Genomic DNA, 70514 nt, shown 5'->3' on the forward strand with positions numbered 1-70514 from the left:
TTTGACAGTGCCACGTGCCTCCTGCAAACTGACATCGGGAACCTGGCTTGGTGAGTTTTGTTTCTCTGGGGAAAGGCCATCGTTCATGTCCAGGGCCCGGGGGCCTGGAGTGGCCGGCTGCCTGCTGAAATTCCGCACGGATCAGGATACCTCCCAGATGCAAGGTGCCCCCACAGGCAACTGTGGCTGGTTTGACAGTGCCACGTGCCTCCTACAAACTGACATGAGGAACCTGGCCTGGTGAGTTTTGTTTCTCTGTGGAAAGGCCATCGTTCGTGTCCCGGGCCCGGTGGCCCGGAGTGGCCGGCTGCCTGCTGAAATTCCACACGGATGAGGATGCCTCCCAGACCGAAGGTACCACCACAGGCAACTGTGGCTGGTTTGACAGTGCCAAGTGCCTCCTGCTAACTGATATCAGGACCCTGGCCTGGTGAGTTTTGTTTCTCTGGGGAAAGGCCATTGTTCGTGTCCAGGGCCCAGTGGCCTCAAGTGGCCTGCGGCCTGCTGAAATTCCGCACCGATCAGGATGCCTCCCGGACCGAAGGTACCACCACAGGCAACTGTGGCTGGATTGACAGTGCCAAGTGCCTCCTACAAACAGACATGAGGATCCTGGCCTGGTGACTTTTGTTTCTCTGGGGTAAGGGAATGTTTCCTAGACAGGGCCCGGTGGCCTGGAGTGGCCGGCTGCCTGCTGAAATTCCGCACAGATCAGGATATGTCCCAGATGCAAGGTGACCCCACAGGCAACTGTGGCTGGTTTGACAGTGCCAAGTGCCTCCTGCAAACTGACATCAGGATCCTGGCCTGGTGACTTTTGTTTCTCTGGGGAAAGGCCATAGTTCTTATCAAGGGCCCGGTGGCCTGGAGTGGCCGGCTGCCTGCTGAAATTCCGCACGGATCAGGATACCTCCCAGATGCAAGGTGCCCCCACAGGCAACTGTGGCTGGTTTGACAGTGCCACGTGCCTCCTGCAAACTGACATCAGGAACCTGGCCTGGTGAGTTTTGTTTCTCTGTGGAAAGGCCATCGTTCGTGTCCAGGGCCCGGAGGCCCGGAGTGGCCGGCTGCCTGCTGAAATTCCGCACGGATCAGGATACCTCCCGGGCCGAAGGTACCACGACAGGCAACTGTGGCTGGTTTGACAGTGCCAAGTGCCTCCTGCAAACTGACATCAGGAACCTGGCATGGTGAGTTTTGTTTCTCAGGGGAAAGGCCATCGTTCTTTTCCAGGGCCCGATGGCCTGGAGTGGCCGGCTTCCTGCTGAAATTCCGCACCGATCAGGATGCCTCCCGGACCGTAGGTACCACCACAGGCAACTGTGGCTGGTTTGACAGTGCCAAGTGCCTCCTGCAAACTGACATCAGGAACCTGGCCTGGTTCATTTTCTTTCTCTGGGGTAAGGGAATGTTTCCTAGAGAGGGCCCGGTGGCCCGGAGTGGCCGGCTGCCTGCTGAAATTCCGCACGGATCAGGATGCCTCCCGGGACGAACGTACCACCACAGGCAACTGTGGCTGGTTCAACAGTGCCATGTGCCTCCTGCAAACTGACATCAGGAACTTGGCCTGCTGAGTTTTGTTTCTCTGTGGAACGGCCATCGTTCGTGTCCAGGGCCCGGTGGCCCGGCGTGGCCGGCTGCCTGCTGAAATTCCGCACCGATCAGGATGCCTCCCGGGCCGAAGATATCACCACAGGCAACTGTGGCTGGTTTGACAGTGCCAAGTGCCACCGTCAAACAGACATGAGGAACCTGGCCTGGTGACTTTTGTTTCTCTGGGGAAAAGCCATGGTTCATGTCCAAGTCCCGGTGGCCCGCAGTGGGCGGCTGCCCGCTGAAATTCCGCACGGATCAGGATACCTCCCAGATGAAAGGTGCCCCCACAGGCAACTCTGGCTGGTTTGACAGTGCCAAGTGCCTCCTGCAAACTGACATCAGGATCCTGGCCTGGTTCATTTTCTTTCTCTGGGGAAAGGCCATAGTTATTATCCGGGGCCCGGTGGCCCGGAGTGGCCGGCTGCCTGCTGAAATTACGCACGGATCAGGATACCTCCCAGATGAAAGGTGCCCCCACAGGCAACTCTGGCTGGTTTGACAGTGCCAAGTGCCTCCTGCAAACTGACATCAGGATCCTGGCCTGGTGAGTTTTGTTTCTCAGGGGGAATGCCATCGTTCGTGTCCAGGGCCCGATGGCCTGGAGTGGCCGGCGGCCTGCTTAAATTCCGCACCGATCAGGATGCCTCCCAGATGCAAGGTACCACCACAGGCAACTGTGGCTGGTTTGACAGTGCCAAGTGCCTCCTGCAAACTGACATCAGGAACCTGGCCTGGTTCATTTTCTTTCTCTGGGGTATGGGAATGTTTCCTAGACAGGGCCCGGTAGCCCGGAGTGTCCGGCTGCCTGCTGAAATTCCGCACCGATCAGGATGCCTACCGGGCCGAAGATATCACCACAGGCAACTGTGGCTGGTTTGACAGCGCCATGTGCCTCCTGCAAACTGACATCAGGAACCTGGCTTGGGGAGTTTTGTTTCTCTGGGGAAAGGCCATCCTTCATGTCCAGGGCCCAGTGGCCTGGAGTGGCCGGCTGCCTGCTGAAATTCTGCACAGATCAGGATATGTCCCAGATGCAAGGTGCCCCCACAGGAAACTGTGGCTGGTTTGACAGTGCCACGTGACTCCTGCAAACTGACATCAGGACCCTGGCTTGGTGAGTTTTGTTTCTCTGGGGAAACGCGTTGGTTCATGTCCAGTGCCCGGTGGCCCGGAGTGGGCGGCTGCCTGCTGAAATTCCGCACGGTCAGGATACCTCCCAGATGCAAGGTGCCCCCACAGGCAACTGTGGCTGGTTTGACAGTGCCATGTGCCTCCTGCAAACTGACATCAGGAACCTGGCCTGGTTCCTTTTCTTTTTCTGGGGTAAGGGAATATTTCCTAGACAGGGCCCGGTAGCCCGGAGTGGCCGGCTGCCTGCTGAAATTCCGCACCGATCAGGATACCTCCCGGGCCGAAGGTACCACGACAGGCAACTCTGGCTGGTTTGACAGTGCCAAGTGCCTCCTGCAAACAGACATGAGGAACCTGGCCTGGTGACTTTTGTTTCTCTGGGGAAAAGCCATGGTTCGTGTCCAGGGCCAGGTGGCCGGCAGTGGGCGGCTGCCTGCTGAAATTACGCACGGATCAGGATACCTCCCAGATGAAAGGTGCCCCCACAGGCAACTGTGGCTGGTTTGACAGTGCCAAGTGCCTCCTGCAAACTGACATCAGGAACCTGGACTGGTGACTTTGTTTCTCTGGGGAAAGGCCATAGTTCTTATCCAGGGCCCGGTGGCCCGGAGTGGCCGGCTGCCTGCTGAAATTCCGCACGGATCAGGATACCTCCCAGATGAAAGGTGCCCCCACAGGCTACAGTGGCTGGTTTGACAGTGCCAAGTGCCTCCTGCAAACAGACATGAGGAACCTGGCCTGGTGACTTTTGTTTCTCTGGGGAAAAGCCATGGTTCATGTCCAGGGCCCGGTGGCCCGCAGTGGGCGGCTGCCTGCTGAAATTCCGCATGGATCAGGATACCTCCCAGATGAAAGGTGCCCCCACAGGCAACTGTGGCTGGTTTGACAGTGCCAAGTGCCTCCTACAAACTGAAATCAGGAACCTGGCCTGGTGACTTTTGTTTCTCTGTGGAAAGGCCATCGTTCGTGTCCAGGGCCCGGAGGCCCGGAGTGGCCGGCTGCCTGCTGAAATTCCGCACCGATCAGGATGCCTCCTGGACCGTAGGTACCACCACAGGCAACTGTGGCTGGTTTGACAGTGCCAAGTGCCTCCTGCAAACTGACATCAGGAACCTGGCCTGGTTCATTTTCTTTCTCTGGGGTAAGGGAATGTTTCCGAGAGAGGGCCCGGTGGCCCGGAGTGGCCGGCTGCCTGCTGAAATTCCGCACCGATCAGGATGCCTCCCGGGACGAAGGTACCACCACAGGCAACTGTGGCTGGTCCAACAGTGCCATGTGCCTCCTGCAAACTGAAATCAGGAACTTGGCCTGCTGAGTTTTGTTTCTCTGTGGAAAGGCCATCGTTCTTGTCCAGGGCCCGGTGGCCCGGAGTGGCCGCCTGCCTGCTGAAATACCGCACGGATCAGGATACCTCCCAGATGCAAGGTGCCCCCACAGGCAACTGTGGCTGGTTTGGCAGTGCCAGTGCCTCCTGCAAACAGTCATGAGGAACCTGGCCTGGTGACTTTTGTTTCCCTGGGGTAAGGGAATGTTTCCTAGACAGGGCCCGGTGGCCTGGAGTGGCCGGCTGCCTGCTGAAATTCCGCACAGATCAGGATATGTCCCAGATGCAAGGTGACCCCACAGGCAACTCTGGCTGGTTTGACAGTGCCAAGCGCCTCCTGCAAACTGACATCAGGAACCTGGCCTGGTGAGTTTTCTTTCTCTGGGGAAAGGCCATCGTTCCTGTCCAGGGCCCGGTGGCCTGGACTGGCCGGCTGCCTGCTGAAATTCCGCTCGGATCAGGATACCTCCCAGATGCAAGGTGCCCCCACAGGCAACTGTGGCTGGTTTGACAGTGCCACGTGCCTCCTGCAAACTGACATCAGGAACCTGGCCTGGTGAGTTTTGTTTCTCTGTGGAAAGGCCATTCTTGGTGTCCAGGGCCCGGTGGCCCGGAGTGGCCGGCTGCCTGCTGAAATTCCGCACCGACCAGGATGCCTCCCAGACCGAAGGTACCACCAGAGGCAACTCTGGCTGGTTTGACAGTGCCAAGTGCCTCCTGCAAACTGACATCAGGAACCTGGACTGGTGACTTTGTTTCTCTGGGGAAAGGCCATAGTTCTTATCCAGGGCCCGGTGGCCCGGAGTGGCCGGCTGCCTGCTGAAATTCCGCACGGATCAGGATACCTCCCAGATGAAAGGTGCCCCCACAGGCTACAGTGGCTGGTTTGACAGTGCCAAGTGCCTCCTGCAAACAGACATGAGGAACCTGGCCTGGTGACTTTTGTTTCTCTGGGGAAAAGCCATGGTTCATGTCCAGGGCCCGGTGGCCCGCAGTGGGCGGCTGCCTGCTGAAATTCCGCATGGATCAGGATACCTCCCAGATGAAAGGTGCCCCCACAGGCAACTGTGGCTGGTTTGACAGTGCCAAGTGCCTCCTACAAACTGAAATCAGGAACCTGGCCTGGTGACTTTTGTTTCTCTGTGGAAAGGCCATCGTTCGTGTCCAGGGCCCGGAGGCCCGGAGTGGCCGGCTGCCTGCTGAAATTCCGCACCGATCAGGATGCCTCCTGGACCGTAGGTACCACCACAGGCAACTGTGGCTGGTTTGACAGTGCCAAGTGCCTCCTGCAAACTGACATCAGGAACCTGGCCTGGTTCATTTTCTTTCTCTGGGGTAAGGGAATGTTTCCGAGAGAGGGCCCGGTGGCCCGGAGTGGCCGGCTGCCTGCTGAAATTCCGCACCGATCAGGATGCCTCCCGGGACGAAGGTACCACCACAGGCAACTGTGGCTGGTCCAACAGTGCCATGTGCCTCCTGCAAACTGAAATCAGGAACTTGGCCTGCTGAGTTTTGTTTCTCTGTGGAAAGGCCATCGTTCGTGTCCAGGGCCCGGTGGCCCGGAGTGGCCGCCTGCCTGCTGAAATTCCGCACGGATCAGGATACCTCCCAGATGCAAGGTGCCCCCACAGGCAACTGTGGCTGGTTTGGCAGTGCCAGTGCCTCCTGCAAACAGTCATGAGGAACCTGGCCTGGTGACTTTTGTTTCCCTGGGGTAAGGGAATGTTTCCTAGACAGGGCCCGGTGGCCTGGAGTGGCCGGCTGCCTGCTGAAATTCCGCACAGATCAGGATATGTCCCAGATGCAAGGTGACCCCACAGGCAACTCTGGCTGGTTTGACAGTGCCAAGCGCCTCCTGCAAACTGACATCAGGAACCTGGCCTGGTGAGTTTTCTTTCTCTGGGGAAAGGCCATCGTTCCTGTCCAGGGCCCGGTGGCCTGGACTGGCCGGCTGCCTGCTGAAATTCCGCTCGGATCAGGATACCTCCCAGATGCAAGGTGCCCCCACAGGCAACTGTGGCTGGTTTGACAGTGCCACGTGCCTCCTGCAAACTGACATCAGGAACCTGGCCTGGTGAGTTTTGTTTCTCTGTGGAAAGGCCATTCTTGGTGTCCAGGGCCCGGTGGCCCGGAGTGGCCGGCTGCCTGCTGAAATTCCGCACCGACCAGGATGCCTCCCAGACCGAAGGTACCACCAGAGGCAACTCTGGCTGGTTTGACAGTGCCAAGTGCCTCCTGCAAACTGACATCAGGAACCTGGCCTGGTGAGTTTTCTTTCTCTGTGGAAAGGCCATTCTTGGTGTCCAGGGCCCGGTGGCCCGGAGTGGCCGGCTGCCTGCTGAAATTCCGCACCGATCAGGATGCCTCCCGGGCCGAAGATATCACCACAGGTAACTGTGGACGGTTTGACAGTGCCAAGTGCCTCCTGCAAACAGACATGAGGATCCTGGCCTGCTGACTTTTGTTTCTCAGGTGAAAGGCCATCGTTCCTGTCCAGGGCCCGGAGTGGCCCGCAGTGGCCGGCTGCCTGCTGAAATTCCACACGGATCAGGATATGTCCCAGATGCAAGGTGCTCCCACAGGCAACTGTAGCTGGTTTGACAGTGCCAGTGCCTCCTACAAACTGACATCAGGACCCTGGCCTGGTGAGTTTTGTTTCTCTGGGGAAAGGCGATGGTTAATGTCCAGGGCCCGGTGGCCTGGAGTGGGCGGCTGCCTTCTGAAATTCCGCACGGATCAGGATACCTCCCAGATGCAAGGTGCCCCCACAGGCAACTGTGGCTGGTTTGACAGTGCCAAGTGCCTCCTGCAAACTGACATCAGGAACCTGGCCTGGTGAGTTTTGTTTCTCTGTGGAAAGGCCATCGTTCGTGTCCAGGGCCCGGAGGCCCGGAGTGGCCGGCTGCCTGCTGAAATTCCGCACCGATCAGGATGCCTCCCGGACCGTAGGTACCACCACAGGCAACTGTGGCTGGTTTGACAGTGCCAAGTACCTCCTGCAAACTGACATCAGGACCCTGGCCTGGTTCATTTTCTTTCTCTGGGGTAAGGGAATGTTTCCGAGAGAGGGCCCGGTGGCCCGGAGTGGCCGGCTGCCTGCTGAAATTCCGCACAGATCAGGATGCCTCCCGGTCCGAAGGTACCACCACAGGCAACTGTGGCTGGTTCAACAGTGCCATGTGCCTCCTGCAAACTGACATCAGGAACTTGGCCTGCTGAGTTTTGTTTCTCTGTGGAAAGGCCATCGTTCGTGTCCAGGGCCCGGTGGCCCGGAGTGGCCGCCTGCCTGCTGAAATTCCGCACGGATCAGGATACCTCCCAGATGCAAGGTGCCCCCACAGGCAACTGTGGCTGGTTTGACAGTGCCAAGTACCTCCTGCAAACTGACATCAGGAACTTGGACAGCTCAGTTTTGTTTCTCTGTGGAAAGGCCATCGTTCGTGTCCAGGGCCCGGTGGCCCGGAGTGGCCGCCTGCCTGCTGAAATTCCGCACGGATCAGGATACCTCCCAGATGCAAGCTGCCCCCACAGGCAACTGTGGCTGGTTTGACAGTGCCAGTGCCTTTTGCAAACAGACATGAGGAACCTGGCCTGGTGACTTTTGTTTCTCTGGGGTAAGGGAATGTTTCCTAGACAGGGCCCGGTGGCCTGGAGTGGCCGGCTGCCTGCTGAAATTCCGCACAGATCAGGATATGTCCCAGATGCAAGGTGACCCCACAGGCAACTCTGGCTGGTTTGACAGTGCCAAGTGCCTCCTGCAAACTGACATCAGGATCCTGGCCTGGTGACTTTTGTTTCTCTGGGGAAAGGCCATAGTTCTTATCAAGGGCCCGGTGGCCTGGAGTGGCCGGCGGCCTGCTGAAATTCCGCACGGATCAGGATACCTCCCAGATGCAAGGTGCCCCCACAGGCAACTGTGGCTGGTTTGACAGTGCCACGTGCCTCCTGCAAACTGACATCAGGAACCTGGCCTGATGAGTTTTCTTTCTCCGGGGAAAGGCGATGGTTCATGTCCAGGACCCGGTGGCCCGGAGTGGCCGGCTGCCTGCTGAAATTCCGCACGGACCAGGATGCCTCCCAGATGCAAGGTGCCCCCACAGGCAACTGTGGCTGGTTTGACAGTGCCACGTGCCTCCTGCAAACTGACATCGGGAACCTGGCTTGGTGAGTTTTGTTTCTCTGGGGAAAGGCCATCGTTCATGTCCAGGGCCCGGTGGCCTGTAGTGGCCGGCTGCCTGCTGAAATTCCGCACCGATCCGGATGCCTCCCAGATGCAAGGTGCCCCCACAGGCAACTGTGGCTGGTTTGACAGTGCCAAGTGCCTCCTGCAAACTGACATCAGGAACCTGGACTGGTGAGTTTTGTTTCTCTGTGGAAAGGCCATCGTTCGTGTCCAGGGCCCGGAGGCCCGGAGTGGCCGGCTGCCTGCTGAAATTCCGCACCGATCAGGATGCCTCCCGGACCGTAGGTACCACCACAGGCAACTGTGGCTGGTTTGACAGTGCCAAGTACCTCCTGCAAACTGACATCAGGACCCTGGCCTGGTTCATTTTCTTTCTCTGGGTAAGGGAATGTTTCCGAGAGAGGGCCCGGTGGCCCAGAGTGGCCGGCTGCCTGCTGAAATTCCGCACAGATCAGGATGCCTCCCGGGACGAAGGTACCACCACAGGCAACTGTGGCTGGTTCAACAGTGCCATGTGCCTCCTGCAAACTGACATCAGGAACTTGGCCTGCTGAGTTTTGTTTCTCTGTGGAAAGGCCATCGTTCGTGTCCAGGGCCCGGTGGCCCGGAGTGGCCGCCTGCCTGCTGAAATTCCGCACGGATCAGGATACCTCCCAGATGCAAGCTGCCCCCACAGGCAACTGTGGCTGGTTTGACAGTGCCAGTGCCTTTTGCAAACAGACATGAGGAACCTGGCCTGGTGACTTTTGTTTCTCTGGGGTAAGGGAATGTTTCCTAGACAGGGCCCGGTGGCCTGGAGTGGCCGGCTGCCTGCTGAAATTCCGCACAGATCAGGATATGTCCCAGATGCAAGGTGACCCCACAGGCAACTCTGGCTGGTTTGACAGTGCCAAGTGCCTCCTGCAAACTGACATCAGGATCCTGGCCTGGTGACTTTTGTTTCTCTGGGGAAAGGCCATAGTTCTTATCAAGGGCCCGGTGGCCTGGAGTGGCCGGCGGCCTGCTGAAATTCCGCACGGATCAGGATACCTCCCAGATGCAAGGTGCCCCCACAGGCAACTGTGGCTGGTTTGACAGTGCCACGTGCCTCCTGCAAACTGACATCAGGAACCTGGCCTGGTGACTTTTGTTTCTCTGTGGAAAGGCCATCGTTCATGTCCAGGGCCCGGAGGCCCGGAGTGGCCGGCTGCCTGCTGAAATTCCGCACCGATCAGGATGCCTCCCGGACCGTAGGTACCACCACAGGCAACTGTGGCTGGTTTGACAGTGCCAAGTGCCTCCTGCAAACTGACATCAGGAACCTGGCCTGGTTCATTTTCTTTCTCTGGGGTAAGGGAATGTTTCCGAGAGAGGGCCCGGTGGCCCGGAGTGGCCGGCTGCCTGCTGAAATTCCGCACCGATCAGGATGCCTCCCGGGACGAAGGTACCACCACAGGCAACTGTGGCTGGTTTGACAGTGCCAAGTACCTCCTGCAAACTGACATCAGGACCCTGGCCTGGTTCATTTTCTTTCTCTGGGTAAGGGAATGTTTCCGAGAGAGGGCCCGGTGGCCTGGAGCGGCCGGCTGCCTGCTGAAATTCCGCACGGATCAGGATACCTCCCAGATGCAAGGTGCCCCCACAGGCAACTGTGGCTGGTTTGACAGTGCCACGTGCCTCCTGCAAACTGACATCAGGAACCTGGCCTGGTGACTTTTGTTTCTCTGTGGAAAGGCCATTCTTCGTGTCCAGGGCCCGGAGGCCCGGATTGGCCGGCTGCCTGCTGAAATTCCGCACCGATCAGGATGCCTCCCGGACCGTAGGTACCACAACAGGCAACTGTGGCTGGTTTGACAGTGCCAAGTGCCTCCTGCAAACTGACATCAGGAACCTGGCCTGGTTCATTTTCTTTCTCTGGGGTAAGGGAATGTTTCCTAGAGAGGGCCCGGTGGCCCGGAGTGGCCGGCTGCCTGCTGAAATTCCGCACCGATCAGGATGCCTCCCAGACCGAAGGTACCACCACAGGCAACTGTGGCTGGTTTGACAGTGCCAAGTGCCTCCTGCAAACTGACATCAGGAACCTGGCCTGGTGAGTTTTGTTTCTCAGGTGAAAGACCATCGTTCGTGTCCAGGACCCGGTGGCCCGGAGTGGCCGCCTGCCTGCTGAAATTCCGCACGGATCAGGATACCTCCCAGATGCAAGGTGCCCCCACAGGCAACTGTGGCTGGTTTGACAGTGCCAGTGCCTCCTGCAAACTGACATCAGGAACCTGGCCTGGTGAGTTTTGTTTCTCTGGGGTAAGGGAATGTTTCCTAGAAAGGGCCCGGTGGCCTGGAGTGGCCGGCGGCCTGCTGAAATTCCGCACGGATCAGGATACCTCCCAGATGCAAGATGCCCCCACAGGCAACTGTGGCTGGTTTGACAGTGCCACGCGCCTCCTGCAAACTGACATCAGGAACCTGGCCTGGTGACTTTTGTTTCTCTGGGGAAAGGCGATGGTTCATGTCCAGGACCCGGTGGCCCGGAGTGGCCGGCTGCCTGCTGAAATTCCGCACCGATCAGGATGCCTCCCGGACCGTAGGTACCACCACAGGCAACTGTGGCTGGTTTGACAGTGCCAAGTACCTCCTGCAAACTGACATCAGGACCCTGGCCTGGTTCATTTTCTTTCTCTGGGTAAGGGAATGTTTCCGAGACAGGGCCCGGTGGCCCGGAGTGGCCGGCTGCCTGCTGAAATTCCGCACAGATCAGGATGCCTCCCGGGACGAAGGTACCACCACAGGCAACTGTGGCTGGTTTGACAGTGCCAAGTGCCTCCTGCAAACTGACATCAGGAACCTGGCCTGATGAGTTTTCTTTCTCCGGGGAAAGGCGATGGTTCATGTCCAGGACCCGGTGGCCCGGAGTGGCCGGCTGCCTGCTGAAATTCCGCACGGACCAGGATGCCTCCCAGATGCAAGGTGCCCCCACAGGCAACTGTGGCTGGTTTGACAGTGCCACGTGCCTCCTGCAAACTGACATCGGGAACCTGGCTTGGTGAGTTTTGTTTCTCTGGGGAAAGGCCATCGTTCATGTCCAGGGCCCGGTGGCCTGGAGTGGCCGGCTGCCTGCTGAAATTCCGCACGGATCAGGATACCTCCCAGATGCAAGGTGCCCCCACAGGCAACTGTGGCTGGTTTGACAGTGCCAAGTGCCTCCTGCAAACTGACATCAGGAACCTGGCCTGGTGCGTTTTGTTTCTCTGTGGAAAGGCCATCGTTCGTGTCCAGGGCCCGGAGGCCCGGAGTGGCCGGCTGCCTGCTGAAATTCCGCACCGATCAGGATGCCTCCCGGACCGTAGGTACCACCACAGGCAACTGTGGCTGGTTTGACAGTGCCAAGTACCTCCTGCAAACAGACATCAGGACCCTGGCCTGGTTCATTTTCTTTCTCTGGGTAAGGGAATGTTTCCGAGAGAGGGCCCGGTGGCCTGGAGTGGCCGGCTGCCTGCTGAAATTCCGCACAGATCAGGATGCCTCCCGGGACGAAGGTACCACCACAGGCAACTGTGGCTGGTTCAACAGTGCCATGTGCCTCCTGCAAACTGACATCAGGAACTTGGCCTGCTGAGTTTTGTTTCTCTGTGGAAAGGCCATCGTTCGTGTCCAGGGCCCGGTGGCCCGGAGTGGCCGCCTGCCTGCTGAAATTCCGCACGGATCAGGATACCTCCCAGATGCAAGGTGCCCCCACAGGCAACTGTGGCTGGTTTGACAGTGCCAAGTACCTCCTGCAAACTGACATCAGGAACTTGGCCAGCTCAGTTTTGTTTCTCTGTGGAAACGCCATCGTTCGTGTCCAGGGCCCGGTGGCCCGGAGTGGCCGCCTGCCTGCTGAAATTCCGCACGGATCAGGATACGTCCCAGATGCAAGGTGCCCCCACAGGCAACTGTGGCTGGTTTGGCAGTGCCAGTGCCTCCTCCAAACAGTCATGAGGAACCTGGCCTGGTGACTTTTGTTTCTCTGGGGTAAGGGAATGTTTCCTAGACAGGGCCCGGTGGCCTGGAGTGGCCGGCTGCCTGCTGAAATTCCGCACAGATCAGGATATGTCCCAGATGCAAGGTGACCCCACAGGCAAATGTGGCTGGTTTGACAGTGCCATGTGCCTCCTGCAAACTGACATCAGGAATCTGGAGGGTGAGTTTTGTTTCTCTGGGGAAAGGCCATCGTTCGTGTCCAGGGCCCGGAGGCCCGGAGTGGCCGGCTGCCTGCTGAAATTCCGCACCGATCAGGATGCCTCCCGGACCATAGGTACCACCACAGGCAACTGTGGCTGGTTTGACAGTGCCAAGTGCCTCTTGCAAACTGACATCAGGAACCTGGCCTGATGAGTTTTCTTTCTCCGGGGAAAGGCGATGGTTCATGTCCAGGACCCGGTGGCCCGGAGTGGCCGGCTGCCTGCTGAAATTCCGCACGGACCAGGATGCCTCCCAGATGCAAGGTGCCCCCACAGGCAACTGTGGCTGGTTTGACAGTGCCACGTGCCTCCTGCAAACTGACATCGGGAACCTGGCTTGGTGACTTTTGTTTCTCTGGGGAAAGGCCATCGTTCATGTCCAGGGCCCGGTGGCCTGTAGTGGCCGGCTGCCTGCTGAAATTCCGCACCGATCAGGATGCCTCCCGGACCGTAGGTACCACCACAGGCAACTGTGGCTGGTTTGACAGTGCCAAGTGCCTCCTGCAAACTGACATCAGGAACCTGGCCTGATGAGTTTTCTTTCTCCGGGGAAAGGCGATGGTTCATGTCCAGGACCCGGTGGCCCGGAGTGGCCGGCTGCCTGCTGAAATTCCGCACGGACCAGGATGCCTCCCAGATGCAAGGTGCCCCCACAGGCAACTGTGGCTGGTTTGACAGTGCCACGTGCCTCCTGCAAACTGACATCGGGAACCTGGCTTGGTGACTTTTGTTTCTCTGGGGAAAGGCCATCGTTCATGTCCAGGGCCCGGTGGCCTGGAGTGGCCGGCTGCCTGCTGAAATTCCGCACGGATCAGGATACCTCCCAGATGCAAGGTGCCCCCACAGGCAACTGTGGCTGGTTTGACAGTGCCAGTGCCTTTTGCAAACAGACATGAGGAACCTGGCCTGGTGACTTTTGTTTCTCTGGGGTAAGGGAATGTTTCCTAGACAGGGCCCGGTGGCCTGGAGTGGCCGGCTGCCTGCTGAAATTCCGCACAGATCAGGATATGTCCCAGATGCAAGGTGACCCCACAGGCAACTCTGGCTGGTTTGACAGTGCCAAGTGCCTCCTGCAAACTGACATCAGGATCCTGGCCTGGTGACTTTTGTTTCTCTGGGGAAAGGCCATAGTTCTTATCAAGGGCCCGGTGGCCTGGAGTGGCCGGCGGCCTGCTGAAATTCCGCACGGATCAGGATACCTCCCAGATGCAAGGTGCCCCCACAGGCAACTGTGGCTGGTTTGACAGTGCCACGTGCCTCCTGCAAACTGACATCAGGAACCTGGCCTGGTGACTTTTGTTTCTCTGTGGAAAGGCCATCGTTCATGTTCAGGGCCCGGAGGCCCGGAGTGGCCGGCTGCCTGCTGAAATTCCGCACCGATCAGGATGCCTCCCGGACCGTAGGTACCACCACAGGCAACTGTGGCTGGTTTGACAGTGCCAAGTGCCTCCTGCAAACTGACATCAGGAACCTGGCCTGGTTCATTTTCTTTCTCTGGGGTAAGGGAATGTTTCCGAGAGAGGGCCCGGTGGCCCGGAGTGGCCGGCTGCCTGCTGAAATTCCGCACCGATCAGGATGCCTCCCGGGACGAAGGTACCACCACAGGCAACTGTGGCTGGTTCAACAGTGCCATGTGCCTCCTGAAAACTGACATCAGGAACTTGGCCTGCTGAGTTTCGTTTCTCTGTGGAAAGGCCATCGTTCGTGTCCAGGGCCCGGAGTGGCCCGCAGTGGCCGGCTGCCTGCTGAAATTCCGCACGGATCAGGATACCTCCCAGATGCAAGGTGCCCCCACAGGCAACTGTGGCTGGTTTGACAGTGCCAGTGCCTCCTGCAAACAGACATGAGGAACCTGGCCTGGTGAGTTTTGTTTCTCTAAGGTAAGGGAATGTTTCCTAGACAGGGCCCGGTGGCCTGGAGTGGCCGGCTGACTGCTGAAATTCCGCACAGATCAGGATATGTCCCAGATGCAAGGTGACCCCACAGGCAACTCTGGCTGGTTTGACAGTGCCAAGTGCCTCCTGCAAACAGACATCAGGATCCTGGCCTGGTGACTTTTGTTTCTCTGGGGAAAGGCCATAGTTCTTATCAAGGGCCCGGTGGCCTGGAGCGGCCGGCTTCCTGCTGAAATTCCGCACGGATCAGGATACCTCCCAGATGCAAGGTGCCCCCACAGGCAACTGTGGCTGGTTTGACAGTGCCACGTGCCTCCTGCAAACTGACATCAGGAACCTGGCCTGGTGACTTTTGTTTCTCTGTGGAAAGGCCATCGTTCGTGTCCAGGGCCCGGAGGCCCGGAGTGGCCGGCTGCCTGCTGAAATTCCGCACCGATCAGGATGCCTCCCGGACCGTAGGTACCACCACAGGCAACTGTGGCTGGTTTGACAGTGCCAAGTGCCTCCTGCAAACTGACATCAGGAACCTGGCCTGGTGAGTTTTGTTTCTCAGGTGAAAGACCATCGTTCGTGTCCAGGACCCGGTGGCCCGGAGTGGCCGCCTGCCTGCTGAAATTCCGCACGGATCAGGATACCTCCCAGATGCAAGGTGCCCCCACAGGCAACTGTGGCTGGTTTGACAGTGCCAGTGCCTCCTGCAAACTGACATCAGGAACCTGGCCTGGTGAGTTTTGTTTCTCTGGGGTAAGGGAATGTTTCCTAGAAAGGGCCCGGTGGCCTGGAGTGGCCGGCGGCCTGCTGAAATTCCGCACGGATCAGGATACCTCCCAGATGCAAGGTGCCCCCACAGGCAACTGTGGCTGGTTTGACAGTGCCACGCGCCTCCTGCAAACTGACATCAGGAACCTGGCCTGGTGACTTTTGTTTCTCTGTGGAAAGGCCATCGTTCGTGTCCAGGGCCCGGAGGCCCGGAATGGCCGGCTGCCTGCTGAAATTCCGCACCGATCAGGATGCCTCCCGGACCGTAGGTACCACCACAGGCAACTGTGGCTGGTTTGACAGTGCCAAGTGCCTCCTGCAAACTGACATCAGGAACCTGGCCTGGTTCATTTTCTTTCTCTGGGGTAAGGGAATGTTTCCGAGAGAGGGCCCGGTGGCCCGGAGTGGCCGGCTGCCTGCTGAAATTCCGCACCGATCAGGATGCCTCCCGGGACGAAGGTACCACCACAGGCAACTGTGGCTGGTTCAACAGTGCCATGTGCCTCCTGCAAACTGACATCAGGAACTTGGCCTGCTGAGTTTTGTTTCTCTGTGGAAAGGCCATCGTTCGTGTCCAGGGCCCGGTGGCCCGGAGTGGCCGCCTGCCTGCTGAAATTCCGCACGGATCAGGATACCTCCCAGATGCAAGGTGCCCCCACAGGCAACTGTGGCTGGTTTGACAGTGCCAGTGCCTCCTGCAAACAGTCATGAGGAACCTGGCCTGATGAGTTTTGTTTCTCTGGGGAAAGGCGATGGTTCATGTCCAGGACCCGGTGGCCCGGAGTGGGCGGCTACCTGCTGAAATTCCGCACGGATCAGGATACCTCCCAGATGCAAGGTGCCCCCACAGGCAACTGTGGCTGGTTTGACAGTGCCACGTGCCTCCTGCAAACTGACATCGGGAACCTGGCTTGGTGAGTTTTGTTTCTCTGGGGAAAGGCCATCGTTCATGTCCAGGGCTCGGGGGCCTGGAGTGGCCGGCTGCCTGCTGAAATTCCGCACGGATCAGGATACCTCCCAGATGCAAGGTGCCCCCACAGGCAACTGTGGCTGGTTTGACAGTGCCACGTGCCTCCTACAAACTGAAATCAGGAACCTGGCCTGGTGAGTTTTGTTTCTCTGTGGAAAGGCCATCGTTCGTGTCCCGGGCCCGGTGGCCCGGAGTGGCCGGCTGCCTGCTGAAATTCCACACGGATGAGGATGCCTCCCAGACCGAAGGTACCACCACAGGCAACTGTGGCTGGTTTGACAGTGCCAAGTGCCTCCTGCTAACTGATATCAGGACCCTGGCCTGGTGAGTTTTGTTTCTCTGGGGAAAGGCCATTGTTCGTGTCCAGGGCCCAGTGGCCTCAAGTGGCCTGCGGCCTGCTGAAATTCCGCACCGATCAGGATGCCTCCCGGACCGAAGGTACCACCACAGGCAACTGTGGCTGGATTGACAGTGCCAAGTGCCTCCTACAAACAGACATGAGGATCCTGGCCTGGTGACTTTTGTTTCTCTGGGGTAAGGGAATGTTTCCTAGACAGGGCCCGGTGGCCTGGAGTGGCCGGCTGCCTGCTGAAATTCCGCACAGATCAGGATATGTCCCAGATGCAAGGTGACCCCACAGGCAACTGTGGCTGGTTTGACAGTGCCAAGTGCCTCCTGCAAACTGACATCAGGAACCTGGCATGGTGAGTTTTGTTTCTCAGGGGAAAGGCCATCGTTCATTTCCAGGGCCCGATGGCCTGGAGTGGCCGGCTTCCTGCTGAAATTCCGCACCGATCAGGATGCCTCCCGGACCGTAGGTACCACCACAGGCAACTGTGGCTGGTTTGACAGTGCCAAGTGCCTCCTGCAAACTGACATCAGGAACCTGGCCTGGTTCATTTTCTTTCTCTGGGGTAAGGGAATGTTTCCTAGAGAGGGCCCGGTGGCCCGGAGTGGCCGGCTGCCTGCTGAAATTCCGCACGGATCAGGATGCCTCCCGGGACGAACGTACCACCACAGGCAACTGTGGCTGGTTCAACAGTGCCATGTGCCTCCTGCAAACTGACATCAGGAACTTGGCCTGCTGAGTTTTGTTTCTCTGTGGAACGGCCATCGTTCGTGTCCAGGGCCCGGTGGCCCGGCGTGGCCGGCTGCCTGCTGAAATTCCGCACCGATCAGGATGCCTCCCGGGCCGAAGATATCACCACAGGCAACTGTGGCTGGTTTGACCGTGCCAAGTGCCTCCGTCAAACAGACATGAGGAACCTGGCCTGGTGACTTTTGTTTCTCTGGGGAAAAGCCATGGTTCATGTCCAAGTCCCGGTGGCCCGCAGTGGGCGGCTGCCTGCTGAAATTCCGCACGGATCAGGATACCTCCCAGATGAAAGGTGCCCCCACAGGCAACTCTGGCTGGTTTGACAGTGCCAAGTGCCTCCTGCAAACTGACATCAGGATCCTGGCCTGGTGAGTTTTGTTTCTCTGGGGAAAGGCCATAGTTATTATCCGGGGCCCGGTGGCCCGGAGTGGCCGGCTGCCTGCTGAAATTACGCACGGATCAGGATACCTCCCAGATGAAAGGTGCCCCCACAGGCAACTCTGGCTGGTTTGACAGTGCCAAGTGCCTCCTGCAAACTGACATCAGGATCCTGGCCTGGTGAGTTTTGTTTCTCAGGGGGAATGCCATCGTTCGTGTCCAGGGCCCGATGGCCTGGAGTGGCCGGCGGCCTGCTTAAATTCCGCACCGATCAGGATGCCTCCCAGATGCAAGGTACCACCACAGGCAACTGTGGCTGGTTTGACAGTGCCAAGTGCCTCCTGCAAACTGACATCAGGAACCTGGCCTGGTTCATTTTCTTTCTCTGGGGTATGGGAATGTTTCCTAGACAGGGCCCGGTAGCCCGGAGTGTCCGGCTGCCTGCTGAAATTCCGCACCGATCAGGATGCCAACCGGGCCGAAGATATCACCACAGGCAACTGTGGCTGGTTTGACAGCGCCATGTGCCTCCTGCAAACTGACATCAGGAACCTGGCTTGGGGAGTTTTGTTTCTCTGGGGAAAGGCCATCCTTCATGTCCAGGGCCCAGTGGCCTGGAGTGGCCGGCTGCCTGCTGAAATTCTGCACAGATCAGGATATGTCCCAGATGCAAGGTGCCCCCACAGGCAACTGTGGCTGGTTTGACAGTGCCACGTGACTCCTGCAAACTGACATCAGGACCCTGGCTTGGTGAGTTTTGTTTCTCTGGGGAAAGGCGTTGGTTCATGTCCAGTGCCCGGTGGCCCGGAGTGGGCGGCTGCCTGCTGAAATTCCGCACGGTCAGGATACCTCCCAGATGCAAGGTGCCCCCACAGGCAACTGTGGCTGGTTTGACAGTGCCATGTGCCTCCTGCAAACTGACATCAGGAACCTGGCCTGGTGAGTTTTGTTTCTCTGGGGTAAGGGAATGTTTCCTAGACAGGGCCCAGTGGCCAGGAGTGGCCGGCTGCCTGCTGAAATTCCGCACCGATCAGGATACCTCCCGGGCCGAAGGTACCACGACAGGCAACTCTGGCTGGTTTGACAGTGCCAAGTGCCTCCTGCAAACAGACATGAGGAACCTGGCCTGGTGACTTTTGTTTCTCTGGGGAAAAGCCATGGTTCGTGTCCAGGGCCAGGTGGCCGGCAGTGGGCGGCTGCCTGCTGAAATTACGCACGGATCAGGATACCTCCCAGATGAAAGGTGCCCCCACAGGCAACTGTGGCTGGTTTGACAGTGCCACGTGCCTCCTGCAAACTGACATCAGGAACCTGGCCTGGTGACTTTTGTTTCTCTGTGGAAAGGCCATCGTTCGTGTCCAGGGCCCGGAGGCCCGGAGTGGCCGGCTGCCTGCTGAAATTCCGCACCGATCAGGATGCCTCCCGGACCGTAGGTACCACCACAGGCAACTGTGGCTGGTTTGACAGTGCCAAGTGCCTCCTGCAAACTGACATCAGGAACCTGGCCTGGTGAGTTTTGTTTCTCAGGTGAAAGACCATCGTTCGTGTCCAGGACCCGGTGGCCCGGAGTGGCCGCCTGCCTGCTGAAATTCCGCACGGATCAGGATACCTCCCAGATGCAAGGTGCCCCCACAGGCAACTCTGGCTGGTTTGACAGTGCCAGTGCCTCCTGCAAACTGACATCAGGAACCTGGCCTGGTGAGTTTTGTTTCTCTGGGGTAAGGGAATGTTTCCTAGAAAGGGCCCGGTGGCCTGGAGTGGCCGGCAGCCTGCTGAAATTCCGCACGGATCAGGATACCTCCCAGATGCAAGGTGCCCCCACAGGCAACTGTGGCTGGTTTGACAGTGCCACGCGCCTCCTGCAAACTGACATCAGGAACCTGGCCTGGTGACTTTTGTTTCTCTGTGGAAAGGCCATCGTTCGTGTCCAGGGCCCGGAGGCCCGGAATGGCCGGCTGCCTGCTGAAATTCCGCACCGATCAGGATGCCTCCCGGACCGTAGGTACCACCACAGGCAACTGTGGCTGGTTTGACAGTGCCAAGTGCCTCCTGCAAACTGACATCAGGAACCTGGCCTGGTTCATTTTCTTTCTCTGGGGTAAGGGAATGTTTCCGAGAGAGGGCCCGGTGGCCCGGAGTGGCCGGCTGCCTGCTGAAATTCCGCACCGATCAGGATGCCTCCCGGGACGAAGGTACCACCACAGGCAACTGTGGCTGGTTCAACAGTGCCATGTGCCTCCTGCAAACTGACATCAGGAACTTGGCCTGCTGAGTTTTGTTTCTCTGTGGAAAGGCCATCGTTCGTGTCCAGGGCCCGGTGGCCCGGAGTGGCCGCCTGCCTGCTGAAATTCCGCACGGATCAGGATACCTCCCAGATGCAAGGTGCCCCCACAGGCAACTGTGGCTGGTTTGACAGTGCCAGTGCCTCCTGCAAACAGTCATGAGGAACCTGGCCTGATGAGTTTTGTTTCTCTGGGGAAAGGCGATGGTTCATGTCCAGGACCCGGTGGCCCGGAGTGGGCGGCTACCTGCTGAAATTCCGCACGGATCAGGATACCTCCCAGATGCAAGGTGCCCCCACAGGCAACTGTGGCTGGTTTGACAGTGCCACGTGCCTCCTGCAAACTGACATCGGGAACCTGGCTTGGTGAGTTTTGTTTCTCTGGGGAAAGGCCATCGTTCATGTCCAGGGCCCGGGGGCCTGGAGTGGCCGGCTGCCTGCTGAAATTCCGCACGGATCAGGATACCTCCCAGATGCAAGGTGCCCCCACAGGCAACTGTGGCTGGTTTGACAGTGCCACGTGCCTCCTACAAACTGAAATCAGGAACCTGGCCTGGTGTGTTTTGTTTCTCTGTGGAAAGGCCATCGTTCGTGTCCCGGGCCCGGTGGCCCGGAGTGGCCGGCTGCCTGCTGAAATTCCACACGGATGAGGATGCCTCCCAGACCGAAGGTACCACCACAGGCAACTGTGGCTGGTTTGACAGTGCCAAGTGCCTCCTGCTAACTGATATCAGGACCCTGGCCTGGTGAGTTTTGTTTCTCTGGGGAAAGGCCATTGTTCGTGTCCAGGGCCCAGTGGCCTCAAGTGGCCTGCGGCCTGCTGAAATTCCGCACCGATCAGGATGCCTCCCGGACCGAAGGTACCACCACAGGCAACTGTGGCTGGATTGACAGTGCCAAGTGCCTCCTACAAACAGACATGAGGATCCTGGCCTGGTGACTTTTGTTTCTCTGGGGTAAGGGAATGTTTCCTAGACAGGGCCCGGTGGCCTGGAGTGGCCGGCTGCCTGCTGAAATTCCGCACAGATCAGGATATGTCCCAGATGCAAGGTGACCCCACAGGCAACTGTGGCTGGTTTGACAGTGCCAAGTGCCTCCTGCAAACTGACATCAGGAACCTGGCATGGTGAGTTTTGTTTCTCAGGGGAAAGGCCATCGTTCATTTCCAGGGCCCGATGGCCTGGAGTGGCCGGCTTCCGGCTGAAATTCCGCACCGATCAGGATGCCTCCCGGACCGTAGGTACCACCACAGGCAACTGTGGCTGGTTTGACAGTGCCAAGTGCCTCCTGCAAACTGACATCAGGAACCTGGCCTGGTTCATTTTCTTTCTCTGGGGTAAGGGAATGTTTCCTAGAGAGGGCCCGGTGGCCCGGAGTGGCCGGCTGCCTGCTGAAATTCCGCACGGATCAGGATGCCTCCCGGGACGAACGTACCACCACAGGCAACTGTGGCTGGTTCAACAGTGCCATGTGCCTCCTGCAAACTGACATCAGGAACTTGGCCTGCTGAGTTTTGTTTCTCTGTGGAACGGCCATCGTTCGTGTCCAGGGCCCGGTGGCCCGGCGTGGCCGGCTGCCTGCTGAAATTCCGCACCGATCAGGATGCCTCCCGGGCCGAAGATATCACCACAGGCAACTGTGGCTGGTTTGACCGTGCCAAGTGCCTCCGTCAAACAGACATGAGGAACCTGGCCTGGTGACTTTTGTTTCTCTGGGGAAAAGCCATGGTTCATGTCCAAGTCCCGGTGGCCCGCAGTGGGCGGCTGCCTGCTGAAATTCCGCACGGATCAGGATACCTCCCAGATGAAAGGTGCCCCCACAGGCAACTCTGGCTGGTTTGACAGTGCCAAGTGCCTCCTGCAAACTGACATCAGGATCCTGGCCTGGTGAGTTTTGTTTCTCTGGGGAAAGGCCATAGTTATTATCCGGGGCCCGGTGGCCCGGAGTGGCCGGCTGCCTGCTGAAATTACGCACGGATCAGGATACCTCCCAGATGAAAGGTGCCCCCACAGGCAACTCTGGCTGGTTTGACAGTGCCAAGTGCCTCCTGCAAACTGACATCAGGATCCTGGCCTGGTGAGTTTTGTTTCTCAGGGGGAATGCCATCGTTCGTGTCCAGGGCCCGATGGCCTGGAGTGGCCGGCGGCCTGCTTAAATTCCGCACCGATCAGGATGCCTCCCAGATGCAAGGTACCACCACAGGCAACTGTGGCTGGTTTGACAGTGCCAAGTGCCTCCTGCAAACTGACATCAGGAACCTGGCCTGGTTCATTTTCTTTCTCTGGGGTATGGGAATGTTTCCTAGACAGGGCCCGGTAGCCCGGAGTGTCCGGCTGCCTGCTGAAATTCCGCACCGATCAGGATGCCAACCGGGCCGAAGATATCACCACAGGCAACTGTGGCTGGTTTGACAGCGCCATGTGCCTCCTGCAAACTGACATCAGGAACCTGGCTTGGGGAGTTTTGTTTCTCTGGGGAAAGGCCATCCTTCATGTCCAGGGCCCAGTGGCCTGGAGTGGCCGGCTGCCTGCTGAAATTCTGCACAGATCAGGATATGTCCCAGATGCAAGGTGCCCCCACAGGCAACTGTGGCTGGTTTGACAGTGCCACGTGACTCCTGCAAACTGACATCAGGACCCTGGCTTGGTGAGTTTTGTTTCTCTGGGGAAAGGCGTTGGTTCATGTCCAGTGCCCGGTGGCCCGGAGTGGGCGGCTGCCTGCTGAAATTCCGCACGGTCAGGATACCTCCCAGATGCAAGGTGCCCCCACAGGCAACTGTGGCTGGTTTGACAGTGCCATGTGCCTCCTGCAAACTGACATCAGGAACCTGGCCTGGTGAGTTTTGTTTCTCTGGGGTAAGGGAATGTTTCCTAGACAGGGCCCGGTAGCCCGGAGTGGCCGGCTGCCTGCTGAAATTCCGCACCGATCAGGATACCTCCCGGGCCGAAGGTACCACGACAGGCAACTCTGGCTGGTTTGACAGTGCCAAGTGCCTCCTGCAAACAGACATGAGGAACCTGGCCTGGTGACTTTTGTTTCTCTGGGGAAAAGCCATGGTTCGTGCCCAGGGCCAGGTGGCCGGCAGTGGGCGGCTGCCTGCTGAAATTACGCACGGATCAGGATACCTCCCAGATGAAAGGTGCCCCCACAGGCAACTGTGGCTGGTTTGACAGTGCCAAGTGCCTCCTGCAAACTGACATCAGGAACCTGGACTGGTGACTTTGTTTCTCTGGGGAAAGGCCATAGTTCTTATCCAGGGCCCGGTGGCCCGGAGTGGCCGGCTGCCTGCTGAAATTCCGCACGGATCAGGATACCTCCCAGATGCAAGGTGCCCCCACAGGCTACAGTGGCTGGTTTGACAGTGCCAAGTGCCTCCTGCAAACAGACATGAGGAACCTGGCCTGGTGACTTTTGTTTCTCTGGGGAAAAGCCATGGTTCATGTCCAGGGCCCGGTGGCCCGCAGTGGGCGGCTGCCTGCTGAAATTCCGCACGGATCAGGATACCTCCCAGATGAAAGGTGCCCCCACAGGCAACTCTGGCTGGTTTGACAGTGCCAAGTGCCTCCTGCAAACTGACATCAGGATCCTGGCCTGGTGAGTTTTGTTTCTCAGGGGAAATGCCATCGTTCGTGTCCAGGGCCCGATGGCCTGGAGTGGCCGGCGGCCTGCTTAAATTCCGCACCGATTAGGATGCCTCCCAGACCGTAGGTACCACCACAGGCAACTGTGGCTGGTTTGACAGTGCCAAGTGCCTCCTGCAAACTGACATCAGGAACCTGGCCTGGTTCATTTTCTTTCTCTGGGGTAAGGGAATATTTCCTAGACAGGGCCCGGTAGCCCGGAGTGGCCGGCTGCCTGCTGAAATTCCGCACCGATCAGGATGCCTGCCGGGCCGAAGACATCACCACAGGCAACTGTGTCTGGTTTGACAGTGCCAAGTGCCTCCTGCAAACAGACATGCGGAACCTGGCCTGGTGACTTTTGTTTCTCTGGGGAAAAGCCATGGCTCCTGTCCAGGGCCAGGTGGCCGGCAGTGGGCGGCTGCCTGCTGAAATTACGCACGGATCAGGATACCTTCCAGATGAAAGGTGCCCCCACAGGCAACTGTGGCTGGTTTGACAGTGCCAGTGGTTCCTGCAAACTGACATCAGGAACCTGGCCTGGTGAGTTTTGTTTCTCTGGGGAAAGGCGTTGGTTCATGTCCAGGGCCCGGTGGCCCGCAGTGGGCGGCTGCCTGCTGAAATTCCGCACGGATCAGGATACCTCCCAGATGAAAGGTGCCCCCACAGGCAACTCTGGCTGGTTTGACAGTGCCAAGTGCCTCCTGCAAACTGACATCAGGATCCTGGCCTGGTGAGTTTTGTTTCTCTGGGGAAATGCCATCGTTCGTGTCCAGGGCCCGATGGCTTGGAGCGGCCGGCGGCCTGCTAAAATTCCGCACCCATCAGGATGCCTCCCTGACCGTAGGTACCACCACAGGCAACTGTGGCTAGTTTGACAGCGCCATGTGCCTCCTGTAAACAGACATGAGGAACCTGGCCTGGTGACTTTTGTTTCTCTGGGGAAAAGCCATGGTTCATGTCCAGGGCCCGGTGGCCCGCAGAGGGCGGCTGCCTGCTGAAATTCCGCAGGGATCAGGATACCTCCCAGATGAAAAGTGCCCCCACAGGCAACTGTGGCTGGTTTGACAGCGCCATGTGCCTCCTGCAAACTGACATCAGGAACCTGGCCTGGTGACTTTTGTTTCTCTGGGGTAAGGGAATGATTCCTGGACAGGGCCCCGTGGCCCAGAGTGGCCGCCTGCCTGCTGAAATTCCGCACGGATCAGGATACCTCCTATATGCAAGGTGCCCCCACAGGCAACTGTGGCTGGTTTGACAGCGCCATGTGCCTCCTGCAAACTGACATCAGGAACCTGGCTTGGGGAGTTTTGTTTCTCTGGGGAAAGGGCATCGTTCATGTCCAGGGCCCGGTGGCCTGGAGTGGCCGGCTGCCTGCTGAAATTCCACACGGATCAGGATATGTCCCAGATGCAAGGTGCCCCCACAGGCAACTGTGGCTGGTTTGACAGTGCCAGTGCCTGCTGCAAACTGACATCAGGAACCTGGCCGGGTAAGTTTTGTTTCTCTGGGGTAAGGGAATGTTTCCTAGACAGGGCCCGGTGGCCTGGAGTGGCCGGCTGCCTGCTGAAATTCTGCACAGATCAGGATATATCCCAGATGCAAGGTGCCCCCACAGGCAACTGTGGCTGGTTTGACAGTGCCAAGTGCCTCCTGCAAACTGACATCAGGAAATTGGCCGGGTGAGTTTTGTTTCTCTGGGGTAAGGGAATGTTTCCTGGACAGGGTCAGGTGGCCTGGAGTGGCCGGGTGCCTGCTGAAATTCCGCACAGATCAGGATATGTCCCAGATGCAAGGTGCCCCCACAGGCAACTGTGGCTGGTTTGACAGTGCCACGTGTCTCCTGCAAACTGACATCAGGAACCTGGCCTGGTGAGTTTTGTTTCTCACGTGAAAGACCATCGTTCCTCGCCAGGGCGCGGTGGCCCGGAGTGGCCGGCTGCCTGCTGAAATTCCGCACCGATCAGGATGCCTCCTGGACCGTAGGTGCCACCACAGGCAACTGTGGCTGGTTTGACAGCGCCATGTGCCTCCTGCAAACTGACATCAGGAACCTGGCCTGGTGAGTTTTGTTTCTCTGTGGAAAAGCCATCGTTCGTGTCCAGGGCCCGGAGGCCCGGAGTGGCCGGCTGCCTGCTGAAATTCCCCACCGATCAGGATACCTCCCGGGCCGAAGGCACCACCACAGGCAACTGTGGCTGGTTTGACAGTGCCAAGTGCCTCCTGCAAACTGATATCAGGACCCTGGCCTGGTGAGTTTTGTTTCTCTGGGGATAGGCGATCGTTCATGTCCAGGGCCCGGTGTCCCGGAGTGGGAGGCTGCCTGCTGAAATTCCGCACGGATCAGGATACCTCCCAGATGCAAGGTGCCCCCACAGGCAACTGTGGCTGTTTTGACAGTGCCAAGTGCCTCCTGCAAACAGACATGAGGAACCTGGCCTGGTGACTTTTGTTTCTCTGGGGAAAGGCCATAGTTCTTATTCAGGGCCCGGTGGCCCGGAGTGGCCGGCTGCCTGCTGAAATTGCGCACGGATCAGGATACCTCCTACATGCAAGGTGCCCCCACAGGCAACTGTGGCTGGTTTGACATTGCCAAGTGCCTCCTGCAAACTGACATCAGGAACCTGGCCTGGTGAGTTTTGTTTCTCTGTGGAAAGGCCATGGTTCGTGTCCAGGGCCCGGTGGCCCGGAGTGGCCGGCTGCCTGCTGAAATTCCGCACGGATCAGGAGGCCTCGCGGAACGAAGGTACCACCACAGGCAACTGTGGCTGGTTTGACAGTGCCAAGTGCCTCCTGCAAACTGACATCAGGAACCTGGCCTGGTTCATTTTCTTTCTCTGGGGTAAGGGAATGTTTCCTAGACAGGGCCCGGTAGCCCGGAGTGTCCGGCTGCCTGCTGAAATTCCGCACGGATCAGGATACCTCCTATATGCAAGTGCCCCCACAGGCAACTGTGGCTGGTTTGACAGCGCCATGTGCCTCCTGCAAACTGACATCAGGAACCGGGCTTGGGGAGTTTTGTTTCTCTGTGGAAAAGCCATCGTTCGTGTCCAGGGCCCGGAGGCCCGGAGTGGCCGGCTGCCTGCTGAAATTCCGCACCGATCAGGATACCTCCCGGGCCGAAGGTACCACCACAGGCAACTGTGGCTGGTTTGACAGTGCCAAGTGCCTCCTGCAAACTGACATCAGGAACCTGGCCTGGTTCATTTTCTTTCTCTGGGGTAAGGGAATGTTTCCTAGACAGGGCCCGGTAGCCCGGAGTGTCCGGCTGCCTGCTGAAATTCCGCACCGATCAGGATGCCTACCGGGCCGAAGATATCACCACAGGCAACTGTGGCTGGTTTGACAGTGCCAAGTGCCTCCTGCAAACTGACATCAGGTAATTGGCCGGGTGAGTTTTCTTTCTCTGGGGTAAGGGAATGTTTCCTGGACAGGGTCAGGTGGCCTGGAGTGGCCGGCTGCCTGCTGAAATTCCGCACAGATCAGGATATGTCCCAGATGCAAGGTGCCCCCACAGGCAACTGTGGCTGGTTTGACAGTGCCACGTGTCTCCTGCAAACTGACATCAGGAACCTGGCCTGGTGAGTTTTGTTTCTCACGTGAAAGACCATCGTTCCTCGCCAGGGCGCGGTGGCCCGGAGTGGCCGGCTGCCTGCTGAAATTCCGCACCGATCAGGATGCCTCCTGGACCGTAGGTGCCACCACAGGCAACTGTGGCTGGTTTGACAGCGCCATGTGCCTCCTGCAAACTGACATCAGGAACCTGGCCTGGTGAGTTTTGTTTCTCTGTGGAAAAGCCATCGTTCGTGTCCAGGGCCCGGAGGCCCGGAGTGGCCGGCTGCCTGCTGAAATTCCGCACCGATCAGGATACCTCCCGGGCCGAAGGTACCACCACAGGCAACTGTGGCTGGTTTGACAGTGCCAAGTGCCTCCTGCAAACTGACATCAGGAACCTGGCCTGGTGAGTTTTGTTTCTCTGTGGAAAGGCCATTGTTCGTGTCCAGGGCCCGGTGGCCCGGAGTGGCCGGCTGCCTGCTGAAATTCCGCACGGATCAGGAGGCCTCGCGGAACGAAGGTACCACCACAGGCAACTGTGGCTGGTTTGACAGTGCCAAGTGCCTCCTGCAAACTGACATCAGGAACCTGGCCTGGTGAGTTTTGTTTCTCTGTGGAAAGGCCATTGTTCGTGTCCAGGGCCCGGTGGCCCGGAGTGGCCGGCTGCCTGCTGAAATTCCGCACGGATCAGGAGGCCTCGCGGAACGAAGGTACCACCACAGGCAACTGTGGCTGGTTTGACAGTGCCAAGTGCCTCCTGCAAACTGACATCAGGAACCTGGCCTGGTGAGTTTTGTTTCTCAGGGGAAATGCCATCATTCTTGTCCAGGGCCCGATGGCCTGGAGTGGCCGGCGGCCTGCTGAAATTCCGCACCGATCAGGATGCCTCCCGGACCGCAGGTACCACCACAGGCAACTGTGTCTGGTTTGACAGTGCCAAGTGCCTCCTGCAAACTGACATCAGGAACCTGGCCTGGTTCATTTTCTTTCTCTGGGGTAAGGGAATGTTTCCTAGACAGGGCCCGGTAGCCCGGAGTGTCCGGCTGCCTGCTGAAATTCCGCACGGATCAGGATACCTCCTATATGCAAGGTGCCCCCACAGGCAACTGTGGCTGGTTTGACAGAGCCATGTGCCTCCTGCAAACTGACATCAGGAACCTGGCTTGGGGAGTTTTGTTTCTCTGGGGAAAGGCCATCGTTCATGTCCAGGGCCCGGTGGCCTGGAGTGGCCGGCTGCCTGCTGAAATTCCGCACCGATCAGGATGCCTCCTGGCCCGAAGATATCACCACAGGCAACTGTGGCTGGTTTGACAGTGCCAAGTGCCTCCTGCAAACAGACATGAGGAACCTGGCCTGGTGACTTTTGTTTCTCTGGGGAAAAGCCATGGTTCATGTCCAGGGCCCGGTGGCCCGCAGTGGGCGGCTGCCTGCTGAAATTCCGCACGGATCAGGATACCTCCCAGATGAAAGGTGCCCCCACAGGCAACTGTGGCTGGTTTGACAGTGCCAAGTGCCTCCTGCAAACTGACATCAGGAACCTGGCCTGGTTCATTTTCTTTCTCTGGGGAAAGGGAATGTTTCCTAGACAGGGCCCGGTAGCCCGGAGTGTCCGGCTGCCTGCTGAAATTCCGCACCGATCAGGATGCCTACCGGGCCGAAGATATCACAACAGGCAACTGTGGCTGGTTTGACAGTGCCAAGTGCCTCCTGCAAACTGACATGAGGAACCTGGCCTGGTGACTTTTGTTTCTCTGGGGAAAAGCCATGGTTCATGTCCAGGGCCCAGTGGCCCGGAGTGGCCGGCTGCCTGCTGAAATTCCACACAGATCAGGATACCTCCTATATGCAAGGTGCCCCCACAGGCAACTGTGGCTGGTTTGACAGCGCCATGTGCCTCCTGCAAACTGACATCAGGAACCTGGCTTGGGGAGTTTTGTTTCTCTGGGGAAAGGCCATCCTTCATGTCTAGGGCCCAGTGGCCTGGAGTGGCCGGCTGCCTGCTGAAATTCCACACGGATCAGGATATGTCCCAGATGCAAGGTGCCCCCACAGGCAACTGTGGCTGGTTTGACAGTGCCCGTGCCTCTTGCAAACTGACATCAGGACCCTGGCCTGGTGAGTTTTGTTTCTCTGGGGAAAGGCCATGGTTCATGTCCAGGGCCCGGTGGCCCGGAGTGGCCGGCTGCCTGCTGAAATTCCGCACGGATCAGGATACCTCCCAGATGCAAGGTGCCCCCACAGGCAACTGTGGCTGGTTTGACAGTGCCATGTGCCTCCTGCAAACTGACATCAGGAACCTGGCCTGGTGAGTTTTGTTTCTCTGGGGTAAGGGAATGTTTCCTGGACAGGGCCAGGTGGCCTGGAGTGGCCGGCTGCCTGCTGAAATTCCGCACAGATCAGGATATGTCCCAGATGAAAGGTGCCCCCACAGGCAACTGTGGCTGTTTTGACAGTGCCAAGTGCCTCCTTCAAACAGACATGAGGAACCTGCCCTGGTGACTTTTGTTTCTCTGGGGAAAGGCCATAGTTCTTATTCAGGGCCCGGTGGCCCGGAGTGGCCGGCTGCCTGCTGAAATTCCGCACGGATCAGGATACCTCCCAGATGAAAGGTGCCCCCACAGGCAACTGTGGCTGGTTTGACATTGCCAAGTGCCTCCTGCAAACTGACATCAGGAACCTGGCCTGGTGAGTTTTGTTTCTCTGTGGAAAGGCCATTGTTCGTGTCCAGGGCCCGGTGGCCCGGAGTGGGCGGCTGCCTGCTGAAATTCCGCACGGATCAGGAGGCCTCGCGGAACGAAGGTACCACCACAGGCAACTGTGGCTGGTTTGACAGTGCCAAGTGCCTCCTGCAAACTGACATCAGGAACCTGGCCTGGTGAGTTTTGTTTCTCTGTGGAAAGGCCATTGTTCGTGTCCAGGGCCCGGTGGCCCGGAGTGGCCGGCTGCCTGCTGAAATTCCGCACGGATCAGGAGGCCTCGCGGAACGAAGGTACCACCACAGGCAACTGTGGCTGGTTTGACAGTGCCAAGTGCCTCCTGCAAACTGACATCAGGAACCTGGCCTGGTGACTTTTGTTTCTCTGTGGAAAGGCCATCGTTCGTGTCCAGGGCCCGATGGCCTGGAGTGGCCGGCGGCCTGCTGAAATTCCGCACCGATCAGGATGCCTCCCGGACCGCAGGTACCACCACAGGCAACTGTGGCTGGTTTGACAGTGCCAAGTGCCTCCTGCAAACTGACATCAGGAACCTGGCCTGGTTCATTTTCTTTCTCTGGGGTAAGGGAATGTTTCCTAGAGAGGGCCCGGTGGCCCGGAGTGGCCGGCTGCCTGCTGAAATTCCGCACGGATCAGGATGCCTCCCGGGACGAACGTACCACCACAGGCAACTGTGGCTGGTTCAACAGTGCCATGTGCCTCCTGCAAACTGACATCAGGAACTTGGCCTGCTGAGTTTTGTTTCTCTGTGGAACGGCCATCGTTCGTGTCCAGGGCCCGGTGGCCCGGCGTGGCCGGCTGCCTGCTGAAATTCCGCACCGATCAGGATGCCTCCCGGGCCGAAGATATCACCACAGGCAACTGTGGCTGGTTTGACCGTGCCAAGTGCCTCCGTCAAACAGACATGAGGAACCTGGCCTGGTGACTTTTGTTTCTCTGGGGAAAAGCCATGGTTCATGTCCAAGTCCCGGTGGCCCGCAGTGGGCGGCTGCCTGCTGAAATTCCGCACGGATCAGGATACCTCCCAGATGAAAGGTGCCCCCACAGGCAACTCTGGCTGGTTTGACAGTGCCAAGTGCCTCCTGCAAACTGACATCAGGAACCTGGCCTGTTGACTTTTGTTTCTCTGGGGAAAGGCCATAGTTATTATCCGGGGCCCGGTGGCCCGGAGTGGCCGGCTGCCTGCTGAAATTACGCACGGATCAGGATACCTCCCAGATGAAAGGTGCCCCCACAGGCAACTCTGGCTGGTTTGACAGTGCCAAGTGCCTCCTGCAAACTGACATCAGGATCCTGGCCTGGGGAGTTTTGTTTCTCAGGGGGAATGCCATCGTTCGTGTCCAGGGCCCGATGGCCTGGAGTGGCCGGCGGCCTGCTTAAATTCCGCACCGATCAGGATGCCTCCCAGATGCAAGGTACCACCACAGGCAACTGTGGCTGGTTTGACAGTGCCAAGTGCCTCCTGCAAACTGACATCAGGAACCTGGCCTGGTTCATTTTCTTTCTCTGGGGTATGGGAATGTTTCCTAGACAGGGCCCGGTAGCCCGGAGTGTCCGGCTGCCTGCTGAAATTCCGCACCGATCAGGATGCCAACCGGGCCGAAGATATCACCACAGGCAACTGTGGCTGGTTTGACAGCGCCATGTGCCTCCTGCAAACTGACATCAGGAACCTGGCTTGGGGAGTTTTGTTTCTCTGGGGAAAGGCCATCCTTCATGTCCAGGGCCCAGTGGCCTGGAGTGGCCGGCTGCCTGCTGAAATTCTGCACAGATCAGGATATGTCCCAGATGCAAGGTGCCCCCACAGGCAACTGTGGCTGGTTTGACAGTGCCACGTGACTCCTGCAAACTGACATCAGGACCCTGGCTTGGTGAGTTTTGTTTCTCTGGGGAAAGGCGTTGGTTCATGTCCAGTGCCCGGTGGCCCGGAGTGGGCGGCTGCCTGCTGAAATTCCGCACGGTCAGGATACCTCCCAGATGCAAGGTGCCCCCACAGGCAACTGTGGCTGGTTTGACAGTGCCATGTGCCTCCTGCAAACTGACATCAGGAACCTGGCCTGGTGAGTTTTGTTTCTCTGAGGTAAGGGAATGTTTCCTAGACAGGGCCCGGTAGCCCGGAGTGGCCGGCTGCCTGCTGAAATTCCGCACCGATCAGGATACCTCCCGGGCCGAAGGTACCACGACAGGCAACTCTGGCTGGTTTGACAGTGCCAAGTGCCTCCTGCAAACAGACATGAGGAACCTGGCCTGGTGACTTTTGTTTCTCTGGGGAAAAGCCATGGTTCGTGTCCAGGGCCAGGTGGCCGGCAGTGGGCGGCTGCCTGCTGAAATTACGCACGGATCAGGATACCTCCCAGATGAAAGGTGCCCCCACAGGCAACTGTGGCTGGTTTGACAGTGCCAAGTGCCTCCTGCAAACTGACATCAGGAACCTGGACTGGTGACTTTGTTTCTCTGGGGAAAGGCCATAGTTCTTATCCAGGGCCCGGTGGCCCGGAGTGGCCGGCTGCCTGCTGAAATTCCGCACGGATCAGGATACCTCCCAGATGCAAGGTGCCCCCACAGGCTACAGTGGCTGGTTTGACAGTGCCAAGTGCCTCCTGCAAACAGACATGAGGAACCTGGCCTGGTGACTTTTGTTTCTCTGGGGAAAAGCCATGGTTCATGTCCAGGGCCCGGTGGCCCGCAGTGGGCGGCTGCCTGCTGAAATTCCGCACGGATCAGGATACCTCCCAGATGAAAGGTGCCCCCACAGGCAACTCTGGCTGGTTTGACAGTGCCAAGTGCCTCCTGCAAACTGACATCAGGATCCTGGCCTGGTGAGTTTTGTTTCTCAGGGGAAATGCCATCGTTCGTGTCCAGGGCCCGATGGCCTGGAGTGGCCGGCGGCCTGCTTAAATTCCGCACCGATTAGGATGCCTCCCAGACCGTAGGTACCACCACAGGCAACTGTGGCTGGTTTGACAGTGCCAAGTGCCTCCTGCAAACTGACATCAGGAACCTGGCCTGGTTCATTTTCTTTCTCTGGGGTAAGGGAATATTTCCTAGACAGGGCCCGGTAGCCCGGAGTGGCCGGCTGCCTGCTGAAATTCCGCACCGATCAGGATGCCTGCCGGGCCGAAGACATCACCACAGGCAACTGTGTCTGGTTTGACAGTGCCAAGTGCCTCCTGCAAACAGACATGCGGAACCTGGCCTGGTGACTTTTGTTTCTCTGGGGAAAAGCCATGGCTCCTGTCCAGGGCCAGGTGGCCGGCAGTGGGCGGCTGCCTGCTGAAATTACGCACGGATCAGGATACCTTCCAGATGAAAGGTGCCCCCACAGGCAACTGTGGCTGGTTTGACAGTGCCAGTGGTTCCTGCAAACTGACATCAGGAACCTGGCCTGGTGAGTTTTGTTTCTCTGGGGAAAGGCGTTGGTTCATGTCCAGGGCCCGGTGGCCCGCAGTGGGCGGCTGCCTGCTGAAATTCCGCACGGATCAGGATACCTCCCAGATGAAAGGTGCCCCCACAGGCAACTCTGGCTGGTTTGACAGTGCCAAGTGCCTCCTGCAAACTGACATCAGGATCCTGGCCTGGTGAGTTTTGTTTCTCTGGGGAAATGCCATCGTTCGTGTCCAGGGCCCGATGGCTTGGAGCGGCCGGCGGCCTGCTAAAATTCCGCACCCATCAGGATGCCTCCCTGACCGTAGGTACCACCACAGGCAACTGTGGCTAGTTTGACAGCGCCATGTGCCTCCTGTAAACAGACATGAGGAACCTGGCCTGGTGACTTTTGTTTCTCTGGGGAAAAGCCATGGTTCATGTCCAGGGCCCGGTGGCCCGCAGTGGCCGGCTGCCTGCTGAAATTCCGCAGGGATCAGGATACCTCCCAGATGAAAAGTGCCCCCACAGGCAACTGTGGCTGGTTTGACAGCGCCATGTGCCTCCTGCAAACTGACATCAGGAACCTGGCCTGGTGACTTTTGTTTCTCTGGGGTAAGGGAATGATTCCTGGACAGGGCCCCGTGGCCCAGAGTGGCCGCCTGCCTGCTGAAATTCCGCACGGATCAGGATACCTCCTATATGCAAGGTGCCCCCACAGGCAACTGTGGCTGGTTTGACAGCGCCATGTGCCTCCTGCAAACTGACATCAGGAACCTGGCTTGGGGAGTTTTGTTTCTCTGGGGAAAGGGCATCGTTCATGTCCAGGGCCCGGTGGCCTGGAGTGGCCGGCTGCCTGCTGAAATTCCACACGGATCAGGATATGTCCCAGATGCAAGGTGCCCCCACAGGCAACTGTGGCTGGTTTGACAGTGCCAGTGCCTGCTGCAAACTGACATCAGGAACCTGGCCGGGTAAGTTTTGTTTCTCTGGGGTAAGGGAATGTTTCCTAGACAGGGCCCGGTGGCCTGGAGTGGCCGGCTGCCTGCTGAAATTCTGCACAGATCAGGATATATCCCAGATGCAAGGTGCCCCCACAGGCAACTGTGGCTGGTTTGACAGTGCCAAGTGCCTCCTGCAAACTGACATCAGGAAATTGGCCGGGTGAGTTTTGTTTCTCTGGGGTAAGGGAATGTTTCCTGGACAGGGTCAGGTGGCCTGGAGTGGCCGGGTGCCTGCTGAAATTCCGCACAGATCAGGATATGTCCCAGATGCAAGGTGCCCCCACAGGCAACTGTGGCTGGTTTGACAGTGCCACGTGTCTCCTGCAAACTGACATCAGGAACCTGGCCTGGTGAGTTTTGTTTCTCACGTGAAAGACCATCGTTCCTCGCCAGGGCGCGGTGGCCCGGAGTGGCCGGCTGCCTGCTGAAATTCCGCACCGATCAGGATGCCTCCTGGACCGTAGGTGCCACCACAGGCAACTGTGGCTGGTTTGACAGCGCCATGTGCCTCCTGCAAACTGACATCAGGAACCTGGCCTGGTGAGTTTTGTTTCTCTGTGGAAAAGCCATCGTTCGTGTCCAGGGCCCGGAGGCCCGGAGTGGCCGGCTGCCTGCTGAAATTCCCCACCGATCAGGATACCTCCCGGGCCGAAGGCACCACCACAGGCAACTGTGGCTGGTTTGACAGTGCCAAGTGCCTCCTGCAAACTGATATCAGGACCCTGGCCTGGTGAGTTTTGTTTCTCTGGGGATAGGCGATCGTTCATGTCCAGGGCCCGGTGTCCCGGAGTGGGAGGCTGCCTGCTGAAATTCCGCACGGATCAGGATACCTCCCAGATGCAAGGTGCCCCCACAGGCAACTGTGGCTGTTTTGACAGTGCCAAGTGCCTCCTGCAAACAGACATGAGGAACCTGGCCTGGTGACTTTTGTTTCTCTGGGGAAAGGCCATAGTTCTTATTCAGGGCCCGGTGGCCCGGAGTGGCCGGCTGCCTGCTGAAATTGCGCACGGATCAGGATACCTCCTACATGCAAGGTGCCCCCACAGGCAACTGTGGCTGGTTTGACATTGCCAAGTGCCTCCTGCAAACTGACATCAGGAACCTGGCCTGGTGAGTTTTGTTTCTCTGTGGAAAGGCCATGGTTCGTGTCCAGGGCCCGGTGGCCCGGAGTGGCCGGCTGCCTGCTGAAATTCCGCACGGATCAGGAGGCCTCGCGGAACGAAGGTACCACCACAGGCAACTGTGGCTGGTTTGACAGTGCCAAGTGCCTCCTGCAAACTGACATCAGGAACCTGGCCTGGTTCATTTTCTTTCTCTGGGGTAAGGGAATGTTTCCTAGACAGGGCCCGGTAGCCCGGAGTGTCCGGCTGCCTGCTGAAATTCCGCACGGATCAGGATACCTCCTATATGCAAGTGCCCCCACAGGCAACTGTGGCTGGTTTGACAGCGCCATGTGCCTCCTGCAAACTGACATCAGGAACCTGGCTTGGGGAGTTTTGTTTCTCTGTGGAAAAGCCATCGTTCGTGTCCAGGGCCCGGAGGCCCGGAGTGGCCGGCTGCCTGCTGAAATTCCGCACCGATCAGGATACCTCCCGGGCCGAAGGTACCACCACAGGCAACTGTGGCTGGTTTGACAGTGCCAAGTGCCTCCTGCAAACTGACATCAGGAACCTGGCCTGGTTCATTTTCTTTCTCTGGGGTAAGGGAATGTTTCCTAGACAGGGCCCGGTAGCCCGGAGTGTCCGGCTGCCTGCTGAAATTCCGCACCGATCAGGATGCCTACCGGGCCGAAGATATCACCACAGGCAACTGTGGCTGGTTTGACAGTGCCAAGTGCCTCCTGCAAACTGACATCAGGTAATTGGCCGGGTGAGTTTTCTTTCTCTGGGGTAAGGGAATGTTTCCTGGACAGGGTCAGGTGGCCTGGAGTGGCCGGCTGCCTGCTGAAATTCCGCACAGATCAGGATATGTCCCAGATGCAAGGTGCCCCCACAGGCAACTGTGGCTGGTTTGACAGTGCCACGTGTCTCCTGCAAACTGACATCAGGAACCTGGCTTGGTGAGTTTTGTTTCTCACGTGAAAGACCATCGTTCCTCGCCAGGGCGCGGTGGCCCGGAGTGGCCGGCTGCCTGCTGAAATTCCGCACCGATCAGGATGCCTCCTGGACCGTAGGTGCCACCACAGGCAACTGTGGCTGGTTTGACAGCGCCATGTGCCTCCTGCAAACTGACATCAGGAACCTGGCCTGGTGAGTTTTGTTTCTCTGTGGAAAAGCCATCGTTCGTGTCCAGGGCCCGGAGGCCCGGAGTGGCCGGCTGCCTGCTGAAATTCCGCACCGATCAGGATACCTCCCGGGCCGAAGGTACCACCACAGGCAACTGTGGCTGGTTTGACAGTGCCAAGTGCCTCCTGCAAACTGACATCAGGAACCTGGCCTGGTGAGTTTTGTTTCTCTGTGGAAAGGCCATTGTTCGTGTCCAGGGCCCGGTGGCCCGGAGTGGCCGGCTGCCTGCTGAAATTCCGCACGGATCAGGAGGCCTCGCGGAACGAAGGTACCACCACAGGCAACTGTGGCTGGTTTGACAGTGCCAAGTGCCTCCTGCAAACTGACATCAGGAACCTGGCCTGGTGAGTTTTGTTTCTCTGTGGAAAGGCCATTGTTCGTGTCCAGGGCCCGGTGGCCCGGAGTGGCCGGCTGCCTGCTGAAATTCCGCACGGATCAGGAGGCCTCGCGGAACGAAGGTACCACCACAGGCAACTGTGGCTGGTTTGACAGTGCCAAGTGCCTCCTGCAAACTGACATCAGGAACCTGGCCTGGTGAGTTTTGTTTCTCAGGGGAAATGCCATCATTCTTGTCCAGGGCCCGATGGCCTGGAGTGGCCGGCGGCCTGCTGAAATTCCGCACCGATCAGGATGCCTCCCGGACCGCAGGTACCACCACAGGCAACTGTGTCTGGTTTGACAGTGCCAAGTGCCTCCTGCAAACTGACATCAGGAACCTGGCCTGGTTCATTTTCTTTCTCTGGGGTAAGGGAATGTTTCCTAGACAGGGCCCGGTAGCCCGGAGTGTCCGGCTGCCTGCTGAAATTCCGCACGGATCAGGATACCTCCTATATGCAAGGTGCCCCCACAGGCAACTGTGGCTGGTTTGACAGAGCCATGTGCCTCCTGCAAACTGACATCAGGAACCTGGCTTGGGGAGTTTTGTTTCTCTGGGGAAAGGCCATCGTTCATGTCCAGGGCCCGGTGGCCTGGAGTGGCCGGCTGCCTGCTGAAATTCCGCACCGATCAGGATGCCTCCTGGCCCGAAGATATCACCACAGGCAACTGTGGCTGGTTTGACAGTGCCAAGTGCCTCCTGCAAACAGACATGAGGAACCTGGCCTGGTGACTTTTGTTTCTCTGGGGAAAAGCCATGGTTCATGTCCAGGGCCCGGTGGCCCGCAGTGGGCGGCTGCCTGCTGAAATTCCGCACGGATCAGGATACCTCCCAGATGAAAGGTGCCCCCACAGGCAACTGTGGCTGGTTTGACAGTGCCAAGTGCCTCCTGCAAACTGACATCAGGAACCTGGCCTGGTTCATTTTCTTTCTCTGGGGAAAGGGAATGTTTCCTAGACAGGGCCCGGTAGCCCGGAGTGTCCGGCTGCCTGCTGAAATTCCGCACCGATCAGGATGCCTACCGGGCCGAAGATATCACAACAGGCAACTGTGGCTGGTTTGACAGTGCCAAGTGCCTCCTGCAAACTGACATGAGGAACCTGGCCTGGTGACTTTTGTTTCTCTGGGGAAAAGCCATGGTTCATGTCCAGGGCCCAGTGGCCCGGAGTGGCCGGCTGCCTGCTGAAATTCCACACAGATCAGGATACCTCCTATATGCAAGGTGCCCCCACAGGCAACTGTGGCTGGTTTGACAGCGCCATGTGCCTCCTGCAAACTGACATCAGGAACCTGGCTTGGGGAGTTTTGTTTCTCTGGGGAAAGGCCATCCTTCATGTCTAGGGCCCAGTGGCCTGGAGTGGCCGGCTGCCTGCTGAAATTCCACACGGATCAGGATATGTCCCAGATGCAAGGTGCCCCCACAGGCAACTGTGGCTGGTTTGACAGTGCCCGTGCCTCTTGCAAACTGACATCAGGACCCTGGCCTGGTGAGTTTTGTTTCTCTGGGGAAAGGCCATGGTTCATGTCCAGGGCCCGGTGGCCCGGAGTGGCCGGCTGCCTGCTGAAATTCCGCACGGATCAGGATACCTCCCAGATGCAAGGTGCCCCCACAGGCAACTGTGGCTGGTTTGACAGTGCCATGTGCCTCCTGCAAACTGACATCAGGAACCTGGCCTGGTGAGTTTTGTTTCTCTGGGGTAAGGGAATGTTTCCTGGACAGGGCCAGGTGGCCTGGAGTGGCCGGCTGCCTGCTGAAATTCCGCACAGATCAGGATATGTCCCAGATGAAAGGTGCCCCCACAGGCAACTGTGGCTGTTTTGACAGTGCCAAGTGCCTCCTTCAAACAGACATGAGGAACCTGCCCTGGTGACTTTTGTTTCTCTGGGGAAAGGCCATAGTTCTTATTCAGGGCCCGGTGGCCCGGAGTGGCCGGCTGCCTGCTGAAATTCCGCACGGATCAGGATACCTCCCAGATGAAAGGTGCCCCCACAGGCAACTGTGGCTGGTTTGACATTGCCAAGTGCCTCCTGCAAACTGACATCAGGAACCTGGCCTGGTGAGTTTTGTTTCTCTGTGGAAAGGCCATTGTTCGTGTCCAGGGCCCGGTGGCCCGGAGTGGCCGGCTGCCTGCTGAAATTCCGCACGGATCAGGAGGCCTCGCGGAACGAAGGTACCACCACAGGCAACTGTGGCTGGTTTGACAGTGCCAAGTGCCTCCTGCAAACTGACATCAGGAACCTGGCCTGGTGACTTTTGTTTCTCTGTGGAAAGGCCATCGTTCGTGTCCAGGGCCCGATGGCCTGGAGTGGCCGGCGGCCTGCTGAAATTCCGCACCGATCAGGATGCCTCCCGGACCGCAGGTACCACCACAGGCAACTGTGGCTGGTTTGACAGTGCCAAGTGCCTCCTGCAAACTGACATCAGGAACCTGGCCTGGTTCATTTTCTTTCTCTGGGGTAAGGGAATGTTTCCTAGAGAGGGCCCGGTGGCCCGGAGTGGCCGGCTGCCTGCTGAAATTCCGCACGGATCAGGATGCCTCCCGGGACGAACGTACCACCACAGGCAACTGTGGCTGGTTCAACAGTGCCATGTGCCTCCTGCAAACTGACATCTGGAACTTGGCCTGCTGAGTTTTGTTTCTCTGTGGAATGGCCATCGTTCGTGTCCAGGGCCCGGTGGCCCGGCGTGGCCGGCTGCCTGCTGAAATTCCGCACCGATCAGGATGCCTCCCGGGCCGAAGATATCACCACAGGCAACTGTGGCTGGTTTGACCGTGCCAAGTGCCTCCGTCAAACAGACATGAGGAACCTGGCCTGGTGACTTTTGTTTCTCTGGGGAAAAGCCATGGTTCATGTCCAAGTCCCGGTGGCCCGCAGTGGGCGGCTGCCTGCTGAAATTCCGCACGGATCAGGATACCTCCCAGATGAAAGGTGCCCCCACAGGCAACTCTGGCTGGTTTGACAGTGCCAAGTGCCTCCTGCAAACTGACCTCAGGATCCTGGCCTGGTGAGTTTTGTTTCTCTGGGGAAAGGCCATAGTTATTATCCGGGGCCCGGTGGCCCGGAGTGGCCGGCTGCCTGCTGAAATTACGCACGGATCAGGATACCTCCCAGATGAAAGGTGCCCCCACAGGCAACTCTGGCTGGTTTGACAGTGCCAAGTGCCTCCTGCAAACTGACATCAGGATCCTGGCCTGGTGAGTTTTGTTTCTCAGGGGGAATGCCATCGTTCGTGTCCAGGGCCCGATGGCCTGGAGTGGCCGGCGGCCTGCTTAAATTCCGCACCGATCAGGATGCCTCCCAGATGCAAGGTACCACCACAGGCAACTGTGGCTGGTTTGACAGTGCCAAGTGCCTCCTGCAAACTGACATCAGGAACCTGGCCTGGTTCATTTTCTTTCTCTGGGGTATGGGAATGTTTCCTAGACAGGGCCCGGTAGCCCGGAGTGTCCGGCTGCCTGCTTAAATTCCGCACCGATCAGGATGCCAGCCGGGCCGAAGATATCACCACAGGCAACTGTGGCTGGTTTGACAGCGCCATGTGCCTCCTGCAAACTGACATCAGGAACCTGGCTTGGGGAGTTTTGTTTCTCTGGGGAAAGGCCATCCTTCATGTCCAGGGCCCAGTGGCCTGGAGTGGCCGGCTGCCTGCTGAAATTCTGCACAGATCAGGATATGTCCCAGATGCAAGGTGCCCCCACAGGCAACTGTGGCTGGTTTGACAGTGCCACGTGACTCCTGCAAACTGACATCAGGACCCTGGCTTGGTGAGTTTTGTTTCTCTGGGGAAAGGCGTTGGTTCATGTCCAGTGCCCGGTGGCCCGGAGTGGGCGGCTGCCTGCTGAAATTCCGCACGGTCAGGATACCTCCCAGATGCAAGGTGCCCCCACAGGCAACTGTGGCTGGTTTGACAGTGCCATGTGCCTCCTGCAAACTGACATCAGGAACCTGGCCTGGTGAGTTTTGTTTCTCTGGGGTAAGGGAATGTTTCCTAGACAGGGCCCGGTAGCCCGGAGTGGCCGGCTGCCTGCTGAAATTCCGCACCGATCAGGATACCTCCCGGGCCGAAGGTACCACGACAGGCAACTCTGGCTGGTTTGACAGTGCCAAGTGCCTCCTGCAAACAGACATGAGGAACCTGGCCTGGTGACTTTTGTTTCTCTGGGGAAAAGCCATGGTTCGTGTCCAGGGCCAGGTGGCCGGCAGTGGGCGGCTGCCTGCTGAAATTACGCACGGATCAGGATACCTCCCAGATGAAAGGTGCCCCCACAGGCAACTGTGGCTGGTTTGACAGTGCCAAGTGCCTCCTGCAAACTGACATCAGGAACCTGGACTGGTGACTTTGTTTCTCTGGGGAAAGGCCATAGTTCTTATCCAGGGCCCGGTGGCCCGGAGTGGCCGGCTGCCTGCTGAAATTCCGCACGGATCAGGATACCTCCCAGATGCAAGGTGCCCCCACAGGCTACAGTGGCTGGTTTGACAGTGCCAAGTGCCTCCTGCAAACAGACATGAGGAACCTGGCCTGGTGACTTTTGTTTCTCTGGGGAAAAGCCATGGTTCATGTCCAGGGCCCGGTGGCCCGCAGTGGGCGGCTGCCTGCTGAAATTCCGCACGGATCAGGACACCTCATATATGCAAGGTGCCCCCACAGGCAACTGTGGCTGGTTTGACAGTGCCAAGTGCCTCCTGCAAACTGACATCAGGAACCTGGCTTGGGGAGTTTTGTTTCTCTGGGGAAAGGCCATCGTTCATGTCCAGGGCCCGGTGGCCTGGAGTGGCCGGCTGCCTGCTGAAATTCTGCACAGATCAGGATATATCCCAGATGCAAGGTGCCCCCACAGGCAACTGTGGCTGGTTTGACAGCGCCATGTGCCTCCTGCAAACTGACATCAGGAACCTGGCTTGGGGAGTTTTGTTTCTCTGGGGAAAGGGCATCGTTCATGTCCAGGGCCCGGTGGCCTGGAGTGGCCGGCTGCCTGCTGAAATTCCACACGGATCAGGATATGTCCCAGATGCAAGGTGCCCCCACAGGCAACTGTGGCTGGTTTGACAGTGCCAGTGCCTGCTGCAAACTGACATCAGGAACCTGGCCGGGTAAGTTTTGTTTCTCTGGGGTAAGGGAATGTTTCCTAGACAGGGCCCGGTGGCCTGGAGTGGCCGGCTGCCTGCTGAAATTCTGCACAGATCAGGATATATCCCAGATGCAAGGTGCCCCCACAGGCAACTGTGGCTGGTTTGACAGTGCCAAGTGCCTCCTGCAAACTGACATCAGGAAATTGGCCGGGTGAGTTTTGTTTCTCTGGGGTAAGGGAATGTTTCCTGGACAGGGTCAGGTGGCCTGGAGTGGCCGGGTGCCTGCTGAAATTCCGCACAGATCAGGATATGTCCCAGATGCAAGGTGCCCCCACAGGCAACTGTGGCTGGTTTGACAGTGCCACGTGTCTCCTGCAAACTGACATCAGGAACCTGGCCTGGTGAGTTTTGTTTCTCACGTGAAAGACCATCGTTCCTCGCCAGGGCGCGGTGGCCCGGAGTGGCCGGCTGCCTGCTGAAATTCCGCACCGATCAGGATGCCTCCTGGACCGTAGGTGCCACCACAGGCAACTGTGGCTGGTTTGACAGCGCCATGTGCCTCCTGCAAACTGACATCAGGAACCTGGCCTGGTGAGTTTTGTTTCTCTGTGGAAAAGCCATCGTTCGTGTCCAGGGCCCGGAGGCCCGGAGTGGCCGGCTGCCTGCTGAAATTCCCCACCGATCAGGATACCTCCCGGGCCGAAGGCACCACCACAGGCAACTGTGGCTGGTTTGACAGTGCCAAGTGCCTCCTGCAAACTGATATCAGGACCCTGGCCTGGTGAGTTTTGTTTCTCTGGGGATAGGCGATCGTTCATGTCCAGGGCCCGGTGTCCCGGAGTGGGAGGCTGCCTGCTGAAATTCCGCACGGATCAGGATACCTCCCAGATGCAAGGTGCCCCCACAGGCAACTGTGGCTGTTTTGACAGTGCCAAGTGCCTCCTGCAAACAGACATGAGGAACCTGGCCTGGTGACTTTTGTTTCTCTGGGGAAAGGCCATAGTTCTTATTCAGGGCCCGGTGGCCCGGAGTGGCCGGCTGCCTGCTGAAATTGCGCACGGATCAGGATACCTCCTACATGCAAGGTGCCCCCACAGGCAACTGTGGCTGGTTTGACATTGCCAAGTGCCTCCTGCAAACTGACATCAGGAACCTGGCCTGGTGAGTTTTGTTTCTCTGTGGAAAGGCCATGGTTCGTGTCCAGGGCCCGGTGGCCCGGAGTGGCCGGCTGCCTGCTGAAATTCCGCACGGATCAGGAGGCCTCGCGGAACGAAGGTACCACCACAGGCAACTGTGGCTGGTTTGACAGTGCCAAGTGCCTCCTGCAAACTGACATCAGGAACCTGGCCTGGTTCATTTTCTTTCTCTGGGGTAAGGGAATGTTTCCTAGACAGGGCCCGGTAGCCCGGAGTGTCCGGCTGCCTGCTGAAATTCCGCACGGATCAGGATACCTCCTATATGCAAGTGCCCCCACAGGCAACTGTGGCTGGTTTGACAGCGCCATGTGCCTCCTGCAAACTGACATCAGGAACCTGGCTTGGGGAGTTTTGTTTCTCTGTGGAAAAGCCATCGTTCGTGTCCAGGGCCCGGAGGCCCGGAGTGGCCGGCTGCCTGCTGAAATTCCGCACCGATCAGGATACCTCCCGGGCCGAAGGTACCACCACAGGCAACTGTGGCTGGTTTGACAGTGCCAAGTGCCTCCTGCAAACTGACATCAGGAACCTGGCCTGGTTCATTTTCTTTCTCTGGGGTAAGGGAATGTTTCCTAGACAGGGCCCGGTAGCCCGGAGTGTCCGGCTGCCTGCTGAAATTCCGCACCGATCAGGATGCCTACCGGGCCGAAGATATCACCACAGGCAACTGTGGCTGGTTTGACAGTGCCAAGTGCCTCCTGCAAACTGACATCAGGTAATTGGCCGGGTGAGTTTTCTTTCTCTGGGGTAAGGGAATGTTTCCTGGACAGGGTCAGGTGGCCTGGAGTGGCCGGCTGCCTGCTGAAATTCCGCACAGATCAGGATATGTCCCAGATGCAAGGTGCCCCCACAGGCAACTGTGGCTGGTTTGACAGTGCCACGTGTCTCCTGCAAACTGACATCAGGAACCTGGCCTGGTGAGTTTTGTTTCTCACGTGAAAGACCATCGTTCCTCGCCAGGGCGCGGTGGCCCGGAGTGGCCGGCTGCCTGCTGAAATTCCGCACCGATCAGGATGCCTCCTGGACCATAGGTGCCACCACAGGCAACTGTGGCTGGTTTGACAGCGCCATGTGCCTCCTGCAAACTGACATCAGGAACCTGGCCTGGTGAGTTTTGTTTCTCTGTGGAAAAGCCATCGTTCGTGTCCAGGGCCCGGAGGCCCGGAGTGGCCGGCTGCCTGCTGAAATTCCGCACGGATCAGGAGGCCTCGCGGAACGAAGGTACCACCACAGGCAACTGTGGCTGGTTTGACAGTGCCAAGTGCCTCCTGCAAACTGACATCAGGAACCTGGCCTGGTGAGTTTTGTTTCTCTGTGGAAAGGCCATTGTTCGTGTCCAGGGCCCGGTGGCCCGGAGTGGCCGGCTGCCTGCTGAAATTCCGCACGGATCAGGAGGCCTCGCGGAACGAAGGTACCACCACAGGCAACTGTGGCTGGTTTGACAGTGCCAAGTGCCTCCTGCAAACTGACATCAGGAACCTGGCCTGGTGAGTTTTGTTTCTCTGTGGAAAGGCCATTGTTCGTGTCCAGGGCCCGGTGGCCCGGAGTGGCCGGCTGCCTGCTGAAATTCCGCACGGATCAGGAGGCCTCGCGGAACGAAGGTACCACCACAGGCAACTGTGGCTGGTTTGACAGTGCCAAGTGCCTCCTGCAAACTGACATCAGGAACCTGGCCTGGTGAGTTTTGTTTCTCAGGGGAAATGCCATCATTCTTGTCCAGGGCCCGATGGCCTGGAGTGGCCGGCGGCCTGCTGAAATTCCGCACCGATCAGGATGCCTCCCGGACCGCAGGTACCACCACAGGCAACTGTGTCTGGTTTGACAGTGCCAAGTGCCTCCTGCAAACTGACATCAGGAACCTGGCCTGGTTCATTTTCTTTCTCTGGGGTAAGGGAATGTTTCCTAGACAGGGCCCGGTAGCCCGGAGTGTCCGGCTGCCTGCTGAAATTCCGCACGGATCAGGATACCTCCTATATGCAAGGTGCCCCCACAGGCAACTGTGGCTGGTTTGACAGAGCCATGTGCCTCCTGCAAACTGACATCAGGAACCTGGCTTGGGGAGTTTTGTTTCTCTGGGGAAAGGCCATCGTTCATGTCCAGGGCCCGGTGGCCTGGAGTGGCCGGCTGCCTGCTGAAATTCCGCACCGATCAGGATGCCTCCTGGCCCGAAGATATCACCACAGGCAACTGTGGCTGGTTTGACAGTGCCAAGTGCCTCCTGCAAACAGACATGAGGAACCTGGCCTGGTGACTTTTGTTTCTCTGGGGAAAAGCCATGGTTCATGTCCAGGGCCCGGTGGCCCGCAGTGGGCGGCTGCCTGCTGAAATTCCGCACGGATCAGGATACCTCCCAGATGAAAGGTGCCCCCACAGGCAACTGTGGCTGGTTTGACAGTGCCAAGTGCCTCCTGCAAACTGACATGAGGAACCTGGCCTGGTGACTTTTGTTTCTCTGGGGAAAAGCCATGGTTCATGTCCAGGGCCCAGTGGCCCGGAGTGGCCGGCTGCCTGCTGAAATTCCACACAGATCAGGATACCTCCTATATGCAAGGTGCCCCCACAGGCAACTGTGGCTGGTTTGACAGCGCCATGTGCCTCCTGCAAACTGACATCAGGAACCTGGCTTGGGGAGTTTTGTTTCTCTGGGGAAAGGCCATCCTTCATGTCTAGGGCCCAGTGGCCTGGAGTGGCCAGCTGCCTGCTGAAATTCCACACGGATCAGGATATGTCCCAGATGCAAGGTGCCCCCACAGGCAACTGTGGCTGGTTTGACAGTGCCCGTGCCTCTTGCAAACTGACATCAGGACCCTGGCCTGGTGAGTTTTGTTTCTCTGGGGAAAGGCCATGGTTCATGTCCAGGGCCCGGTGGCCCGGAGTGGCCGGCTGCCTGCTGAAATTCCGCACGGATCAGGATACCTCCCAGATGCAAGGTGCCCCCACAGGCAACTGTGGCTGGTTTGACAGTGCCATGTGCCTCCTGCAAACTGACATCAGGAACCTGGCCTGGTGAGTTTTGTTTCTCTGGGGTAAGGGAATGTTTCCTGGACAGGGCCAGGTGGCCTGGAGTGGCCGGCTGCCTGCTGAAATTCCGCACAGATCAGGATATGTCCCAGATGAAAGGTGCCCCCACAGGCAACTGTGGCTGGTTTGACAGTGCCAAGTGCCTCCTGCAAACTGACATGAGGAACCTGGCCTGGTGACTTTTGTTTCTCTGGGGAAAAGCCATGGTTCATGTCCAGGGCCCAGTGGCCCGGAGTGGCCGGCTGCCTGCTGAAATTCCACACAGATCAGGATACCTCCTATATGCAAGGTGCCCCCACAGGCAACTGTGGCTGGTTTGACAGCGCCATGTGCCTCCTGCAAACTGACATCAGGAACCTGGCTTGGGGAGTTTTGTTTCTCTGGGGAAAGGCCATCCTTCATGTCTAGGGCCCAGTGGCCTGGAGTGGCCGGCTGCCTGCTGAAATTCCACACGGATCAGGATATGTCCCAGATGCAAGGTGCCCCCACAGGCAACTGTGGCTGGTTTGACAGTGCCCGTGCCTCTTGCAAACTGACATCAGGACCCTGGCCTGGTGAGTTTTGTTTCTCTGGGGAAAGGCCATGGTTCATGTCCAGGGCCCGGTGGCCCGGAGTGGCCGGCTGCCTGCTGAAATTCCGCACGGATCAGGATACCTCCCAGATGCAAGGTGCCCCCACAGGCAACTGTGGCTGGTTTGACAGTGCCATGTGCCTCCTGCAAACTGACATCAGGAACCTGGCCTGGTGAGTTTTGTTTCTCTGGGTTAAGGGAATGTTTCCTGGACAGGGCCAGGTGGCCTGGAGTGGCCGGCTGCTTGCTGAAATTCCGCACAGATCAGGATATGTCCCAGATGAAAGGTGCCCCCACAGGCAACTGTGGCTGTTTTGACAGTGCCAAGTGCCTCCTTCAAACAGACATGAGGAACCTGCCCTGGTGACTTTTGTTTCTCTGGGGAAAGGCCATAGTTCTTATTCAGGGCCCGGTGGCCCGGAGTGGCCGGCTGCCTGCTGAAATTCCGCACGGATCAGGATACCTCCCAGATGAAAGGTGCCCCCACAGGCAACTGTGGCTGGTTTGACATTGCCAAGTGCCTCCTGCAAACTGACATCAGGAACCTGGCCTGGTGAGTTTTGTTTCTCTGTGGAAAGGCCATTGTTCGTGTCCAGGGCCCGGTGGCCCGGAGTGGGCGGCTGCCTGCTGAAATTCCGCACGGATCAGGAGGCCTCGCGGAACGAAGGTACCACCACAGGCAACTGTGGCTGGTTTGACAGTGCCAAGTGCCTCCTGCAAACTGACATCAGGAACCTGGCCTGGTGAGTTTTGTTTCTCTGTGGAAAGGCCATTGTTCGTGTCCAGGGCCCGGTGGCCCGGAGTGGCCGGCTGCCTGCTGAAATTCCGCACGGATCAGGAGGCCTCGCGGAACGAAGGTACCACCACAGGCAACTGTGGCTGGTTTGACAGTGCCAAGTGCCTCCTGCAAACTGACATCAGGAACCTGGCCTGGTGACTTTTGTTTCTCTGTGGAAAGGCCATCGTTCGTGTCCAGGGCCCGATGGCCTGGAGTGGCCGGCGGCCTGCTGAAATTCCGCACCGATCAGGATGCCTCCCGGACCGCAGGTACCACCACAGGCAACTGTGGCTGGTTTGACAGTGCCAAGTGCCTCCTGCAAACTGACATCAGGAACCTGGCCTGGTTCATTTTCTTTCTCTGGGGTAAGGGAATGTTTCCTAGACAGGGCCCGGTAGCCCGGAGTGTCCGGCTGCCTGCTGAAATTCCGCACGGATCAGGATACCTCCTATATGCAAGGTGCCCCCACAGGCAACTGTGGCTGGTTTGACAGCGCCATGTGCCTCCTGCAAACTGACATCAGGAACCTGGCTTGGGGAGTTTTGTTTCTCTGGGGAAAGGCCATCGTTCATGTCCAGGGCCCGGTGGCCTGGAGTGGCCGGCTGCCTGCTGAAATTCCGCACCGATCAGGATGCCTCCTGGCCCGAAGATATCACCACAGGCAACTGTGGCTGGTTTGACAGTGCCAAGTGCCTCCTGCAAACAGACATGAGGAACCTGGCCTGGTGACTTTCGTTTCTCTGGGGAAAAGCCATGGTTCATGTCCAGGGCCCGGTGGCCCGCAGTGGGCGGCTGCCTGCTGAAATTCCGCACGGATCAGGATACCTCCCAGATGAAAGGTGCCCCCACAGGCAACTCTGGCTGGTTTGACAGTGCCAAGTGCCTCCTGCAAACTGACATCAGGAACTTGGCCTGGTTCATTTTCTTTCTCGGGGGTAAGGGAATGTTTCCTAGACAGGGCCCGGTAGCCCGGAGTGTCCGGCTGCCTGCTGAAATTCCGCACCGATCAGGATGCCTACCGGGCCGAAGATATCACAACAGGCAACTGTGGCTGGTTTGACAGTGCCAAGTGCCTCCTGCAAACTGACATGAGGAACCTGGCCTGGTGACTTTTGTTTCTCTGGGGAAAAGCCATGGTTCATGTCCAGGGCCAGGTGGCCCGGAGTGGCCGGCTGCCTGCTGAAATTCCACACAGATCAGGATACCTCCTATATGCAAGGTGCCCCCACAGGCAACTGTGGCTGGTTTGACAGCGCCATGTGCCTCCTGCAAACTGACATCAGGAACCTGGCTTGGGGAGTTTTGTTTCTCTGGGGAAAGGCCATCCTTCATGTCTAGGGCCCAGTGGCCTGGAGTGGCCGGCTGCCTGCTGAAATTCTGCACAGATCAGGATATGTCCCAGATGCAAGGTGCCCCCACAGGCAACTGTGGCTGGTTTGACAGTGCCACGTGACTCCTGCAAACTGACATCAGGACCCTGGCTTGGTGAGTTTTGTTTCTCTGGGGAAAGGCGTTGGTTCATGTCCAGGGCCCGGTGGCCCGGAGTGGGCGGCTGCCTGCTAAAATTCCGCACGGTCCGGATACCTCCCAGATGCAAGGTGCCCCCACAGGCAACTGTAGCTGGTTTGACAGTGCCATGTGCCTCCTGCAAACTGACATCAGGAACCTGGCCTGGTTCCTTTTCTTTCTCTGGGGTAAGGGAATATTTCCTAGACAGGGCCCGGTAGCCCGGAGTGGCCGGCTGCCTGCTGAAATTCCGCACCGATCAGGATGCCTCCCGGGCCGAAGACATCACCACAGGCAACTGTGGCTGGTTTGACAGTGCCAAGTGCCTCCTGCAAACAGACATGAGGAACCTGGCCTGGTGACTTTTGTTTCTCTGGGGAAAAGCCATGGTTCGTGCCCAGGGCCAGGTGGCCGGCAGTGGGCGGCTGCCTGCTGAACTTACTCACGGATCAGGATACCTTCCAGATGAAAGGTGCCCCCACAGGCAACTGTGGCTGGTTTGACAGTGCCAAGTGCCTCCTACAAACTGAAATCAGGAACCTGGCCTGGTGAGTTTTGTTTCTCTGGGGAAAGGCGTTGGTTCATGTCCAGGGCCCGGTGGCCTGGAGTGGCCGACTGCCTGCTGAAATTCCGCACGGATCAGGATACCTCCCAGATGCAAGGTGCCCCCACAGGCAACTGTGGCTGGTTTGACAGTGCCAAGTGCCTCCTGCAAACAGTCATGAGGAACCTGGCCTGGTGACTTTTGTTTCTCTGGGGTAAGGGAATGATTCCTGGACAGGGCCCCGTGGCCCGGAGTGGCCGTCTGCCTGCTGAAATTCCGCACGGATCAGGATACCTCATATATGCAAGGTGCCCCCACAGGCAACTGTGGCTGGTTTGACAGTGCCAAGTGCCTCCTGCAAACTGACATCAGGAACCTGGCTTGGGGAGTTTTGTTTCTCTGGGGAAAGGCCATCGTTCATGTCCAGGGCCCGGTGGCCTGGAGTGGCCGGCTGCCTGCTGAAATTCTGCACAGATCAGGATATCTCCCAGATGCAAGGTGCCCCCACAGGCAACTGTGGCTGGTTTGACAGTGCCAGTGCCTCCTGCAAACTGACATCAGGACCCTGTCTTGGTGAGTTTTGTTTCTCTGGGGAAAGGCCATGGTTCATGCCCAGGGCCCAGTGGCCCGGAGTGGGCGGCTGCCTGCTGAAATACCGCACCGATCAGGATACCTCCCGGACCGTAGGTACCACAACAGGCAACTGTGGCTGGTTTGACAGTGCCAAGTGCCTCCCGCAAACAGACATGAGGAACCTGGCCTGGTGACTTTTGTTTCTCTGGGGAAAAGCCATGGTTCGTGTCCAGGGCCCGGAGGCCCACCGTGGGCGGCTGCCTGCTGAAATTCCGCACGGATCAGGATACCTCCCAGATGAAAGGTGCCCCCACAGGCAACTGTGGCTGGTTTGACAGTGCCAAGTGCCTCCTGCAAACTGATATCAGGAACCTGGCCTGGTGAGTTTTGTTTCTCTGGGGTAAGGGAATGTTTCCTAGACAGGGCCCGGTGGCCTGGAGTGGCCGGCTGCCTGCTGAAATTCTGCACAGATCAGGATATATCCCAGATGCAAGGTGCCCCCACAGGCAACTGTGGCTGGTTTGACAGTGCCAAGTGCCTCCTGCAAACTGACATCAGGAAATTGGCCTGGTGAGTTTTCTTTCTCTGGGGTAAGGGAATGTTTCCTAGACAGGGCCCGGTGGCCTGGAGTGGCCGGCTGCCTGCTGAAATTCTGCACAGATCAGGATATGTCCCAGATGCAAGGTGCCCCCACAGGCAACTGTGGCTGGTTTGACAGTGCCACGTGTCTCCTGCAAACTGACATCAGGAACCTGGCTTGGGGAGTTTTGTTTCTCTGGGGAAAGGCCATCGTTCATGTCCAGGGCCCGGTGGCCTGGAGTGGCCGGCGGCCTGCTGAAATTCCGCACCGATCAGGATGCCTCCTGGGCCGAAGATATCACCACAGGCAACTGTGGCTGGTTTGACAGTGCCAAGTGCCTCCTGCAAGCTGACATGAGGAACCTGGCCTGGTGACTTTTGTTTCTCTGGGGAAAAGCCATGGTTCATGCCCAGGGCCCGGTGGCCCGCAGTGGGCGGCTGCCTCCTGAAATTCCGCAGGGATCAGGATACCTCCCAGATGAAAGGTGCCCCCACCGGCAACTGTGGCTGGTTTGACAGTGCCACGTGCCTCCTGCAAACTGACATCAGGAACCTGGCCTGGTGAGTTTTGTTTCTCTGGGGAAAGGCCATGGTTCATGTCCAGGGCCCGGTGGCCCGGAGTGGGCGGCTGCCTGCTGAAATTCCGCACAGATCAGGATATGTCCCAGAGGCAAGGTGCCCCCACAGGCAACTGTGGCTGGTTTGACAGTGCCTCGTGTCTCCTGCAAACTGACATCAGGAACCTGGCCTGGTGAGTTTTGTTTCTCACGTGAAAGACCATCGTTCCTCGCCAGGGCGCGGTGGCCCGGTGTGGCTGGCTGCCTGCTGAAATTCCGCACCGATCAGGATACCTCCCAGATGAAAGGTGCCCCCACAGGCAACTGTGGCTCGTTTGACAGTGCCACGTGCCTCCTGCAAACTGACATCAGGAACCTGGCCTGGTGAGTTTTGTTTCTCTGGGGTAAGGGCCATCGTTCCTGTCCAGGGCCCGGAGTGGCCCGGAGTGGCCGGCTGCCTGCTGAAATTCCACACGGATGAGGATATGTCCCAGATGCAAGGTGCCCCCACAGGCAACTGTGGCTGGTTTGACAGTGCCAGTGCCTCCTGCAAACTGACATCAGGAACCTGGCCTGGTGAGTTTTGTTTCTCTGGGGAAAGGCCATGGTTCATGTCCAGGGCCCGGTGGCCCGGAGTGGGCGGCTGCCTGCTGAAATTCCGCACAGATCAGGATATGTCCCAGAGGCAAGGTGCCCCCACAGGCAACTGTGGCTGGTTTGACAGTGCCACATGTCTCCTGCAAACTGACATCAGGAACCTGGCCTGGTGAGTTTTGTTTCTCACGTGAAAGACCATCGTTCCTCGCCAGGGCGCGGTGGCCCGGTGTGGCTGGCTGCCTGCTGAAATTCCGCACCGATCAGGATACCTCCCAGATGAAAGGTGCCCCCACAGGCAACTGTGGCTCGTTTGACAGTGCCACGTGCCTCCTGCAAACTGACATCAGGAACCTGGCCTGGTGAGTTTTGTTTCTCTGGGGTAAGGGCCATCGTTCCTGTCCAGGGCCCGGAGTGGCCCGGAGTGGCCGGCTGCCTGCTGAAATTCCACACGGATGAGGATATGTCCCAGATGCAAGGTGCCCCCACAGGCAACTGTGGCTGGTTTGACAGTGCCAGTGCCTCCTGCAAACTGACATCAGGAACCTGGCCTGGTGAGTTTTGTTTCTCTGGGGTAAGGGAATGTTTCCTGGACAGGGCCAGGTGGCCTGGAGTGGCCGGCGGCCTGCTGAAATTCCGCACGGATCAGGATACCTCCCAGATGCAAGGTGCCCCCACAGGCAACTGTGGCTGTTTTGACAGTGCCAAGTGCCTCCTTCAAACAGATATGAGGAACCTGGCCTGGTGAGTTTTGTTTCTCTGGGGAAAGGCGTTGGTTCATGTGCAGGGCCCGGTGGTCCGGAGTGGCCGGCTGCCTGCTGAAATTCTGCACAGATCAGGATATGTCCCAGATGCAAGGTGCCCCCACAGGCAACTGTGGCTGGTTTGACAGTGCCAAGTGCCTCCTGCAAACTGATATCAGGAACCTGGCCTGGTGAGTTTTGTTTCTCTCGGGAAAGGCCATAGTTCTTATCCAGGGCCCGGTGGCCCGGAGTGGCCGGCTGCCTGCTGAAATTACGCACGGATCAGGATACCTCTCAGATGCAAGGTGCCCTCACAGGCAACTGTGGCTGGTTCGACAGTGCCAATTGCCTCCTGCAAACTGACATCAGGAACCTGGCCTGTTGACTTTTGTTTCTCAGGTGAAAGGCCATCGATCCTGTCCAGGGCGCGGAGTGGCCCGGAGTGGCCGGCTGCCTGCTGAAATTCTGCACAGATCAGGATATGTCCCAGATGCAAGGTGCCCCCACAGGCAACTGTGGCTGGTTTGACAGTGCCAAGTGCCTCCTGCAAACTGTCATCAGGAACCTGGCTGGACAGGGCCAGGTGGCCTGGAGTGGCCGGCTGCCTGCTGAAATTCCGCACGGATCAGGATACCTCCCAGATGCAAGGTGCCCCCACAGGCAACTGTGGCTGGTTTGACTGTGCCAAGTGCCTCCTGGAAACAGACATGAGGAACCTGGCCTGGTTCATTTTCTTTCTCTGCCGTAAGGGAATGGTTCCTAGACAGGGCCCCGTGGCCCGGAGTGGCCGTCTGCCTGCTGAAATTCCGCACGGATCAGGATACCTCCTATATGCAAGGTGCCCCCACAGGCAACTGTGGCTGGTTTGACAGCGCCATGTGCCTCCTGCAAACTGACATCAGGAACCTGGCTTGGGGAGTTTTGTTTCTCTGGGGAAAGGCCATCGTTCATGTCCAGGGCCCGGTGGCCTGGAGTGGCCGGCGGCCTGCTGAAATTCCGCACCGATCAGGATGCCTCCTGGGCCGAAGATATCACCACAGGCAACTGTGGCTGGTTTGACAGTGCCAAGTGCCTCCTGCAAGCTGACATGAGGAACCTGGCCTGGTGACTTTTGTTTCTCTGGGGAAAAGCCATGGTTCATGCCCAGGGCCCGGTGGCCCGCAGTGGGCGGCTGCCTCCTGAAATTCCGCAGGGATCAGGATACCTCCCAGATGAAAGGTGCCCCCACCGGCAACTGTGGCTGGTTTGACAGTGCCACGTGCCTCCTGCAAACTGACATCAGGAACCTGGCCTGGTGAGTTTTGTTTCTCTGGGGAAAGGCCATGGTTCATGTCCAGGGCCCGGTGGCCCGGAGTGGGCGGCTGCCTGCTGAAATTCCGCACAGATCAGGATATGTCCCAGAGGCAAGGTGCCCCCACAGGCAACTGTGGCTGGTTTGACAGTGCCACGTGTCTCCTGCAAACTGACATCAGGAACCTGGCCTGGTGAGTTTTGTTTCTCACGTGAAAGACCATCGTTCCTCGCCAGGGCGCGGTGGCCCGGTGTGGCTGGCTGCCTGCTGAAATTCCGCACCGATCAGGATACCTCCCAGATGAAAGGTGCCCCCACAGGCAACTGTGGCTCGTTTGACAGTGCCACGTGCCTCCTGCAAACTGACATCAGGAACCTGGCCTGGTGAGTTTTGTTTCTCTGGGGTAAGGGCCATCGTTCCTGTCCAGGGCCCGGAGTGGCCCGGAGTGGCCGGCTGCCTGCTGAAATTCCACACGGATGAGGATATGTCCCAGATGCAAGGTGCCCCCACAGGCAACTGTGGCTGGTTTGACAGTGCCAGTGCCTCCTGCAAACTGACATCAGGAACCTGGCCTGGTGAGTTTTGTTTCTCTGGGGTAAGGGAATGTTTCCTGGACAGGGCCAGGTGGCCTGGAGTGGCCGGCGGCCTGCTGAAATTCCGCACGGATCAGGATACCTCCCAGATGCAAGGTGCCCCCACAGGCAACTGTGGCTGTTTTGACAGTGCCAAGTGCCTCCTTCAAACAGACATGAGGAACCTGGCCTGGTGAGTTTTGTTTCTCTGGGGAAAGGCGTTGGTTCATGTGCAGGGCCCGGTGGTCCGGAGTGGCCGGCTGCCTGCTGAAATTCTGCACAGATCAGGATATGTCCCAGATGCAAGGTGCCCCCACAGGCAACTGTGGCTGGTTTGACAGTGCCAAGTGCCTCCTGCAAACTGATATCAGGAACCTGGCCTGGTGAGTTTTGTTTCTCTCGGGAAAGGCCATAGTTCTTATCCAGGGCCCGGTGGCCCGGAGTGGCCGGCAGCCTGCTGAAATTACGCACGGATCAGGATACCTCTCAGATGCAAGGTGCCCTCACAGGCAACTGTGTCTGGTTCGACAGTGCCAATTGCCTCCTGCAAACTGACATCAGGAACCTGGCCTGGTGACTTTTGTTTCTCTGTGGAAAGGCCATCGTTCGTGTCCAGGGCCCGGCGGCCCGGTGTGGCCGGCTGCCTGCTGAAATTCCGCACCGATCATGATGCCTCCCGGACCGTAGGTACCACCACAGGCAACTGTGGCTGGTTTGACAGCGCCATGTGCCTCCTGCAAACTGACATCAGGAACCTGGCCTGGTGAGTTTTGTTTCTCAGGGGAAAGGCCATCGTTCGTGTCCAGGGTCCGATGGCCTGGAGTAGCCAGCTGCCTGCTGAAATTCCGCACCGATCAGGATGCCTACCGGACCGAAGGTACCACCACAGGCAACTGTGGCTGGTTTGACAGTGCCAAGTGCCTCCTGCAAACAGACATCAGGAACCTGGCCTGTTGACTTTTGTTTCTCAGGTGAAAGGCCATCGTTCCTGTCCAGGGCCCGGAGTGGCCCGGAGTGGCCGGCTGCCTGCTGAAATTCCACACGGATGAGGATATGTCCCAGATGCAAGGTGCCCCCACAGGCAACTGTGGCTGGTTTGACAGTGCCAGTGCCTCCTGCAAACTGACATCAGGAACCTGGCCTGGTGAGTTTTGTTTCTCTGGGGTAAGGGAATGTTTCCTGGACAGGGCCAGGTGGCCTGGAGTGCCCGGCTTCCTGCTGAAATTCCGCACAGATCAGGATATGTCCCAGAGGCAAGGTGCCCCCACAGGCAACTGTGGCTGTTTTGACAGTGCCAAGTGCCTCCTTCAAACAGACATGAGGAACCTGGCCTGGTGAGTTTTGTGTCTCTGGGGAAAGGCGTTGGTTCATGTGCAGGGCCCGGTGGTCCGGAGTGGCCGGCTGCCTGCTGAAATTCTGCACAGATCAGGATATGTCCCAGATGCAAAGTGCCCCCACAGGCAACTGTGGCTGGTTTGACAGTGCCAAGTGCCTCCTGCAAACTGACATCAGGATCCTGGCCTGGTGACTTTTGTTTCTCTCGGGAAAGGCCATAGTTCTTATCCAGGGCCCGGTGGCCCGGAGTGGCCGGCTGCCTGCTGAAATTACGCACGGATCAGGATACCTCTCAGATGCAAGGTGCCCTCACAGGCAACTGTGGCTGGTTCGACAGTGCCAAGTGCCTCCTGCAAACTGACATCAGGAACCTGGCCTGGTGAGTTTTGTTTCTCAGGGGAAATGCCATCGTTCGTGTCCAGGGCCCAATGGCCTGGAGAGGCCGGCGGCCTGCTGAAATACCGCACCGATCAGGAGGCCTCCCGGGACGAAGGTGCCACCACAGGCAACTGTGACTGGTTTGACAGTGCCAAGTGCCTCCTGCAAACTGACATCAGGAACCTGGCCTGGTGACTTTTGTTTCTCTCGGGAAAAGCCATGGTTCATGTCCAGGGCCCGGTGGCCCGCAGTGGCTGGCTGCCTGCTGAAATTCCGCATGGATCAGGATACCTCCCAGATGAAAGGTGCCCCCACAGGCAACTGTGGCTGGTTTGACAGTGCCAAGTGCCTCCTGCAAACTGACATCAGGAACCTGGCCTGGTTCATTTTCTTTCTCTGGGGTAAGGGAAAGGTTCCTAGACAGGGCCCCGTGGCCTGGAGTGGCTGTCTGCCTGCTGAAATTCCGCACGGATCAGGATACCTCCTATATGCAAGGTGCCCCCACAGGCAACTGTGGCTGGTTTGACAGCGCCATGTGCCTCCTGCAAACTGACATCAGGGACCTGGCTTGGGGAGTTTTGTTTCTCTGGGGAACGGCCATCGTTCATGTCCAGGGCCCGGTGGCCTGGAGTGGCCGGCGGCCTGCTGAAATTCCGCGCCGATCAGGATGCCTCCTGGGCCGAAGATATCACCACAGGCAACTGTGGCTGGTTTGACAGTGCCAAGTGCCTCCTGCAAACAGTCATGAGGAAGCTGGCCTGGTGACTTTTGTTTCTCTGGGGAAAAGCCATGGTACATGTCCAGGGCCCGGTGGCCCGCAGTGGGCGGCTGCCTGCTGAAATTCCGCAGGGATCAGGATACCTCCCAGATGAAAGGTGCCCCCACAGGCAACTGTGGCTGGTTTGACAGTGCCACGTGCCTCCTGCAAACTGACATCAGGAACCTGGCCTGGTGAGTTTTGTTTCTCTGGGGAAAGGCCATGGTTCATGTCCAGGGCCCGGTGGCCCGGAGTGGGCGGCTGCCTGCTGAAATTCCGCACAGATCAGGATATGTCCCAGATGCAAGGTGCCCCCACAGGCAACTGTGGCTGGTTTGACAGTGCCACGTGTCTCCTGCAAACTGACATCAGGAACCTGGCCTGGTGAGTTTTGTTTCTCACGTGAAAGACCATCGTTCCTCGCCAGGGCGCGGTGGCCCGGTGTGGCTGGCTGCCTGCTGAAATTCCGCACCGATCAGGATGCCTCCCGGACCGTAGGTACCACCACAGGCAACTGTGGCTGGTTTGACAGCGTCATGTGCCTCCTGCAAACTGACATCAGGAACCTGGCCTGGTGAGTTTTGTTTCTCAGGGGAAAGGCCATCGTTCGTGTCCAGGGCCCGATGGCCTGCAGCAGCCAGCCGCCTGCTGAAATTCCGCACCGATCAGGATGCCTACCGGACCGAAGGTACCACCACAGGCAACTGTGGCTGGTTTGACAGTGCCAAGTGCCTCCTGCAAACAGACATCAGGAACCTGGCCTGTTGACTTTTGTTTCTCAGGTGAAAGGCCATCGTTCCTGTCCAGGGCCCGGAGTGGCCCGGAGTGGCCGGCTGCCTGCTGAAATTCCACACGGATCAGGATATGTCCCAGATGCAAGGTGCCCCAACAGGCAACTGTGGCTGGTTTGACAGTGCCAGTGCCTCCTGCAAACTGACATCAGGAACCTGGCCTGGTGAGTTTTGTTTCTCTGGGGTAAGGGAATGTTTCCTGGACAGGGCCAGGTGGCCTGGAGTGGCCGGCGGCCTGCTGAAATTCCGCACGGATCAGGATACCTCCCAGATGCAAGGTGCCCCCACAGGCAACTGTGGCTGTTTTGACAGTGCCAAGTGCCTCCTTCAAACAGACATGAGGAACCTGGCCTGGTGAGTTTTATTTCTCTGGGGAAAGGCGTTGGTTCATGTGCAGGGCCCGGTGGTCCGGAGTGGCCGGCTGCCTGCTGAAATTCTGCACAGATCAGGATATGTCCCAGATGCAAGGTGCCCCCACAGGCAACTGTGGCTGGTTTGACAGTGCCAAGTGCCTCCTGCAAACTGATATCAGGAACCTGGCCTGGTGAGTTTTGTTTCTCTCGGGAAAGGCCATAGTTCTTATCCAGGGCCCGGTGGCCCGGAGTGGCCGGCTGCCTGCTGAAATTACGCACGGAAGAGGATACCTCTCAGATGCAAGGTGCCCTCACAGGCAACTGTGGCTGGTTCGACAGTGCCAATTGCCTCCTGCAAACTGACATCAGGAACCTGGCCTGGTGACTTTTGTTTCTCTGTGGAAAGGCCATCGTTCGTGTCCAGGGACCGGCGGCCCGGTGTGGCCGGCTGCCTGCTGAAATTCCGCACCGATCAGGATGCCTCCCGGACCGTAGGTACCACCACAGGCAACTGTGGCTGGTTTGACAGCGCCATGTGCCTCCTGCAAACTGACATCAGGAACCTGGCCTGTTGACTTTTGTTTCTCAGGTGAAAGGCCATCGTTCCTGTCCAGGGCCCGGAGTGGCCCGGAGTGGCCGGCTGCCTGCTGAAATTCCACACGGATGAGGATATGTCCCAGATGCAAGGTGCCCCCACAGGCAACTGTGGCTGGTTTGACAGTGCCAGTGCCTCCTGCAAACTGACATCAGGAACCTGGCCTGGTGAGTTTTGTTTCTCTGGGGTAAGGGAATGTTTCCTGGACAGGGCCAGGTGGCCTGGAGTGCCCGGCTGCCTGCTGAAATTCCGCACAGATCAGGATATGTCCCAGATGCAAGGTGCCCCCACAGGCAACTGTGGCTGTTTTGACAGTGCCAAGTGCCTCCTTCAAACAGACATGAGGAACCTGGCCTGGTGAGTTTTGTTTCTCTGGGGAAAGGCGTTGGTTCATGTGCAGGGCCCGGTGGTCCGGAGTGGCCGGCTGCCTGCTGAAATTCTGCACAGATCAGGATATGTCCCAGATGCAAGGTGCCCCCACAGGCAACTGTGGCTGGTTTGACAGTGCCAAGTGCCTCCTGCAAACTGACATCAGGATCCTGGCCTGGTGACTTTTGTTTCTCTCGGGAAAGGCCATAGTTCTTATCCAGGGCCCGGTGGCCCGGAGTGGCCGGCTGCCTGCTGAAATTACGCACGGATCAGGATACCTCTCAGATGCAAGGTGCCCTCAAAGGCAACTGCGGCTGGTTCGACAGTGCCAAGTGCCTCCTGCAAACTGACATCAGGAACCTGGCCTGGTGAGTTTTGTTTCTCAGGGGAAATGCCATCGTTCGTGTCCAGGGCCCAATGGCCTGGAGAGGCCGGCGGCCTGCTGAAATACCGCACCGATCAGGAGGCCTCCCGGGACGAAGGTGCCACCACAGGCAACTGTGGCTGGTTTGACAGTGCCAAGTGCCTCCTGCAAACTGACATCAGGAACCTGGCCTGGTGACTTTTGTTTCTCTCGGGAAAAGCCATGGTTCATGTCCAGGGCCCGGTGGCCCGCAGTGGCTGGCTGCCTGCTGAAATTCCGCATGGATCAGGATACCTCCCAGATGAAAGGTGCCCCCACAGGCAACTGTGGCTGGTTTGACAGTGCCAAGTGCCTCCTGCAAACTGACATCAGGAACCTGGCCTGGTGAGTTTTGTTTCTCAGGGGAAAGGCCATCGTTCGTGTCCAGGGCCCGATGGCCTGCAGTAGCCAGCCGCCTGCTGAAATTCCGCACCGATCAGGATGCCTACCGGACCGAAGGTACCACCACAGGCAACTGTGGCTGGTTTGACAGTGCCAAGTGCCTCCTGCAAACAGACATCAGGAACCTGGCCTGTTGACTTTTGTTTCTCAGGTGAAAGGCCATCGTTCCTGTCCAGGGCCCGGAGTGGCCCGGAGTGGCCGGCTGCCTGCTGAAATTCCACACGGATCAGGATATGTCCCAGATGCAAGGTGCCCCAACAGGCAACTGTGACTGGTTTGACAGTGCCAGTGCCTCCTGCAAACTGACATCAGGAACCTGGCCTGGTGAGTTTTGTTTCTCTGGGGTAAGGGAATGTTTCCTGGACAGGGCCAGGTGGCCTGGAGTGGCCGGCGGCCTGCTGAAATTCCGCACGGATCAGGATACCTCCCAGATGCAAGGTGCCCCCACAGGCAACTGTGGCTGTTTTGACAGTGCCAAGTGCCTCCTTCAAACAGACATGAGGAACCTGGCCTGGTGAGTTTTATTTCTCTGGGGAAAGGCGTTGGTTCATGTGCAGGGCCCGGTGGTCCGGAGTGGCCGGCTGCCTGCTGAAATTCTGCACAGATCAGGATATGTCCCAGATGCAAGGTGCCCCCACAGGCAACTGTGGCTGGTTTGACAGTGCCAAGTGCCTCCTGCAAACTGATATCAGGAACCTGGCCTGGTGAGTTTTGTTTCTCTCGGGAAAGGCCATAGTTCTTATCCAGGGCCCGGTGGCCCGGAGTGGCCGGCTGCCTGCTGAAATTACGCACGGAAGAGGATACCTCTCAGATGCAAGGTGCCCTCACAGGCAACTGTGGCTGGTTCGACAGTGCCAATTGCCTCCTGCAAACTGACATCAGGAACCTGGCCTGGTGACTTTTGTTTCTCTGTGGAAAGGCCATCGTTCGTGTCCAGGGACCGGCGGCCCGGTGTGGCCGGCTGCCTGCTGAAATTCCGCACCGATCAGGATGCCTCCCGGACCGTAGGTACCACCACAGGCAACTGTGGCTGGTTTGACAGCGCCATGTGCCTCCTGCAAACTGACATCAGGAACCTGGCCTGTTGACTTTTGTTTCTCAGGTGAAAGGCCATCGTTCCTGTCCAGGGCCCGGAGTGGCCCGGAGTGGCCGGCTGCCTGCTGAAATTCCACACGGATGAGGATATGTCCCAGATGCAAGGTGCCCCCACAGGCAACTGTGGCTGGTTTGACAGTGCCAGTGCCTCCTGCAAACTGACATCAGGAACCTGGCCTGGTGAGTTTTGTTTCTCTGGGGTAAGGGAATGTTTCCTGGACAGGGCCAGGTGGCCTGGAGTGCCCGGCTGCCTGCTGAAATTCCGCACAGATCAGGATATGTCCCAGATGCAAGGTGCCCCCACAGGCAACTGTGGCTGTTTTGACAGTGCCAAGTGCCTCCTTCAAACAGACATGAGGAACCTGGCCTGGTGAGTTTTGTTTCTCTGGGGAAAGGCGTTGGTTCATGTGCAGGGCCCGGTGGTCCGGAGTGGCCGGCTGCCTGCTGAAATTCTGCACAGATCAGGATATGTCCCAGATGCAAGGTGCCCCCACAGGCAACTGTGGCTGGTTTGACAGTGCCAAGTGCCTCCTGCAAACTGACATCAGGATCCTGGCCTGGTGACTTTTGTTTCTCTCGGGAAAGGCCATAGTTCTTATCCAGGGCCCGGTGGCCCGGAGTGGCCGGCTGCCTGCTGAAATTACGCACGGATCAGGATACCTCTCAGATGCAAGGTGCCCTCAAAGGCAACTGCGGCTGGTTCGACAGTGCCAAGTGCCTCCTGCAAACTGACATCAGGAACCTGGCCTGGTGAGTTTTGTTTCTCAGGGGAAATGCCATCGTTCGTGTCCAGGGCCCAATGGCCTGGAGAGGCCGGCGGCCTGCTGAAATACCGCACCGATCAGGAGGCCTCCCGGGACGAAGGTGCCACCACAGGCAACTGTGGCTGGTTTGACAGTGCCAAGTGCCTCCTGCAAACTGACATCAGGAACCTGGCCTGGTGACTTTTGTTTCTCTCGGGAAAAGCCATGGTTCATGTCCAGGGCCCGGTGGCCCGCAGTGGCTGGCTGCCTGCTGAAATTCCGCATGGATCAGGATACCTCCCAGATGAAAGGTGCCCCCACAGGCAACTGTGGCTGGTTTGACAGTGCCAAGTGCCTCCTGCAAACTGACATCAGGAACCTGGCCTGGTGAGTTTTGTTTCTCAGGGGAAAGGCCATCGTTCGTGTCCAGGGCCCGATGGCCTGCAGTAGCCAGCCGCCTGCTGAAATTCCGCACCGATCAGGATGCCTACCGGACCGAAGGTACCACCACAGGCAACTGTGGCTGGTTTGACAGTGCCAAGTGCCTCCTGCAAACAGACATCAGGAACCTGGCCTGTTGACTTTTGTTTCTCAGGTGAAAGGCCATCGTTCCTGTCCAGGGCCCGGAGTGGCCCGGAGTGGCCGGCTGCCTGCTGAAATTCCACACGGATCAGGATATGTCCCAGATGCAAGGTGCCCCAACAGGCAACTGTGACTGGTTTGACAGTGCCAGTGCCTCCTGCAAACTGACATCAGGAACCTGGCCTGGTGAGTTTTGTTTCTCTGGGGTAAGGGAATGTTTCCTGGACAGGGCCAGGTGGCCTGGAGTGGCCGGCGGCCTGCTGAAATTCCGCACGGATCAGGATACCTCCCAGATGCAAGGTGCCCCCACAGGCAACTGTGGCTGTTTTGACAGTGCCAAGTGCCTCCTTCAAACAGACATGAGGAACCTGGCCTGGTGAGTTTTGTTTCTCTGGGGAAAGGCGTTGGTTCATGTGCAGGGCCCGGTGGTCCGGAGTGGCCGGCTGCCTGCTGAAATTCTGCACAGATCAGGATATGTCCCAGATGCAAGGTGCCCCCACAGGCAACTGTGGCTGGTTTGACAGTGCCAAGTGCCTCCTGCAAACTGATATCAGGAACCTGGCCTGGTGAGTTTTGTTTCTCTCGGGAAAGGCCATAGTTCTTATCCAGGGCCCGGTGGCCCGGAGTGGCCGGCTGCCTGCTGAAATTACGCACGGAAGAGGATACCTCTCAGATGCAAGGTGCCCTCACAGGCAACTGTGGCTGGTTCGACAGTGCCAATTGCCTCCTGCAAACTGACATCAGGAACCTGGCCTGGTGACTTTTGTTTCTCTGTGGAAAGGCCATCGTTCGTGTCCAGGGCCCGGCGGCCCGGTGTGGCCGGCTGCCTGCTGAAATTCCGCACCGATCAGGATGCCTCCCGGACCGTAGGTACCACCACAGGCAACTGTGGCTGGTTTGACAGCGCCATGTGCCTCCTGCAAACTGACATCAGGAACCTGGCCTGGTGAGTTTTGTTTCTCAGGGGAAAGGCCATCGTTCGTGTCCAGGGCCCGATGGCCTGGAGTAGCCAGCTGCCTGCTGAAATTCCGCACCGATCAGGATGCCTACCGGACCGAAGGTACCACCACAGGCAACTGTGGCTGGTTTGACAGTGCCAAGGGCCTCCTGCAAACAGACATCAGGAACCTGGCCTGTTGACTTTTGTTTCTCAGGTGAAAGGCCATCGTTCCTGTCCAGGGCCCGGAGTGGCCCGGAGTGGCCGGCTGCCTGCTGAAATTCCACACGGATGAGGATATGTCCCAGATGCAAGGTGCCCCCACAGGCAACTGTGGCTGGTTTGACAGTGCCAGTGCCTCCTGCAAACTGACATCAGGAACCTGGCCTGGTGAGTTTTGTTTCTCTGGGGTAAGGGAATGTTTCCTGGACAGGGCCAGGTGGCCTGGAGTGCCCGGCTGCCTGCTGAAATTCCGCACAGATCAGGATATGTCCCAGATGCAAGGTGCCCCCACAGGCAACTGTGGCTGTTTTGACAGTGCCAAGTGCCTCCTTCAAACAGACATGAGGAACCTGGCCTGGTGAGTTTTGTTTCTCTGGGGAAAGGCGTTGGTTCATGTGCAGGGCCCGGTGGTCCGGAGTGGCCGGCTGCCTGCTGAAATTCTGCACAGATCAGGATATGTCCCAGATGCAAGGTGCCCCCACAGGCAACTGTGGCTGGTTTGACAGTGCCAAGTGCCTCCTGCAAACTGACATCAGGATCCTGGCCTGGTGACTTTTGTTTCTCTCGGGAAAGGCCATAGTTCTTATCCAGGGCCCGGTGGCCCGGAGTGGCCGGCTGCCTGCTGAAATTACGCACGGATCAGGATACCTCTCAGATGCAAGGTGCCCTCAAAGGCAACTGTGGCTGGTTCGACAGTGCCAAGTGCCTCCTGCAAACTGACATCAGGAACCTGGCCTGGTGAGTTTTGTTTCTCAGGGGAAATGCCATCGTTCGTGTCCAGGGCCCAATGGCCTGGAGAGGCCGGCGGCCTGCTGAAATACCGCACCGATCAGGAGGCCTCCCGGGACGAAGGTGCCACCACAGGCAACTGTGGCTGGTTTGACAGTGCCAAGTGCCTCCTGCAAACTGACATCAGGAACCTGGCCTGGTGACTTTTGTTTCTCTCGGGAAAAGCCATGGTTCATGTCCAGGGCCCGGTGGCCCGCAGTGGCTGGCTGCCTGCTGAAATTCCGCATGGATCAGGATACCTCCCAGATGAAAGGTGCCCCCACAGGCAACTGTGGCTGGTTTGACAGTGCCAAGTGCCTCCTGCAAACTGACATCAGGAACCTGGCCTGGTTCATTTTCTTTCTCTGGGGTAAGGGAATGGTTCCTAGACAGGGCCCCGTGGCCTGGAGTGGCCGTCTGCCTGCTGAAATTCCGCACGGATCAGGATACCTCCTATATGCAAGGTGCCCCCACAGGCAACTGTGGCTGGTTTGACAGCGCCATGTGCCTCCTGCAAACTGACATCAGGGACCTGGCTTGGGGAGTTTTGTTTCTCTGGGGAACGGCCATCGTTCATGTCCAGGGCCCGGTGGCCTGGAGTGGCCGGCGGCCTGCTGAAATTCCGCACCGATCAGGATGCCTCCTGGGCCGAAGATATCACCACAGGCAACTGTGGCTGGTTGGAGAGTGCCAAGTGCCTCCTGCAAACAGTCATGAGGAACCTGGCCTGGTGACTTTTGTTTCTCTGGGGAAAAGCCATGGTTCATGTCCAGGGCCCGGTGGCCCGCAGTGGGCGGCTGCCTGCTGAAATTCCGCAGGGATCAGGATACCTCGCAGATGAAAGGTGCCCCCACAGGCAACTGTGGCTAGTTTGACAGTGCCAGTGCGTCCTGCAAACTGACATCAGGAACCTGGCCTGGTGAATTTTGTTTCTCTGGGGAAAGGCCATGGTTCATGTCCAGGGCCCAGTGGCCCGGAGTGGGCGGCTGCCTGCTGAAATTCCGCACGGTCAGGATACCTCCCAGATGCAAGGTGCCCCCACAGGCAACTGTGGCTGGTTTGACAGTGCCAAGTGCCTCCTGCAAACTGACATGAGGAACCTGGCCTGGTGAGTTTTGTTTCTCTGGGGAAAGGCGTTGGTTCATGTGCAGGGCCCGGTGGTCCGGAGTGGCCGGCTGCCTGCTGAAATTCTGCACAGATCAGGATATGTCCCAGATGCAAGGTGCCCCCACAGGCAACTGTGGCTGGTTTGACAGTGCCAAGTGCCTCCTGCAAACTGATATCAGGAACCTGGCCTGGTGAGTTTTGTTTCTCTCGGGAAAGGCCATAGTTCTTATCCAGGGCCCGGTGGCCCGGAGTGGCCGGCTGCCTGCTGAAATTACGCACGGAAGAGGATACCTCTCAGATGCAAGGTGCCCTCACAGGCAACTGTGGCTGGTTCGACAGTGCCAATTGCCTCCTGCAAACTGACATCAGGAACCTGGCCTGGTGACTTTTGTTTCTCTGTGGAAAGGCCATCGTTCGTGTCCAGGGCCCGGCGGCCCGGTGTGGCCGGCTGCCTGCTGAAATTCCGCACCGATCAGGATGCCTCCCGGACCGTAGGTACCACCACAGGCAACTGTGGCTGGTTTGACAGCGCCATGTGCCTCCTGCAAACTGACATCAGGAACCTGGCCTGGTGAGTTTTGTTTCTCAGGGGAAAGGCCATCGTTCGTGTCCAGGGCCCGATGGCCTGGAGTAGCCAGCTGCCTGCTGAAATTCCGCACCGATCAGGATGCCTACCGGACCGAAGGTACCACCACAGGCAACTGTGGCTGGTTTGACAGTGCCAAGTGCCTCCTTCAAACAGACATGAGGAACCTGGCCTGGTGAGTTTTGTTTCTCTGGGGAAAGGCGTTGGTTCATGTGCAGGGCCCGGTGGTCCGGAGTGGCCGGCTGCCTGCTGAAATTCTGCACAGATCAGGATATGTCCCAGATGCAAGGTGCCCCCACAGGCAACTGTGGCTGGTTTGACAGTGCCAAGTGCCTCCTGCAAACTGACATCAGGAACCTGGCCTGGTGAGTTTTGTTTCTCTCGGGAAAGGCCATAGTTCTTATCCAGGGCCCGGTGGCCCGGAGTGGCCGGCTGCCTGCTGAAATTACGCACGGATCAGGATACCTCTCAGATGCAAGGTGCCCTCAAAGGCAACTGCGGCTGGTTCGACAGTGCCAAGTGCCTCCTGCAAACTGACATCAGGAACCTGGCCTGGTGAGTTTTGTTTCTCAGGGGAAATGCCATCGTTCGTGTCCAGGGCCCAATGGCCTGGAGAGGCCGGCGGCCTGCTGAAATACCGCACCGATCAGGAGGCCTCCCGGGACGAAGGTGCCACCACAGGCAACTGTGGCTGGTTTGACAGTGCCAAGTGCCTCCTGCAAACTGACATCAGGAACCTGGCCTGGTGACTTTTGTTTCTCTCGGGAAAAGCCATGGTTCATGTCCAGGGCCCGGTGGCCCGCAGTGGCTGGCTGCCTGCTGAAATTCCGCATGGATCAGGATACCTCCCAGATGAAAGGTGCCCCCACAGGCAACTGTGGCTGGTTTGACAGTGCCAAGTGCCTCCTGCAAACTGACATCAGGAACCTGGCCTGGTTCATTTTCTTTCTCTGGGGTAAGGGAATGGTTCCTAGACAGGGCCCCGTGGCCTGGAGTGGCCGTCTGCCTGCTGAAATTCCGCACGGATCAGGATACCTCCTATATGCAAGGTGCCCCCACAGGCAACTGTGGCTGGTTTGACAGCGCCATGTGCCTCCTGCAAACTGACATCAGGGACCTGGCTTGGGGAGTTTTGTTTCTCTGGGGAACGGCCATCGTTCATGTCCAGGGCCCGGTGGCCTGGAGTGGCCGGCGGCCTGCTGAAATTCCGCACCGATCAGGATGCCTCCTGGGCCGAAGATATCACCACAGGCAACTGTGGCTGGTTGGAGAGTGCCAAGTGCCTCCTGCAAACAGTCATGAGGAACCTGGCCTGGTGACTTTTGTTTCTCTGGGGAAAAGCCATGGTTCATGTCCAGGGCCCGGTGGCCCGCAGTGGGCGGCTGCCTGCTGAAATTCCGCAGGGATCAGGATACCTCGCAGATGAAAGGTGCCCCCACAGGCAACTGTGGCTAGTTTGACAGTGCCAGTGCGTCCTGCAAACTGACATCAGGAACCTGGCCTGGTGAATTTTGTTTCTCTGGGGAAAGGCCATGGTTCATGTCCAGGGCCCAGTGGCCCGGAGTGGGCGGCTGCCTGCTGAAATTCCGCACGGTCAGGATACCTCCCAGATGCAAGGTGCCCCCACAGGCAACTGTGGCTGGTTTGACAGTGCCAAGTGCCTCCTGCAAACTGACATGAGGAACCTGGCCTGGTGAGTTTTGTTTCTCTGGGGAAAGGCGTTGGTTCATGTGCAGGGCCCGGTGGTCCGGAGTGGCCGGCTGCCTGCTGAAATTCTGCACAGATCAGGATATGTCCCAGATGCAAGGTGCCCCCACAGGCAACTGTGGCTGGTTTGACAGTGCCAAGTGCCTCCTGCAAACTGATATCAGGAACCTGGCCTGGTGAGTTTTGTTTCTCTCGGGAAAGGCCATAGTTCTTATCCAGGGCCCGGTGGCCCGGAGTGGCCGGCTGCCTGCTGAAATTACGCACGGAAGAGGATACCTCTCAGATGCAAGGTGCCCTCACAGGCAACTGTGGCTGGTTCGACAGTGCCAATTGCCTCCTGCAAACTGACATCAGGAACCTGGCCTGGTGACTTTTGTTTCTCTGTGGAAAGGCCATCGTTCGTGTCCAGGGCCCGGCGGCCCGGTGTGGCCGGCTGCCTGCTGAAATTCCGCACCGATCAGGATGCCTCCCGGACCGTAGGTACCACCACAGGCAACTGTGGCTGGTTTGACAGCGCCATGTGCCTCCTGCAAACTGACATCAGGAACCTGGCCTGGTGAGTTTTGTTTCTCAGGGGAAAGGCCATCGTTCGTGTCCAGGGCCCGATGGCCTGGAGTAGCCAGCTGCCTGCTGAAATTCCGCACCGATCAGGATGCCTACCGGACCGAAGGTACCACCACAGGCAACTGTGGCTGGTTTGACAGTGCCAAGGGCCTCCTGCAAACAGACATCAGGAACCTGGCCTGTTGACTTTTGTTTCTCAGGTGAAAGGCCATCGTTCCTGTCCAGGGCCCGGAGTGGCCCGGAGTGGCCGGCTGCCTGCTGAAATTCCACACGGATGAGGATATGTCCCAGATGCAAGGTGCCCCCACAGGCAACTGTGGCTGGTTTGACAGTGCCAGTGCCTCCTGCAAACTGACATCAGGAACCTGGCCTGGTGAGTTTTGTTTCTCTGGGGTAAGGGAATGTTTCCTGGACAGGGCCAGGTGGCCTGGAGTGCCCGGCTGCCTGCTGAAATTCCGCACAGATCAGGATATGTCCCAGATGCAAGGTGCCCCCACAGGCAACTGTGGCTGTTTTGACAGTGCCAAGTGCCTCCTTCAAACAGACATGAGGAACCTGGCCTGGTGAGTTTTGTTTCTCTGGGGAAAGGCGTTGGTTCATGTGCAGGGCCCGGTGGTCCGGAGTGGCCGGCTGCCTGCTGAAATTCTGCACAGATCAGGATATGTCCCAGATGCAAGGTGCCCCCACAGGCAACTGTGGCTGGTTTGACAGTGCCAAGTGCCTCCTGCAAACTGACATCAGGATCCTGGCCTGGTGACTTTTGTTTCTCTCGGGAAAGGCCATAGTTCTTATCCAGGGCCCGGTGGCCCGGAGTGGCCGGCTGCCTGCTGAAATTACGCACGGATCAGGATACCTCTCAGATGCAAGGTGCCCTCAAAGGCAACTGCGGCTGGTTCGACAGTGCCAAGTGCCTCCTGCAAACTGACATCAGGAACCTGGCCTGGTGAGTTTTGTTTCTCAGGGGAAATGCCATCGTTCGTGTCCAGGGCCCAATGGCCTGGAGAGGCCGGCGGCCTGCTGAAATACCGCACCGATCAGGAGGCCTCCCGGGACGAAGGTGCCACCACAGGCAACTGTGGCTGGTTTGACAGTGCCAAGTGCCTCCTGCAAACTGACATCAGGAACCTGGCCTGGTGACTTTTGTTTCTCTCGGGAAAAGCCATGGTTCATGTCCAGGGCCCGGTGGCCCGCAGTGGCTGGCTGCCTGCTGAAATTCCGCATGGATCAGGATACCTCCCAGATGAAAGGTGCCCCCACAGGCAACTGTGGCTGGTTTGACAGTGCCAAGTGCCTCCTGCAAACTGACATCAGGAACCTGGCCTGGTTCATTTTCTTTCTCTGGGGTAAGGGAATGGTTCCTAGACAGGGCCCCGTGGCCTGGAGTGGCCGTCTGCCTGCTGAAATTCCGCACGGATCAGGATACCTCCTATATGCAAGGTGCCCCCACAGGCAACTGTGGCTGGTTTGACAGCGCCATGTGCCTCCTGCAAACTGACATCAGGGACCTGGCTTGGGGAGTTTTGTTTCTCTGGGGAACGGCCATCGTTCATGTCCAGGGCCCGGTGGCCTGGAGTGGCCGGCGGCCTGCTGAAATTCCGCACCGATCAGGATGCCTCCTGGGCCGAAGATATCACCACAGGCAACTGTGGCTGGTTGGAGAGTGCCAAGTGCCTCCTGCAAACAGTCATGAGGAACCTGGCCTGGTGACTTTTGTTTCTCTGGGGAAAAGCCATGGTTCATGTCCAGGGCCCGGTGGCCCGCAGTGGGCGGCTGCCTGCTGAAATTCCGCAGGGATCAGGATACCTCGCAGATGAAAGGTGCCCCCACAGGCAACTGTGGCTAGTTTGACAGTGCCAGTGCGTCCTGCAAACTGACATCAGGAACCTGGCCTGGTGAATTTTGTTTCTCTGGGGAAAGGCCATGGTTCATGTCCAGGGCCCAGTGGCCCGGAGTGGGCGGCTGCCTGCTGAAATTCCGCACGGTCAGGATACCTCCCAGATGCAAGGTGCCCCCACAGGCAACTGTGGCTGGTTTGACAGTGCCAAGTGCCTCCTGCAAACTGACATCAGGAACCTGGCCTGGTGAGTTTTGTTTCTCTGGGGTAAGGGAATGTTTCCTAGACAGTGCCCGGTGGCCTGGAGTGCCCGGCTGCCTGCTGAAATTCTGCACAGATCAGGATATGTCATAGATGCAAGGTGCCCCCACAGGCAACTATGGCTGGTTTGACAGTGCCAGTGCCTCCTGCAAACTGACATCCGGAACCTGGCCTGGTGAGTTTTGTTTCTCTGGGGTAAGGGAATGTTTCCTGGACAGGGCCAGGTGGCCTGGAGTGCCCGGCTGCCTGCTGAAATTCCGCACAGATCAGGATATGTCCCAGATGCAAGGTGCCCCCACAGGCAACTGTGGCTGTTTTGACAGTGCCAAGTGCCTCCTTCAAACAGACATGAGGAACCTGGCCTGGTGAGTTTTGTTTCTCTGGGGAAAGGCGTTGGTTCATGTGCA

The sequence above is a fragment of the Passer domesticus genome, chromosome W (assembly GCF_036417665.1).
Source record: "Passer domesticus isolate bPasDom1 chromosome W, bPasDom1.hap1, whole genome shotgun sequence".
Taxonomy (NCBI): Eukaryota; Metazoa; Chordata; class Aves; order Passeriformes; family Passeridae; genus Passer; species Passer domesticus.